This window comes from Carassius auratus, chromosome 13, assembly GCF_003368295.1.
Source record: "Carassius auratus strain Wakin chromosome 13, ASM336829v1, whole genome shotgun sequence".
NCBI classification, from domain to species: Eukaryota; Metazoa; Chordata; class Actinopteri; order Cypriniformes; family Cyprinidae; genus Carassius; species Carassius auratus.
This window is the reverse complement of record NC_039255.1, coordinates 22835043-22907131: the sequence shown is the minus strand read 5'-3', so window position 1 is coordinate 22907131 and position 72089 is coordinate 22835043. Positions and strand designations below refer to the sequence as shown.

Sequence of the window (72089 nt, the reverse complement as noted above, 5' to 3'; positions counted from 1 at the left end):
ATTCAGCAGTTCGTCTGGGTTTCCTGCGACAGCTCTCGCGTTCCCCTGAGCGCTTCAACACCTCTAAAAGAGACAATTTCTCTCACAAAAGAGATACGGGCCGATTTGCGTCTTTTTAAAGATGTCATTTCGCCCGTGTGTTTCTGGGTGCGGTTGATATATCGCTCCTCGTGACGGTCACGATCGCTGTGTCACGAGTCTGGGCTTCCAGCACGCTGAGACTGCGTTCGTGGATGGCTCATGTTCTCATTGCGGGGACATGACCATCTCGCCGTTGAGATTGAGACTCGATTACCTTAAAAGGTATAGAGTCCCCTCTGCCACACCCCGTTCTAGCTCTTCTTCTCGTAAGAGAGCTACTTCGGCTGGTGGCCAGGGTGATCTGAGGGTAACCGTGTGGGCTTCCCCGACGAGCGAACCTCCTCGGGCCACACCCCCCTCACATAAGCCGCAGCCGGTCGAGTTCCCGGATGAGTTTGCTTGACCCTCTCAGGCTCCTGACATCTCATTCGGGGCTCGCGAAGAGGACCGTATGTCGATCGCCGCATCACAAGGCGGGCTTGAGTCCTCGGGAGATGAGGGTTCGGCTGCATTGCCTCCCTCGAGAGTGCCAGCGTTGTCCGAGTCTGATCCCGAGCTGACGGCCATGCTTTCCCGGGCAGCGGAGAGCATCGGGCTTGAGTGGAATGCTGAAGCGGTCTCATATGGAGTAGGCCGAGCGGTATGACTGCCGCCGCGGACGCCATATGCCCCAGGAGCCTCTGAGGGCACAGACGTTGTGCAAGATCAGGGAGGACGAGGAGCAGGTCCTCATGGTTGTGCCTTTTTGGCCCGGCCGGACCTGGTTCCCCGAACTTGTACTCCTCGTGACAGCCCCTCCCTGGCCAATTCCTAGGAAGGACCTTCTTTCTCAGAGACGGGGCACCCTCTGGCACCCACGTCCCGATCTGTGGAACCTACATGTGTGGGTTCTGGATGGGTCACGGAAGGTTTAGGTACCTTGCCACCACAGGTGGTAGCTACCATCACTTCAGCTAGAGCCATGTCCACCAGACATGCCTATGCTTTGAAGTGGAACCTCTTCATCACTTGGTGTTCTTCACGGCGTGAGGACCCCTGGAAATGCCCGATTGGGTCAGTGCTTTCCTTTCTTCAGGAGGGGTTGGAACGAAGGCTGTCTCCTTCCAGGACATGCTCGGTGTCAATCCGCTTGCTGCGCCATTCCACTCCGTGGACTTGATGCGTGCGCTATTCCCCTCAGGTGAGTTCCTCAGTCAGAACCCTGGGTTCCTCCTGCACTGTTGATGTCCAACACTTGCGTACATGCCCTTTGGTCAGCCATGTGTGGGACTAGGTGCCTCCATGTGTCGTGATTCCCCTTTCTGGGTAATCCCACGTGTGTATGTCCACAGTAAGGCTCTCCGCAGCATGTGTCTTTCCCTTGGCAAGCCCCTTGCCAGCTCTGTCATTGAAACTTCCACCCTGCGGGCTGGGTACCTCAGAGTTCTTACGTATCACTACCTTGGTAGATACCTGCTTTCTGTAAGTCCTCCCACGGGCAGGCAGCCTGCTAGCATATTTCCAGCTGGAATATGCTACCCAGTGTATTCTGTGCGAGCTATAGGCCCTCACTCGTGCTGGCCTCACGACAGGGTGCTATCACTCACATGGGTCGCTGGAAGACAGTCATGTGGCGTTTTGTAAGGGACCCCATTCGTAACGTCGAACGTGACCGACTGAAAGGGAACGTCTTGGTTACGTATGTAACCCTCGTTCCCTGACGGAGGGAACGGAGACGTTACGTCCCCTTGCCACATCGCTGTTCCGCTGAACGGCCGGGTAACTGGCTCGGCTTCTTAGCGAAGACTTGAATGCAAGTTGCTCGCGTTGCTCCTTATATACCCGATCTGCGGGGCGGAGCTCGCGATGCAAATTCCGCAGACCAAGGTACTTTGTGTACCATTGGTTCATTTTGTACCACTCAAAGGTGATTGGGCTCTCGGGCGAGATCCCATTCGTAACGTCTCCGTTCCCTCCTTCAGGGAACGAGGGTTACATACGTAACCAAGACGTTTACTTGATTATACATACAAATATTATAAATCAGGCTTTTGAGGAATGTTTATTTGTTCATCTCTCAATCATCATTGAGAAAAACTAGAGCTTTGATAGAAAATAAAGCATGTAAAAAACATTGAAAAATCATCTACTATGACATATAATTATATAATTTTCCTTTTTGGCCATGTAAATAAGAGCAACTGTCCCTAATTTCACATTTTTGCTCAGTTTGAGACGCTGAATAAAACTGCTATATATATATATATATATATATATATATATTATCCAATATAACTCCATATCCTAATAAATCATACTATATGAACCATAAAAGCCTGTGTGAAACTGTTACTCATTTTCAATAAGCTGTTATTATTATTCATTAAAATAATAATAATAATAATAATGCTTTATCATATTATAATTTATATATGTAAAACTTTACAGGGTTAACAGAATATTTTAGTTGGGAAAGTTTATAATTTTCTTGATTGACTTCTGTGTGAGATTTTTTTTGCGCACTTAAATCAATAATTAGATAGTCACCCTCTTGTCATTCTAAAATAGTATGACTATCTTTCTTTCTGTGTATCATGAACAAAGATATTTTGGGAAATGTCTCGAAAGTCTGTTTTGTCTATGCAATGGAAGTCAAAGGGTTACAAAGTTGTTTGGTTTCCAACATTATTCAAAATATCTTCTTTTATTTAGTTTGGAACTACTTGAAGATGAATCATTATTGGGTCAGATGTCCCTTTTTCCCATTACCAGGCAATTTTTCAGTCTCAGTCCATCACTGTTTTCCAGTATGAGCTCTACCAGTGATACAGGTTGGAGGAGTGTGTTCATCAGATGGGAGGAGTTTTGTGTCCCGCTCCAGAATATTGTGCTGGACTGCTTCCTGTAGATGATGGCACCAGAGTCCAGTATGAGCTGGGAAAAGGACTCAACTGTGGGTCACGACCTTCTCCACTCACCTCACAACAGCTTTTGCAATAATATGCAGGGATTGCTGTTAGTTAGACATATGTTGGTCAACATGTTTTTTTTTGTGTATCCCCACCAGCTCCAAAAATCATGGTTTCTACTGTAATTATTCCATTCTTTGCCAGTAGTGGGGAAGAAATTACACACTTCACCTTTAATATGTGTTGGGTTGTTCATAATTAAAAATTATGAGCTATATAAAACAATAGAGTTGTATAATAGCCTGACATGACAAACATCTGCATTTTTACAAGCCTTTGATCAAGTATATACCAGTCTGGAATGGCATTCATGTTTCTTCCCTGCTCTCTATCACTTGCCTATTCCACTCGTCCAATCACGGCACGATTAAGATGTAATTACATCGCAATTTGCATGATTTCTAATTAGCTAGTCGATTAAAGATTAGGGTGCAGTTCAGCTGTCATTAGCGTTGACTGATTGCATGTTTGCAAACACAAACATCATCATTCCAGTGGGACGAAACCCCATATCTGTGTTTCTGTCAGTCTCTGTCAAAGGTGCAGCCTGCATCACAGAGCGCTGTCTGAAAGCCTTTTGTTGTCACAGACTGTGGTTTTGAGCTGTAGATAGGCATTAGACCTAGATGTATTTGCCAGAGAATTAATTTGATTACTTATGTTGGTTTTGTGGGTTTCACACAAAGCAGTGTTTTGGGACACTAGGATACAATTTTAGTGTTTCAATCAAAATCTAATTTAAAAAAGCACCTTCTCACTCATATATTTTTGAAAACTAGAAACTGAAGTTTTTTATATATATATATATATATATATATATATATATATATATATATATATATATATATATATATATATATATATATATTGCTAAATACTTTTTATGACTTTCAAAAAGTTCAAAATAAAAAAACTTTTTATATAAAGTTTTTTTTTTTTTTTAGAAGAAGAAGAGAAATGTAGAAAATAAATAAAACAGCATGTCGTGGGCAGACAATATTTTTTTTTTTTTGTCTGATACATTTTTCAAAATAAAAATAAAAAATTTAGTGACAGGATTTCAAAACAAAAAACACTATTTTATTTTATTCTGATAAATGAAATACAAATAAATAATACATTTGGTAATAGGATCTAAAACCTAAAATGTGGTGGGCACTACAGATATATATATATATATATATACTGTATATAGATGCCTCATTAGCAGCTGTTTCTGTTAGTTGCTATACATAACCATCCACCATATTGGAACGGTCATAGCTATTCTGTGAACATGCGCGAGCAAGTTGGCTGTGTGTCTGCAATAGTAGTTATACGCATGTATGAATATCTATATCAGCAGTAGACTTAAACAGAGGATTTTGCTAAACTAACAGAATAAAAACAGAGCTAAGATGTTAGCTAGCACGACATTAAATTGAGTTACCATTGTTTAAAAACCAGTTAATACATATTAAAACAAACCTATCTGAAAAACAGGATCCCATTTCTTCAGGAATTCAATTTGCGGCATCTATTCATTTATTTATTACAACCAGAGGATGTAGAATAATGTGACATCAAAAGGTTGAATGTGGCATGTATATATATATATATATACCTTAGAGACTTTTACAGTTTCAGTTTGTGTGCAGTGTTAGAAAGCCAGTGTGTGTCTGGTTTCCAACAATGACGGCGTGGTCAGCACCGTGTCTGTGAGCCACAGATAAAGGCTTTATTGGAGCTGGCGTTAATGAACCGTTGGCTCAAAAACACACACACACACACACACACATATACCAATGATGGCATATAAAAACACAGACACACACAAAAGCAGGCAGTTTTTACACGATTTACACTTGAGGAACACTTCTTAACCTACCTGTCCTGCTTCTCTTGCAGAAAAATCTATATATTCCCTCTCTATATGTCCTCGACCCTTTTATATAGCCTTCCTCTCTTTTGTTTGGGGGTTTAGGGGCCCTGTTTCAGCACTGTGTGTTGAATACTAGAGATGATCTCTGTGTAAGCTGCTGGCAAAAGAGCAATTTCTGTTTATTTAAAATTTGAGTTTTTTTAGCATGTGTGACTTCGGGAGGGTTTGTTGCTGTAAACTATCAGCTTTCAGCAACATGAGAATCAAGATTAGCTCACCGGCCTCTAATGATAGAGAACAAATCTGGCAACCTTGGCCATGCAAGTGCCACGCTGTTCTAATTGAGCTGCTGGAACAACTGTAAAAAATGAGATAAAATAACGATTGTGGGAGTATGTTTTATAAGAAAATACTATTTCAGTCTTTCGACTTCAGAAATTCACATTAACTCAGTGGGTTACTGTTTGTGAGTGAGAATTGTTTCAAAGTGAATTGTGCAGTAAAGATCGGTTTCTGTTTATATCAATTCACGGCATTATTAACAAAGCTGACTTTAAAGAAGTTTTTATTTTTTATATCTTGTACACACAGAGACACACATATATGTATGTATATACGTACAATATAAAGTATAAAATATGTTTCTTTAAATTACATCTTATACCTTAATTCAGGTTACATAATCACTCCTGTCATTTATAGCCACATTCTCTAAACTTTGAGGTTGTTGTTACTATCTGTTGAGTTGTTTATGTTTTATCTGAATATAATATAAGTTTCTCTTTTATACATTTTAGCTGTTTAAACAATTAACCTATTTTGCTGAATGGTTTCTTATAGTCATGTTAATAGTGTCACCTATGTGAACATGTTCTGCATTTATTTCCCCCCGTTTATTTATTTATTTGTGAAAATCTGTTTTAAATGTGAGTCAACTATAGTTGCCGGTGGGCAAGTATGTTGTATGCACCCCTTAATTGTCAAATTTCATTAGGAGGAGAATATTCGGCATCTAACTCAAAATAAGAACATTTGATGCAACACCCAAAAAGCTGCATCTAGCTTGTGATATTTTGAATATAATTAATATCAGTAATTTTGACCCATACAATATATTGTTGGCTATTGTTACAAATATACTTATGTGGCTTATGACTGGTTTTGTGGTCCAGGGTCACAAAAATAACTTTATATCTTTATAACTTTAATTTATGTGTTGTACTTGTCCTTCCCACTCCTTCTATTACTAGTGCATTTCACCAATAATTAAAGTAACACTAATGTAAGTCATTAAGTAATTTTATTATATTGTATCGAAAGGCCATTTTGCTAATATTTTATTTGAAATTTATATATATATATATATATATATATATATATATATATATATATATATATATATATATATATATATATATATATATATATATACATATATATATATATATATATATATATATATATATATATATATATATATATATATATATATATATATATATATATTAGTGGTGGGCCGTTATCGCCGTTAAAGGTGCCATCTGTAATGTTTGGCAAAAAAATCAAGTCATACTCCACATTCCATAACAGATGGGGGCAGTATGCCTCAATAAGGTGAATTGGTCTACTCTAGAGTAACAAACGAGAAACGGCATAGTCTCTCTGCTCCGCCCCTACCTTCACAACAACACTACAGCCATAGCCGAAGCCTAACTGTGCGTTCACACCGCCGGCGTCTAGAGCGTCAAAAATCGCTCTTGCCACTTTGCTCACGACGCTGCAGAAAGATTTGTGAGCGCTCAGACGCTCTAACGTAGATCGAATGCTTATTTTGTATTTAAAAGGCCGCAAAGCAAACAAGCTTGTTGATCTCGTGCAGACTAACCACAAGGAGTTATAACCTCATTAAATATTGTTGTGGACGAAATATTAGGATCCTTTACTTAAAATGAACAATCTCAGACACCTTGGTCCACGTATCACTTTTAATTTATTTAAAGTTTGTACACAAACAGGGACACATCATAGATTAATACAAACGCTAATCATCAATAATCAACCTGTCCTTTATTCTGCTTGAGAACTAATGTGCCAACTCTCAAGCATTCACCGTGAGACACACGCAATTGACTCTTTTCACACGCTTTAACGCCACACATCAATTTTTTCGCGCACAGAAAAACCACGAAGCAAAGAGGACACGGAGACCAACAGACTAGACAGAGCAGGTTAGTTATGATACATAGGGCTGTGCAAAAAATCGAATGCGATTTTCATGCACCTCTCATCAGTAAAGACGCTCCTGTAATTAGAAGTATATCTCCAGCCTGTGCGTTCAGATCAGGGTTGCCAGGTTTTCACAACAAACCCTGCCCAGTTGCTTCTTAAAACTAGTCCAAAACTAGCCCAATCGCGTTTCCGGGAGGTTCCCCGATAAAAATTGCTTCCCGGGTTTAAAATATAAATTTTTGGGAAGGGTTTCCCTGGTAAAATTAGCATTTTAGGGGCTAAATATCACATTATTGGTATTGGGATTGCTTCAAACCGCGGACATGAAAAACAACCGCAGACTTGGCAACACTGGTTCAGGTGGAGCGGCAGTAACTGCATAGAGCCTTAGTCTACCGACAACTAACACAAAATCGCTTTCAAAATCGACAAAGAATCGCCTGCGATTTTAACATCGATGTTGTGTAGATTGTCAGTGAATTACGGCTCTGTGTAGTAAATGCCAACCAGTGTTGCCAAGTCTGTGGTGGTTGTTTTTCATGTCCGCTGGTCACAGCGACCCCAATACAAATAATGTGATATTTAGCCCCTAAAATGCGTATTATACCAAGGCAACCCTGCTAAAAAAACTATATTTTAACCCCAGGAAGCAATGTTTTATCGGGGAACCTTCTGGAAGCGAGATTGGGCTAGTTTTGAGAAGCAACTGGGCAGGATTTGTTGTGAAAACCTGGCAATCCTGATCTGAACACACGTACTGGAGATATACTCCTAATTACAGGAGCGTCTTTACTGATGAGGTGTACATGAGTAAAGACATGCACAGCCTTATATAATAAAATGGGTAACGTTAAGTTATAGCTAGCTAATTATCAAATGCAGCTACGGTTAGCCATCGCTAACATTAGCACTTTTATCGAACAGCCTTCGATACATTTCTATGTTATAACTTCCCGAAAACAAATACACAAACATATAAAACAAACTTCTAGCGAAATACTAACAGCATCTAACTTGCAAGTTCTGAGTCGAGCCTCATTTCTTTCAGGTCCATCAGTTGTCTCCAGCGATTAAAAGCAGTGCCGATGTTTACTCTGGTATTCTTATCGGATTTGATTTGTGATTCCGAGCGCGGTTGTTTCCCTGTAGCGGGTGTTGGTCTCTTGCCAAGGGCTTCAGCTATCCTTCCGCTCTCTTCTCTGAACTGAAAGTAGTGGGCTGTACTTTCCTCACGATTGACATCAGGTCCAGGTACGCCCTGCGAGTTATTTGTGTATTGCAGGTTGGCTGGTGGTTATGTCGCCCGCATACCGCCCCCCACGGCCGAAACTGGTATTACAACACCTGCCGGGCCGGGGCTAGTAATGCTAATGCTAATTAAGGTTGAATATATCTCTGCAGCACTATAACTTGACATTTTTTTAATGACATCATCGCCCTTATTTCTTCTCATTCTTTTGATGCGTGTAGGTCATGTTATGGATATTTTTACCTCAATTTCTGCATATGGCACCTTTAACGTGCTGCGTTAACGCGAGACTCTTATCGGGCGATAAAAAAAATATCGCCCAAGCCATACTTTCTGGAGGTTAAGCATCTTTTCTTCAGCTGTGTTAAAAAATAACCCAGCTTTGACTTCATGTTTCAAAGTTCCAAGCCCTATTTTGTGCCCTAATTGTGGGAAATGTCAGGTAACTAGATGAAGAGTGTTTTAAAAATGGCATGTTTATGGGTGGTTGTGGAGTAAGAAACTGTTCTGTACGATCTGTCTGTTCTGTCATTGTGTCTCTGGCTCTGTTCTTTCTCTCGTGGTGTATTTAGAGCTGCTCTGAGCGCTGGGGACAGTGAGCCAGGTGTCAGAAAAAAGATGCTATTATTGCCTTGAAGCCGTACATTTGGGTCAGGGCTATGAGCGTGTGGTAGTGAGAGAGAGATAGAGAGAGAGAGATCAGACTGGCAGATGATCAGAGAAATCTCTTTCTCTCTCTCTAAGAGCTCTTTCAGCGTTACACAGACGTTCTTATTTAACACACATCAGACTGCCACTGTCAGATCCTGTCTAAGTCTCGACACTAACACACACACGGGCGCGGAAACAGAGTTGACTGCATTTATAAATGCTGGAGCACAGATCAAAGCATCCTGTAGCACAGTGGCCACAATGCTTTGTATAAGTGTCAACATCTATGACAAAAGGTTCTCTTTAAATCTATGTTTTGTAGTAAATGTAACTTTTGCATTAGTTATTTCTATGTACTAATCAACTGCACTTCATAAATAAATAAATCAATGTCAGACAGTGAACGTTATGGAAATTCATAAGCCAGCAGGCTTAGAGCTCTCCATTTGACTCAAAAACTTAATACACACATAATGGAGGAGTGATTGATGTGAACTTAGTCAATACAAGCATTGCAGTTCTCCTAGTTCAAATGCATATTAGAGATGAGAACTGACTTGACAAATCAAATACTACATTGCTCGAAAAGCATAGACACCGAGACACTTCAGTTCAGGACTGAAAAGTGGCATTAATTTCATACTGAAAAGGGTCTCACACTGTTCCACACTCCACATCAAATACTACCTTCCTGTCTCACAGCCATAGAAAATGACTGCACTGGAGAAGGACACCAACGATGTGGCTAATAAACATGAATGCTGGCACATCTGAGAGAGAACAAATGAGAACAGGGGTGAAAAAAGTAGAAAGAAGTGGCTGTCAAAAGAACTCTGCTATCTCATCATTACTGAGGAAGGGGAAAACAAAGAAGCATCTGTCTCTAGAGCTTGAGAATAGGATCTGTCATGAGTAGCAGAAATAATAAAGCAAAAAAGATGACGTGATGCTTCCCTACTTCACAAGTCTGGCTCTCTGAAGAAATACTAAATCAGTAGAGCTTCAAAAGAGCTGGAGAGGAAGAGTATGCTAAACCCATTGGTAATACTTCCTCACTTAAAACGCTTGCATGGAGAGCTGCTGCCCCCTCGTGTGCACGTTGGATGCTGGATGAATATGCATTTGTTCTACTTCCTAGGTCCAGCTGCATTAGTATAGAAAGCACCACAGAGCCGAAGCTTATAAAATTTTTAGAGAATTCACCCTGTGATAAATTGCTAACTTGTCAGTGTTATTAACAAAACAGGCGATTTTGTTAAATAATATATATATATATTATTAAAGTTTTAGGGCAAGTTGAAGTTGAAGTACTAATATTACAAAAATGAAACTAAAATAAATAGAAATAATAATAATAAAAAATAACATAATTACCAAAAAGTTTAATATAAAAATCTTATTTAAAATATTAAGAGCTACTTTAAGTATACAAATAATACTAAAATAATAGATAATAATTTCTAATTGTCCCTGCACATTAAACTGGGATAGTAAAAGTATTATATTGCAACCTTTATCTGCTTCATCTGTAAAGACAACATAAGATACATTATGAATACTTTATAATGCATACATAAAGGCTTCAATTTAGATGTTCCCAAATTTAGGAATTTGCTAAGTACCATACACTTTACTATTAATTACTGACCAGTAAAAGAGTCAGTGTTTTGCAGGGACTGCAAGGCAGAGTTTCAAAAGGACCCCTGCAAACAGAGGACAGACACAGCAACAGGAAGTTCCCTGCAGGTATATGGCAAGCCGTGGTAACATTTAATCTATAAGCCATACTAGTATCTTTTTTTTTTTTTTTTTTTTTATCTTACTAGTACTTTTTTTTTAGATACTAGTGTATTTTCCATTAAGTACTAGTACTTATTCATTAGGTACTAGTGCTTATTCTTTAGGTACTATTGTTTATTCTTTAGGTACTAGTGTTTTTTGTAAAGTTACTAGAACTTATTCATTAGATACTAGTTTTTAATTATTAGATATTAGTACTTATTCCAATAGTGACTAGTATTTAATTAAACTATTATTGTTAACAAAAAAATAGAACTAGTACTTTTTTTTTAGTTACTAGTAACTTTTTAGACCGGAGATATCCTGAACTTAATAGATACTAGTGCTTTTTAAATTTGCATTTCTGCCCAGTATGGTAACTGCATCTTGAATATTAATGAGCCAGCAACATATAGGAGAGAGATTAATCAGGAAACAGAAACTAGGAGATGGATGTACTTCTTGAGAAAAACAAATAGAAAATAAATAATTATTTGTACACAAGCACATAGAAAACGTATTTTTGTCAGTTTTTTTAACTGTAATTTCATAAATGTAGTAGCCTAATGTGTTTGTTGGTCTTTGAGTGACCTCTGCTGGTAGGATGTAGAGATTTTATTAATAAATTTTATTAGCTGTTATTTTCCTATTTTTCCTCCATTAAAAACAATAAATACCATACACTATCTGTATGTTAGCTTCTTTTTTTTTCATATAGAAAAAAAAATAATTCAGACACTGAATTTTTTCTCTGGGTGTCCACTAGTGGTCTCACTTCCCCATAGGCACCCCACTGCAGGCACTACATTTCCCACTAGCCTTGTCCCTTCATCATGGTTAATTGCTCACCTGTTAATTGCACTCAGCTGTCTTCACTTTCCATCGTTATCCTGTCTATTTAAACCGGTCTGTTTTCTGTCTGTGTCATGGAGTCCTTGTTTTCCGTCACCCAGTTTCCTTGCGGTCCTTGTGTTCTAGTTTCTTGTTTCCTGTTTGTTTGTTTTTGGACTGATGTTTGGTTATGACCCCTGCTTGTTTTGATTCTGATATTTGGATTACCCAATAGACATACACTGCTCTTGGATCTCTTGTCTCCTGTGTCCCGATCGTTACGCACTGGTGCTGCACACAATGAATATTTTTATATTAATGTCCTGTACAGGGCACACTGGTGCTGCAAACACATTAATGTCCTGCACAGGGCCCATTGGTGCTACAGACACTGAATGTTTTACAATAATGTCCTGTACAGGACACACTGGTGTGCTGCAGGCACTGAATGTTTTTACATTAATGTTCTGTAAAGGGCACACTGATGCTACAGACACTGAATGCTTTACAATAATGTACTGTACAGGGCACACTGGTGCTCCAGACACTGAATGTTTTTATAATAATGTCCTGTAGAGGGCACACTGGTGCTGCAAACACATTAATGTTCTGTACAGGGAACACTGATGCTATAGACACTGAATTTTTTACAATAATGTCCTGTACAGGGCACACTGGTGTGCTGCAGGCACTGAATGTTTTTACATTAATGTTCTGTACACGACACACTGGTGCTGCAGACACTTAATGTTTTTACATTTATGTTCTGTACAGGGCACTCACAGAAGGCATGATGAAAATAAACAATGACTGCGATGAAATATGTTTTTATCTCTATTCTGCAAGCCATCTTGGGTATTTTAATAAGAATAAAGTTTAAAATGCAATCCTAATGCAAATTTATTCTGCTTATTGTATTACCATGTGGACTCTGATTGGACGGTGGAGAGGTACTAATGTTTATGTAATGATCGGTTTAAATATCTTAAAATGCATTCTCACTAGTTCTTTATGAGGTTGAAGATATCTCCAAATGTACATGGACTCGTAGGTATTCTGTTTTTAAAATCATATTTAAATTTCTGACTAGTAATTATTGCAATAGTAACTAGTATCTATTTAAATATTACTAGTAAGTATTCATTAGATACTAGTGCTTATTTTTTTTTAGATTCTGGTACGTATTCATTAGATACTAGTTCTTATTTAATAGATACTAATAGTATAATTTATGTTGGCTAGATATCATCAGTCAAGGTGAAAATACACCCCATCTGCTTAAATATTCTCTCTTTTGGGTCGAGCAGCCTGAGATTATAGTCGTAATGGTGTCGGTGCAGGACAATGCCTACAAGCCATTCACAAAGCACCTGATTCATAAATGAATCACATAAGAGAGGAATTTAAAGCTGTTTCAGATCAAATCTGTTTCTCTTACTGTGCTGTGTTTGATCCCTGCTTTATGTGTGTGTGTGTGTGTTTCAGGGCTATATTGCAGATGAAGATGTGGCTTTTCGTGCCTGCTGGGAACAGGCTTCACAGGCGACTATAGCCGAAATCTCTAACCCCCACCCCAAATGCAAAGTTCCTGTGGAATAAAAATGGTATGTGCCTTTTACCTTTCTCTAATTTGGTAGGGACTATATTCAAAATAGTGTACTACCATACTGCTATTACTAGTACTTACTAATACTGCTGTGTAGCTGATCATATGTAATATAGATTATGTAATCAGATTGCAAAAATGAAGAGCTTGTATAAATAGATTTATAGTTTTAGAGTTTTTACTTTTTTATTTTATTATTATTATTTTTGTGGAAGTCAGTAGGTGCGTTTACATGAAGCATTGTATTCCGAATGCAAAAACACAAGGTTCTCCTGGTTGTCCCGCTTTGGATGTGGCTATCAGAGAACTCAGCCGTTCCGCTAAAACTGGATTATTGGGTGGTTATATGGGCCCTGCACCATATAACGTGGTTATATGGGCCCTGCACTTCTGGCCACTCAACAGGAGCCTTGGAGCTCTATGCCTTGCAGTGGTCTTTTTTCTCCTCTTGGTGTCTAAACTGCAACAGAGATCCTCATACTTCCAATTTGACAGCGGCATTGTCATTTCTGCAAGAGCTGCTGGATAGGGGACACTCCCCATCCAAACTCAAAGTCTATGTGGCGGCTATAGCGGCCTCTCATGCCCTCATTCACAAAGTTTTATAACCTTGAAGAGACAGACGCTTTGTGAACCGATCTAGCAGAGAGCCCTTGGCTGTATAACCCTCAAGCTCTCTGGCATTAGTTCACCTGTTAGCTCTCTACCCCTGGGTGTTGAAGTTACAGGAGTGCTCTGGAACGATTAACCAGGCTGGGTGTGACCTAAGGAAGCTCAGCGCATGTTAGCCTTGGGTTGTTGTTAACTTATCTATGGGCAATGGTTACTTATGGAAGTTTGATACTTTCAGTCGTTCCACTACATTAGCAAGGTTTGATTGTACTGTGTTCCCATATGCGTCCAGCAACACGCAGTACGAGTGTAGTATCAAAAGGGAACATACTTGGTTCCTAACATAACCTCGGTTCCCTGAGATATGGGAATGAGTACTGCATTGCTAGCCATGCTATGTAGCTGCACGACTCAGTCGTCATCTCAGTTCAGGTAACTTGAGAATCCTGTGGAATGCCCACTTATATAGCCAGAAGCCCCATCCATTCTGGCAGGCTTTGGCGAGCTTCGTCGCGACAGGCACATGCTGCTCCGCTGCCTAGCTATTGGTTTATTTTTAATACGCTGCACCAACCAATGGCCATGCAGTTTCACTGTGTGAATGAAAAAAGGCTTGAGTTCGGGAGAAAAAAGGCTTTTTCACATATGCATCTAGCAAGACGTAGTACTCATTCCCTTATCTCTGGGAACCTTGGTTATGTTAGTAACCAAGTATATATATTTTTTTGTGTGTGTGTGTTTTGGGTACCCAAAAAGGTTTTCATTGGCATCACTCTGAAGCCCCTTTTATAGCTTTTATTTTTAGGAATGTAATATTTTAAAATTGTCTACTGTGTATGCATGAATGACTGAATATTTACAGAATATTGCAGACTGCTCAGTCATTCGTTGAGTATCTTTGTTTTTATCTTTAACCTTGAAAAGTGCTCTCTAAAGTTGTGATTATCTCCTAACAGTATGGATAAGGATCCCCTCTTGTCTTGTCCTCTTATCTCGCTCAGGTGGCTGTATGCACAAATGTGCAGTGTTTGGGGGCCTCCAGGAATGTGGATGGGAACCACTGGTGTAAAATCTAGAAAAGCTTGTATTCCCCCCTGTATTCCCTTTCCACCCTTGTAACCCCCATAACCCCCTCCCTTCCTCCCCTAACATTCAACCAGCATTTAAGATCTGTGTAGAGGATGTGATCCGGGTCTTCGGGAAGCAGAAATTTTGAAAAGCTTCAGTCCCAGATGGTGTTTCACCTGCCCTTTTAACAGTCTGTGCTGACCAACTGGCCCCCCATATTAACACAGATCTTCGACAGATCATTGGAGTTGTGTGAAGTTCCCTGCTACTACAAAAACTCCACCAAAATTCCATTCCAGTAATGACTACAGACCTGTCACTCTCACGTCTGTGGTCAGGAAGTCACTTGAGAGACTGGTCCTGGCCTACCTGAAGGGCATCTCTGGCCCCTTGCTGGATCCTCTCCAGTTTGCCTACAGAGCAAACAGGTTTGTGGATGATGCAGTCAACATGGGATTGCATTACATCCTGCAATACCTCGACAAACCTGGGAATTAATCAAGGATCCTATTTGTTCACTTCAGTTCAGCCATTTAATACCATCATGCCTGACCTTCTCTCAGACAAACTCATACAGCTATCCATCCAGCTATCCTCCATCTGTCAGTGGATCACCAGCTTCCTGACAGACAGGCAGCAGCCAGTGATGCTGGGCAATCTCACATCCATGACTATCACCATCAGTACTGGTGACCCCCAGGGATGTGTTCTTTCCCCACTGCTATTCTCTCTCTACACGAATGACAGCGCTTCATTTGACCCCTCTGTCAAGCTCTTGAAGTTCGCAGACTACACTAAAGTCATCGGCCTCATTAAGGACAGAGACGAGTCTGCTTACAGACAGGTGGCTGAGCAGCAGGCTGTCTGGTGCAGTCTTAACAACCTGGACCTAAATACTCTCAAAACTGTGGAGATGATAGTGGACTTCAGAAGAAAGTGCTACTCCCCCCACTCATCATCATGAACAGCACTGTGACTGAAGTGGAGTCATTCAGGTTCCTGAGCACCACGATCTCTCAGGACCTGAGGTGTGACACTCATATAGACTCCATTGCAAAAAAGGCCCAGCAGAGGTTATACTTCCTTTGCCAGCTGAGGAAATTAATCCTGTCACAGGAGCTGCTGAAACAGTTCTACTCTGCCATCGAGTCTGTCCTGTGTTCATTCATAACTGTCTGGTTTGGTTCAGCTACCAAATTAGACATCAATAGACTACAACGGACAGTCAGGACTGCTGAAAGGATTATTGGTACCCCTCCGCCCAGCTTCCAATATCTCAAGAGTGAGTAAAAGGGCTAAAAAAAAAAAAATCACCTGGGACTCCTCACACCCAGCCCAATCTCTCTTCAAACTGTTGCCTTCCGGTACGCGCTAAAGAGCACTGACCACCAAAACAGCCAGGCACAAAAACAGGTTTTTTTTTCCCCCGCAGGCTTTATTCAACCTGCACAATTAATCTTCATAATTATACATAGTTTGTCACAATTAACATAGTTATCTGACATATTTATATTAAACTGTAATCTTTGTAAATAACATATCTGCACACTTATAACATACCTGTACATTTATCTAAACAATTACATTTTTTTCCCTATACTTCTATTTCTGTATATATAGTACATTATTTAGGCTAAATTTTCTTTTTTTATGTTAGTGTTAAATTGCATCCCTACTGTGTTATTCCTATGTATGTCTGCACTTTAATGTATGTCTCCACTATGTTTGTACTTTCTTCTACACTTGAGCTTCCCTGTCGTCAAGTCAAATTCCTTGTGTGTGTGTAAACATACTTGGTAATAAAGCTCTATTCTAATTATGATTACTGACTGCACTTAATAATCACAATGAAAGTGTTTACAGCTTTTCTCATCCTAATCAAGCTTTTATGTTTTTATATATTTATTTAGAAATAAAAAGAAAACAAAAAATTATTCATGTAATGGTAAAGTTGCATTTTCAGCATCATTACTCCAGTCTTCATTGTCACTTGATCCTTCAGAAATCATTCTAATATGTTAATATGCTCAAGAAAATAAAATAAATATCATTATAAACATGTAAGAAACAGTTGTGTTGCTTTATATCCATAATATTTCTATTTATTTACCATTTATTTCAAATAGCAATCTTGTAAAAATGATAAATATCTTTATAATGTGATTACAGATGTCTTTACTGTCACTTTAATGCATCCTTACTGAATTAAAGTGCTCATTTCTTGGGGGTGGGGGACTCCAAACTTTTCAACAGTAGTGTAACTCGCAGCTTTAGATGTGCATTTATGTTCTCCAAGACACTAGACACTATTTTTGTAGATTAGCTTTGACAAAGATTCCGTTTCATTACGATTCATTGTCAGAATGAAAATATTACACTAAGGGCAATACATTTGAATGAATGGAATATTTTAAATTCTCAGGCTTAAAGACTGTATGCAGAATAAAAAAAAATGAACATAAGTCATCCATCTGTTCTTGAGTGTAATGTCAGCTCCTTTTCTACTTGTGTTGTTTCCCATTGCTGAAGTAATTTGTCATGCACGATGTCATTGCATTCCTTTCATGTCAATTATTTACTTTTTCAGTCTCTCAGTGTTGTCTGCTCATCAGCATAACCAGGGCTAGTTTATAAACCGGACCAGCGGAGCATTGAACTGCCAGGAACCTGCAAAACCTTAGACAACAGTGAAACTGAACCCCAAGGTCCTCAAATACACGGCTGAAAGCATCGATGATGAGTAGTTTAGGCTACTTAAAATAGATTATTTTACCTATTAATTAGTTTTTCTTTTGGTTATTAGAGTTTTGTGTTAACAACTAAGGCCATTGAAATCAGTTCTAATGTAGCTGCTGGTAATGTAGAGTGTTCCTAATCTGTCACCGATGAGGATCCGGGTTAGGATGCTGCATTAGATGCTGTCTTGCATGTTTCAGAACAAGTCTGTCTGTGTGCTTTCTAGTTAATATGATAATTAGATGGGCCTTGATGGACATATTCTGTTAAAACAGCACACTTCGTACTAGTGCCATAAATGGACCCTACACAATCCTGTGCTGTTGCCCTGTGACCTCTAGTTAAACATTATGTGATAAGTGTTAGTTGATTATGATTTATTACAGGGAGGGTGTAACTGGATGTCTAACACACATGTGCTTAACGACTCACTGTAAAGATTAACTGAGAAACAAATCATCTAAACACAGCCCATTATTAAAGACGTCAAGAGCACTCTGCTCAATATACAGGCTGTACTAAAGCTGTTTTTCTGCTCTACTGGCTTATGTTTAAGGCTCTAAGTTCAATCTACTAGCATCCGAAAAAGGAAGAGGAGATCTCCAAGTGCTTTCAGTTGTATCCAGCAGAAGAATGAAGAGATATGGTCGAGTTGGGCCTGACAGGCCTGATAGCCTTGAGCTTGAACTGACTGATGGAATCTCTAGTCAGGTGAGGAAACAGCCTTCAGTCTTTCTATATTATTTCCTGAACTGTTCAGTGTTCAAAAAACAAACAAGAAATTCTGTGAAGATTATGGTAAAGCACCAAGAGCTGTGCCTGACAGTTCTTCATTGTAAATATATGGTAGCCACATTTTAGGTTTTAAGGAATTAATGTCTATTACCATAAAAAAAAGTATTTCATTAATTGATATCATGTTCAAATATCAATAATTATTGTGATCTATAAGTTGATGTGAATACTGATATATTGGTAACTGACTCTAAAGTAATAATAATGCAGTGAACATTCATTTATCAATTTAAGATGTACTATAAAACCCTAATGTGCATAACAGATAACAAGATAAAAGGAAGAAGAAGAAATATCAATGTGAGCTGTCACACAGGAAATTCTGGGAATGTCAATTTATTCCAAAACTATTAACGACCTGTTGTTAACCAAATTGTTTTTAGTATATTTTGCAGTCTTTTGCCATTAAATTTACAGACATCTGTTGATAACTCAAATTTGAAAGTGTTTATGAAGATGTTTTTTTACTATTTTGTATGTATGGCTGTAGTCAGTGCGGCCGATCATTGCTTCTCCAGTGTCCATGACATCAGTTAAAGATGTGGGCCGGTCAGTCGCTCACCTGGCGTCCTATGCAAGAGGCCGCTGGAAACATGCTACCCGCAAGTCTGTGAGGAAGAAACCCACAGGTATTTATTCCATATTAGGTGTCCTCTAGGTACATGTCCAAAAACCGAAGCTATTGTGATACTCGTGTTGTCAGTGTAATATCAATCCTAACTCTAAACCTTTGTCTTTTTAGAGGAATATGTAGGCAGCAAATACAAGGGTCTGGCAATGGATGAGGACAGTGCAGATGGACAGGAGAAGATCCAGCTGAATAAAAGGCTTCTGGATCACTTTCGAGTCCTGGCAGCCAGCAATAAAGACACGGATGAGGTCATGCGTGGAACAGATGACTTGGCTCCACTTTGGTGAACTTTGGGAGAACATCATGTGGTATTTGTCAGGGCCACACAGTGATATTGATTTTTGCTTTCAGGTGGACCTGCAGTTTCTGAATGACGTCCTCGCGAATGGAGCTGACCCAAACTCGGCTGATAAATATGGGCAAATGGCCCTGCATGAGGTTAATGTTTGACTTATGTAAAACATATATGCCATAAAATGTCATTCTGGGATTTAAATGTGCAGCTGATGCTTGCATTCAAATGCTGAGAATATAGGTGACATCTTGTAAATCATTCTGTCACATCCACACAAGGAGAGGAGAAGACGGGTAAGTATTTTCGTGAAGCTTTATTAACATAGGACTTTAACAGAGCAGGTAAGTGTGGTCACAGACGGTGAATCTTCAAGCACTGATCAATTGGTGAGTTCAAGCACAAAGCTAGGCCAGACAACAAAGAGTCACTTCCCTTAATCGCTGTGTCTGAATCTCCACAGAGTCACAATACGGTCCACAAGGAGCAGGCAGAAGATCCACTAAGAGTGTCCATGCAATCTTGATTCCAGCCGGTGAGTGAGTGAGTGAGGTGAGTATTTAAAGGTGTGGTGATTGCTGGTGCAGGTGCAGGTAATTAGTATTCAGGTGACGGTTCACGTGAGCGGTGCATGGGAGATTGAGTGGATGGTGACTGGCAATGGTGACTGGGGCTGAGGGAACGAGCTGAGGGTGTGACACTACCCCCCCCCCACGGGTGACTCCAGGCATCCTAGAGCGGTGACGGGGACGACCACGACCTCTGGGAGCCGGGCGGTCCGGGTGTTGTCGGTGGAAATCTTCGAGGAGAGCCGGATCCAGGATGTCATTGCATGGTACCCACGACCTTTCTTCGGGACCGAACCCCTCCCAATCTATGAGGTATTCCAGGTGGCCGTTCCGCCGCCGGGAGTCGAGGATCTCTTGGACCTGGTAGATATTGTCTCCGAGGATCTCGGGTTGGTTTGGAGGGGGAGGCGGTTCTGGTTCTGTGGAGGAAGGAGAAACTGGATCAGTGTGACGTTTTAGCAGTGAGACGTGAAACGTGGGTGAAATCCGGTAGCGTGGTGGTAGGTCCAGGCGGTAGGTGACGGGATTTATCTGAGAATGGATGGTGAACGGCCCTATGTAGCGGGGACTCAGCTTTTTGCAGGGCAGTCGGAGGCGGATATCCCGAGTGGAGAGCCAAACCTTGTCTCCAGGCAGATAGATGGGATTAGGCGATCTGCATTGGTTAGCGGTCTCTGTATGCCTCCGAACTGCCCGTTGGAGATGGATGTGAGCTGAGTCCCACACCCTCTCGCTCTCCTGGAACCAGTGATCTACCGCGGGCACCTCAGAGACTTCTCCTGACCAGGGAAACAGCGGTGGTTGATAGCCTAAAACACATTGAAAAGGGGTTAAGCCTGTAGTGGTTTGGCGAAGGGAGTTTTGGGCATACTCAGCCCACGGCAGATACTGGCTCCAGGTATCCTGGTGTTGGGAGCAGTAAGTACGGAGGTACCGTGAGATTTCTTGAATCTTCCGCTCGGTCTGGCCGTTGGTCTGAGGATGATATCCAGAAGATAGACTGACGGATGTTCCGAGGAGTTGGAAGAACGCTCGCCAGACCCTGGAGATAAACTGAGGACCTCTGTCCGATACAATGTCCTCTGGAGTGCCATAATTCCGGAACACGTTGGTGAAGAGGGCTTCGGCAGTCTCGAACGCTGTGGGAAGACCTTTTAAAGGGATTAGTTTGCAGAATTTAGAAAAACGATCTACAACAACTAGAATGGTAGTGTACCCCCGTGAGGGGGGAAGGTCAGTGGCGAAATCCACCCCTAGATGGGTCCAGGGTCGGCGAGGAATGGGCAGTGGTTGTAATTTACCCGCGGGAAGTTGACGAGGTGTGGTGGTAACGGCGCAGACCGAGCATCCGAGGATGTACCGGGTAACGTCACAAACCATGTTTGGCCACCAGTACTTCTGCTGGATGAGCGAGAGGGTTCGCCTGCTGCCAGGGTGTCCTGAGCCAGGTGACGTGTGCACACTTTCCAGTAGAGGGAGTCGCTGGTTTGTGGGCACGTACATAAGACCCGTGGGAACCTCCGGAGGTGCAGGCTCCTCGAGGGTGGCGGCTCGAATTTCCTCGTCGATCTGCCAGAGGATGGGCGCGAGGAAAACGGAGGGTGGTAGGATTGAATCAGGCTTGTTGGTGTCTGGTTCTGGTGAGTACATACGGGACAGGGCATCTGCTTTAGTGTTCTTGTGACCGGGCTGATACGTGATCTGAAAATTAAAGCGAGCAAAGAAGAGTGACCAACGAGCCTGACGAGCATTGAGTCTTTTGGCGTTCTGCAGATATTGGAGATTTTTGTGGTCGGTGACAACAGTGAATGGAAACTGAGCTCCCTCTAGCCAGTGCCGCCACTCCTCAAGGGCGAGTTTAATGGCCAACAACTCACGGTCTCCGATTCCATAATTGCATTCGGCAGGAGAGAGTTTCTTAGAGAAGTACGCACACGGATGGAGTGAGCAAGGTTCACCAGACCTTTGGGATAACACGGCTCCAATGCCGTGATTGGCCGCATCAACCTCTACGACGAAAGGCTTGGACGGGTCAGGGTGTCGAAGAATGGGGGCTGAGGTGAAGAGGTGTTTAAGATGGCTGAAGGCCTCTCGAGCTTGGGGTGTCCAGCGCAGCTGGCGCTGACCTCCTTTTAGGAGGGATGTTAGAGGAGCCGAGTGCAGGCTGTAGTTCTTGATAAAGCGCCGATAGAAATTGGCAAAGCCAAGGAAACGCTGGAGCTCTTTCACCGTTGTGGGCTCCGCCCAGTTGGCCACAGCATCTACCTTGGCTGACTCCATCTGAACTCCCTCCGCAGAGATCACGTATCCGAGGAAGGAGACGGTAGTGCAGTGAAACTCACACTTCTCAGCTTTTAGGTAGAGGTGGTGGTCTCGGAGTCGTTGTAAGACGTGGCGGACATGGGTTTGGTGTTCTTCTATGTTCCGGGAGTAGATCAGGATATCGTCTATGTAGACAATGACGAATTGGTGGAGATAATCACGGAATATTTCGTTCATGAAACTCTGGAAGATGGATGGACTGTTAGCAAGCCCATAGGGCATAACCTGATATTCGTAGTGCCCGGCAGGGGTGATGAAGGCAGTCTTCCACTCGTCTCCCTCTCGGATACGGATCAGATTGTAGGCACTGCGGAGGTCGAGTTTGGTGAACACCTTGGCTTTGCGCAGTTCCTCCAGAGCCGCCGGAACGAGTGGTAACGGGTAGGCGAACTTGACGGTGGCGTCATTTAGCACCCGATAGTCGATGCATGGTCGAAGTCCGCCATCCTTTTTGGGGACGAAGAAGAAACTGGATGCAGCTGGAGATGTGGATGGTCTGATGAACCCCTGATCGAGAGCCTCCTGGATGTATTCCTCCATCGCCACCTGCTCAGGACGGGAGAGTGGATATATTTTCCCATGTGGTAGCTTGGCACCTGGCAGCAGGTCGATACAACAGTCCCAGGGCCGATGTGGCGGTAATCGGGTGGCTTGTTCCTTGCTGAACACATCGGAGTAGGAGGAGTAAAGGGTAGGTCTTCCTATGGAGGTGGAGTGCAATTGAAGGTGCGGTGGCGCAGACTGTGAACTCTGGACTGGTGAATGGTGAATGTGACTCTGGCATCCCAGGTCCCATGCCTGGATCTCCCCTGTGCTCCAGTTGATTTGTGGGTTATGTTGGGCCAGCCACGGCCTACCCAGGACGACGTCAACGGTAGCGCGAGGAAGTACGAGGAGGGCCAGTTGTTCCCGGTGTCCGTGGGGCAGAACGAGTTGTAGCTCGTGTGTCCTTCTAGTTATTTTGCCACCGCCTAATGGTGATCCTTGGATGGTAGTGATACGGTAAGTGGTCTCATTCTGGATGATGGGTATACGGTGCTTGGTTACGAAGTGAGATGAGATGAAGTTGCTTGCGGCTCCGGAATCCACCAGGACATGGATGGAAAGATTACGTGAGTTAATTGTTATCTGTGCTTTGATATGAGGTATGTGAGATACAGATGGGGTAATTGAAACTGTACTCACCATTGGGCGAGGCGGACGGACCGGGCAGGCGTGGATCAGGTGAGTGGCCTCGCCACAGTATAAACACAGCCGCTCCTGGATGCGGCGTCTCCGTTCAGAGGCATCTAGGCGGTAGGAGTCGGTGATCATGGGTTCCTCCTGGTCTCGTTGGGGCGAGGGCGTTCTGGCCGATGGAGAGATGGTATATGAAGCCGGGGAGGCACAAGCCGAGAGGTGCTGAGCAACATTTATAGTTTTTCTAATGAATGTCTCTAGACTGACATTATCGTCGTAAATGACCATTTGCTTTCTGATCTGGGGTTTTAAACCTTTACGGTATGCAGCTAGTAGGGCAGTTTGGTTCCAACCACTGGCGGCGGCTAATGTCCGGAAACGGAGAGTGTAGTCGTGTATTTCAGCGGCTCCCTGGCGGAGATTTAAGAGTTCATCATGGGTTGAAAGAGGAGTTAGAGCCACCCCGAACACTTCCCGGAGGTGGGTGACGAAGGCGTCGAAGGAGGATAGAACTGGACTCTGGGAGCTCCAAAGAGCCTCTGCCCATTGTAGCGCTCGTCCGGTGAGAAGAGAGATCACAAAGGCGACTTTGGTGGCCTCATTGGGGAATTTACTGGTATTTGCGTTGACGAACAGTGAGCACTGTAGAATAAACCCACTGCAGCCACTCGGTTCGCCCGTATAGTACGTGGGACGTGCAAGGGGCGTGCTGTTGGTGGCGGAAGCACCAGTTTCGGTGGGTGGTGAAACTGACTGTAGTACTTGGCGGAGGGCAGTCACCATTTCGGTGAACGGGTCCGGAGCCGCTCCCTGAGCTGCAGCGTTAACATCCATGGGAGATATGAAGTTCTGTTTTTAGGGGCTGGAATCCTGTCACATCCACACAAGGAGAGGAGAAGACGGGTAAGTATTTTCGTGAAGCTTTATTAACATAGGACTTTAACAGAGCAGGTAAGTGTGGTCACAGACGGTGAATCTTCAAGCACTGAGCAATTGGTGAGTTCAAGCACAAAGCTAGGCCAGACAACAAAGAGTCACTTCCCTTAATCGCTGTGTCTGAATCTCCACAGAGTCACAATACGGTCCACAAGGAGCAGGCAGAAGATCCACTAAGAGTGTCCATGCAATCTTGATTCCAGCCGGTGAGTGAGTGATTGAGGTGAGTATTTAAAGGTGTGGTGATTGCTGGTGCAGGTGCAGGTGCAGGTAATTAGTATTCAGGTGACGGTTCACGTGAGCGGTGCATGGGAGATTGAGTGGATGGTGACTGGCAATGGTGACTGGGGCTGAGGGAACGAGCTGAGGGTGTGACACATTCACATATGTTTGCGCTTATTAATAGATCTCCCGGGCATGGAACGTGGACGTGATGCGTTTCTTCTTGGAAAGAGGGGCAGATTTTCAGAGGGCCGATGCTTTTGGAGTGACACCTCTTCACGTAGCCGCAGCTCTGGATTATGAGGAGATGCTGCAGTTCCTGTTAGAAAGAGGAGGTGTGTTAACGTGTGTTTGTCAGGGTTCAGCAAAATGCAGAATGTAAAAACTGGCTGTACTCTCTCAGAAAACAAGGGTACAAAAGCTGTCACTGGGGCAGTACTTTTTCAAAAGGTACTAATATGTATTCTCTAGGTAATATTACCAATATGCATCTTTTAGAGGTAAATAAAGTACTAAAGAGTACCTTTTGGAAAGGTACCAGCCCAGTGACAACTTTTGTACCCTTTGCAGAGAGTGGTTGTACTGTACATTCATGAGTGCTGATTAAATAAAAATCAGCATATAAGAATGATTTCCGAAGGATCATGTGACACTAAAGACTGCCGTTACGATGCTGAAAATTCAGTTTTGTCATTACAGGAATTAATAACATTGCAAAATGTATTAAAATACAGAAGCGTTAATGACTGTTTTTAGAGTTCTTTCAGGTTGTTTTTTTTTTTTTAACTGTATTTTAATCAAATAAATGCAACTTTAAAAAAACACATATATATATATTGTTGCAATGGCAGCTGACATTGAAGCTCGCACGTATAAAGAGAAGCAGACCCCACTGCACTTTGCTGCTAAGAATGATGCTGTCGGGGCAGTGAGGATGCTGCTGCAGAACGGGGCGTACATCGCTGTGCGAGACTATAAAGAGAGAACGCCTCTACAGCTGGCTGCTAACTTCGGTAAGGCTTTTATAATGCTGTAAAGTCTGACCTGATCTGTGCATGCTCTCCAGCTCGAACAGTGGCAAATCTGTGAGAGTGCAGTGAGAGATGTCTCTGCTTTTTTAACTTCTGCATTCAAGAGTGTTATAGGAGTTATTGGGTGTGTGTTATTTACAGATCGGAGTGAGACAGCTCGTTTGCTGCTGGAGTTTGGAGCAGATGCTGGGGTGCAGGACTCTGATGGACAGCTCTGCATTACTGCCATGATTAGTAAAATGACTTCTGTGGTGAGGATTCAAGGATTGTAATTAATTCAGTATGAGTTCATTAGCAGCATTTATGACATGACATGTATTCATTTATCAGATGTTTCCATAATGACTTTCAAATTAAAATAATACTAGCAAAAGATTAATTCAAGACACAATATTGAAATATCAAAGCAATCAAAGCCAAAACTTTTTACAAAATCTCACTAAATGACAGGCTGATTTGGCAATGAATCAATTCCATATGAAAGACCGAATGACCCGAAAACAGTTCTACTACCTTCATCTCATGGAGCCGAAACCTGCTGACAAGACAAACCCAAAAGGTTCTGATCCATCATCACCGGTACAAGCATACTGTACTTCACTTACATTTGTGTATAGTGTTGCTACATTAGATAATGAGATTTGTCTCTGTCCACAGCTGGAGGTAATTGTCAATCAGGGGAAACTGGATCTCATCATGCACCCCGTAGTGCTCAAACTCATCACTGTCAAATGGAACTTATATGGCAGGTAAACCGACATCAAAGTCCAAAACTGATGCATGGAGAAACATCAGCAGAGATTGACATCAGATGAAATGTTTTTCTACAGAATGGGAGCCTGGATACTCTTGCTTCTCAACTTCTTATTTATCGTGTCCTGGACAACAGTAGCCATATCTGTGTCAGTACGTCAAGATGGTGATCGGTACAATCTTCCTCAGGTAGAGCTAACTATCTTCATAGATCAGAACCTTTGATAATTACAGTTTTCTTTCCCATCTTGACGATCCTGGAGATGTCGAAGGGTTCTTCCTTATGTTTTATAACATTATTGAGAATGCACAATGCAAACAAATCTTGCTTATGAGCATACATATGCTTACAGTACATGCATTTCTCTTGGTAGGACTGGTGGCGTGTGTTGTTGGTGGTTTTGGCACTAGTGCTGACGGTGGCTGAGGTGTACAGGGAAGTGATGGAGATTGTGCGATCTAAGAGGAAACTGAAGCACTGGCAGCGTTGGACTGTGCAGAAAATCAATGAGGACTTGAGCTGCTCTCACCCTATGTGGCCTGAGGTACAGTAACACACTGAACCCGGTCACAGACTCGCTTGTACTTGGTCTTATTTAAGAAGTCTGCACTCACAATCTGGATGGACATTTATTGATGGATCCTATGCTTTTGATTTTTCCATTTTAAAAGGTTAGTTCACCCCAAAAATCAAATTCATCATTTATTAGCCTTTGCATCAGCCAAGATGAGTTTTTGTTTACTATACTTGATGTGCTCCATGTATGTGCATCGATCAATGTTGATCAATGTTCAACATGAGGATGAATAACTGATGACAGAATTTTGGGGTGAACTATCCCTTTAAATAGTTTTTTTTTTTTTTCATACTGAAGACTAAAATTACATTTAAAGGTAATCAGTGTCATCATAATCTGCATTCTTTGATATTTTATAATGATTCACTTCTAATGGTTATCTTTTGGGCATGTGTTAAAATACGGACTTTTAAAATCTAAATATAAAATGTAAACTTTAAGTGAGTCGACATTTTTTAAGAATTGTACAGCCTTGTCTGTAAAATGTAAGTAAATAAATACCAATAAAAAAAAAATGCGAGAATTACATTGGGAACAAATAACAAGATGATCATCTGCCTAAAAATATATCTCCAGTATTAAAAAAAAAATGATTTTGATAACTTTAAAGTGCCCCTATTATGGGTTTTGGGAGTCCTCAACAACAGATTGACATGCATGAAAGGTAAAAAAACACTATTGTTTTATAATATGCATTTATTTTTAACTTATGCTCCACAACCTCTTTAAACAATTCGCTCAACGATTCATTTTTTCAAACCCCTCCATTGTGTGATGCTAATCTGCTGTGATTGGTCTGATTGTTCTCATTTTAATTTCATCATGAGTCTGTGATGCCTGATAAAGCAGCGTTTGTAAGCGCAGTGCTGCTTTGTGGACATAGAGTGTATACAGCGTTACCAGGGAAAACCTAGTGGCAACGCGAAAGTACCAACAAGAGAAAACAAGTTAATTTGTAAAGCGCTTTTTAAAATACAAATCGTTACAAAGCAACTTTACAGAAAATTACTTTTCTATAATATTTAGTAGTAGCTTAGTGGTGACTGTCAGTTTGTGCGCGTATGACAGGATTTTTTCAGAAAAATTTGGTAGCACTTTATTTTACAGTCCTGTTCCTCATGTACATACTATGTACTTATTATAGTAATTACAATAACTATGTAATAACTACGTACTAACCCTGAACCTACCCCTAAACCTAACCCTACCCCATGTAGTTACCTTGTATTACCAGAACTTTCTCAAATAAATACACTGTAGTTACACTATAAGTTCATGTTAATACACGTACTGTAAAATAAAGTGCAACCAAAAATTTATACAAGACATAGTCAGCCTATATGCTAATGTTGGTTGCACTTTATTTTACAATATGTGTACTAGCATGTACTTATAGTGTACTTACAGTGTATTTATCTAAGAATTTTCTGGTATTACAAAGTAACTACATGGGGTAGGGTTAGGTTTAGGTGTAGGTTCGGGGGAAGTACCTAGTTATTACATAGTTATTGTAATTACTATAATAAGTTCATAGTATGTACATGGGGAACAGGACTGTAATTTGATGTCAACATGAAATGGCTTGGGATTCGATTTAAAAATGACTTGCTTCAATGATTCAGAGTTGACTCTTTCTTTTGATAGACTTAACTCGGTTTACTTTCAGATTTGAATCTTTGTTGGATGTTTTCATTTACTTAGAGCTGTGTCAAACACTGCATGAAACGTAATTCTCAAAAATCCATAATAGGGGCACTTTGAAGCTGAAAAGCATTTAAAAAAAACTAAAATAAATACATTGAACTACTCTGCTAAAAATGCATGCTTTTACCTTCTGACCTACTACTGGCCTTAGGTTTCCATTTTACCACATTATTGTAAACACAATATGTGTGAGTGATGAGTCAAAATCATCATGTGTCACTGAATACTGGAGGAATAGCGGCTGACAATTCAGCTTTGACATCACAGGAATTGATTACATCTTGTATTACATCAAATCTATTTCAAAGGCGAACAAATCTATTTTAAACTATAACATTTCACAATACTACAGTTTTACTGTATTTTGGTGCATAAGGGACTTCTTTCAAAAACATAAAAACATTAAAAAATCTTAAATTATTCCAAACTTTTGATCTGTAGTAAAAATAAAATACACTGTTGTTAGGACACAACTCACAATTGAATTTTTTATTTGTTTTTTATTTTTATGTATATAAAACAGGAACGCAATTACTTGGAAGGCCAAATTAAGTATATCCGAAACCTGAAAGGAACCTACTCTCAAGACCTCTGGTAACTCATAGCAAGCTAATATACAGTTGAATGTTAAAGAGAGTGAAAAAGTATGTTTCCTGTCTGACTACATATGCTGATATGTCTCATGCAGGAATATCTTTGATTGGCTGGTCTATTCGCTGCTGCTGGCAGTTCTGGGCGTTCACGTGGCAGATGTAGTCCTAGTGTCCGACTCACTTCGACAGAACAGTCTTCGCCTCTTTGCAGTGTCCATTATTTTCCTGTGGTTAAGGCTGATGAAGCATGTCCGAGCCTTTAGGTAATTAATCTTTTTTTTTTTTAAGTAACTTAGAGATCTTGAACTCCACCAGGGGTTTTCAGAGCCCTTCTTAGTCAAGCCTATTTGATTTTATAGCAACTGATTATGAATAACCCAAACTACACACGAAAAAAACAAACAAAAAAAAAAAAACACTGAACATCAAGATGGATACATGTCATTTGAAATGTTGTGTTATTGGCATTTAATTTTCAAAATGACCAGATAAATTCAAATAAATTCATAAATTCTCATCACCTGTTCTAGAATCCTGTGTTTTACTTAAAAATACTGGATTTTGACGTAAAATATACTTTTTAAAAGGGGGTCATGAAGCATATGGCTTTTGAGTTAGTGGTCATCTGACTAAAATGTTGGTGACGTCGGGTCTGAAGGAACACCTGGTCAGTGGCAGGTACCATAGAGACTCAGATATAAGGTCTCCTGACTGCTGTGACACACAGAGCGCCTGGAGCTAAATGCTGTCACCTGGCCAGTGGCCCAAATAACAATGCTTCCATAACTCAGGTTTCACTGAGACTTCACAGGTGGACTCTTCTTTGTGGGCTGGGTAACCATGGGACCATATGGTCAGTGTAACGGTAACCACAGAAACATTAACATTTCAAATAATGTTATTGAGTCAAAAACTAAAGTCTATGTTTATCTTCACAATTAAAGGGATAGAGCTCCCAAAAATGCAAATCGTGCCATTACCTCACCGTTATGTTGTTCAAAACATTTGCATGTTTTGCAAATTTGCACAATATGCAATACTTTGTTCTACAGACCACAAAGATATTTTAAAAAACAACACTGGACCCACTGACTTTAATTGTATTAAAGAAAGAAAGAAAGAAAGAAAGAAAGAAAGAAAGAAAGAAAGAAAGAAAGATCCAAAATACCTTCTTTTGTATTTCTCAGAAGAAAATAAATCATACTGGTTTGGAATAACATTAAAGGTGAGCAAATGATGACAGACTTTTCTCTCTTTACTGGTTTCTAGTTATGAGAACTGAGCTTTGCACTGTATTGGCCTTCAACATGACACATGATTGTACTCCAGGTAATGGCTGATTTTATTCTCTAGGGTGATGGGGCCCTTCATTGTCATGCTGGGGAAGATTGCAGGCGACGTGCTGCGTTTCCTTTTTCTCTATATAGAGATCTACGTTCCATATGCGTGTGCTTTCTGGATCATATTTGGAGGTACATCACAAACACTTCCAGTATATAACTGTATTTGTAAAGATGCATGATATATAAACGTTGTGCTTACTGGTCTCAGGTTTAGCTGAGGTGCCGAGTATGAAGACGGTTCCTGAGCTGCTGTACAGCTTGTATCGCATCACCCTGGTGGACGAGTATGAGTTTGACGCCATGCTGGATGTGGACGCAGTGATGGCCTACCTGCTCTGTGGAACATTTCTGGCCCTCTCTGCTATTCTCTGTGTTAATTTAATGATTGCTCTGCTTTCTGACACTTTCCAAAGGTATTAATTAGCTATTTACACTTTCATGGTTTTTTTCAGGGTGTAACAATACAGTGATATGAACTGAGTGATGCATCAATCAAATGCTTTTTGTCGTTTTTGGGCATGATGCTGTAGATGTTTTCACTGTGAATTCTCAGTGTATTGAAAACACTTAGAATTGTCATTTTTTGTGCGAACTATTCCTTTAACTCTTTTGTTGAACGTTTGCGTTTACAGGGTCTATGACAACGCTCTGGCCAATGCAGTGATGCAACAAGCTGCTATCATTCTGCAAATAGAGGAATCCATGCCTTGGCTGAGACGCTGCTATGACAACGAGCACATCCACCACCACTGTGCCCCACTTGGAGAGTTCTATGACGATGATGTCACCACTAACCCAGAACAACACGCAGAAATGAAGAAGCTCACAAAACAGATCAAGGTGTCTACATTAACCACTACTGTTTGTTGTATTATTATTCTTTTTGTCCTTTCTGGAATCCCAGAATAACTGAAAGTTTGCAATTTCCGTAGGACACTTTAGATAAATATCTGCACATCCAAAGAGAGACAGTCTCACCTGAGTTAGCCTATGCAGGCGCCGGAGGAGATACCACAAGGTTGGTTCATTAACATCTAGCAACTTCTAGGCCTTAAATTGTTACAGTTTTCATGCTACTGTTTATAACACATTTTGATGTGATTTTCCTGGAAAGGCTGCTTATACATATACACTGTAATGAATTGCTGTAAAAATTACAGCATTATTTTACAGCCGCGGACTGTTTTTTAATAATACAGCATATTGCTGTAAACTGCAATGCATTCTGGGGTCACGTGTAGGTCTGACTCAAATTTACAGAATTTTGCTGTAAATTTCAAATCTTCGGAGCCGCATCGTCAACGGTCGAGGAGATTAACGTTAAAGACAAGAGGAGTGATTCACAACTGTGGTAAGTGACTTCAGTGTTTTATATTTCTTGTTTGGTAGTTTATAGTATATGAATGCATCTACATTCGCGGATTATATTGGTAACCCCAGATTCAAGCATCATCCGTCCGCGGGGCGCGAGGCAGAATTGCGCGGGGTTTCAGTAGCGCGGTCGCGGTAGGATTTCACACATCCCCCGGCGCTATAGCAGCCATGGACAGAAAATCTCTGGAATCCTTCGTTATGAATGACATGTTTCAGTGATAATAGTTTATATTCACTGTAACTTGTTTATCAGCACACTTCGTCGTGATTATTTTATGATGTAAAACAACTTTGCACATGCAGTCATCTGTTAACACGGGCGCCGAAATAAAACGCGTTTCTAAAGCCTCGCGGTCAGTCAGGGTCGCTCACGGAGGATGTGTGTGTCATATAAATTCTCAGTGGTGCTTTTCTAAGAGGTTAACGTAACCAGTGAGATGTAGATTTTTTTTGAGCATTTGCTAACTTCAGGTAACGTTAATGTGAAAACTTTAACAAATCTGTTTGATATAAAGTCTGCTTTGTATAGTTAGCCTAATTTATTACCTTAGGGCGACCAAATACGTTTTCCTTGAAATTATTAAATATGCTATTTATATATATGTGTCTATATTTATGTCGGCCGGCAAATCTTGTGTGTATTTTGGCACAGGGTGCACAAAGGCACCTTATCAGTGCGGTGACACTTGAACAAATGAACTGATCATGCGCGACACTGACGAATAAACAAACGAGTTGTTTTATTGCGTCTATGACTTGAATCTTATCATCAGTTGTAGTGATGGGAAGTTCGGATCATTTTACCGAATCGGACTTTTGAGTCTCGTTCAGCAAAATGAACGAATCTTTTTTCGAGTCATTTCAAATGAACGAACAACCAGAAGGTTCAGGAAGAAAAAAATGCAACTAAATGCAACATATGCAACTATGGAAGCTCAACTTCCATTAAATGGACTGAAAACGCTCAAGTAACGTTATAGGTCTCAAAACGCTTGCTCTGCGCCACTGGATACACACCATAGACAGTAAAAGAAATATGTGCATGTCACAGACTGTCTGGGCATGCACTTCCGCGTTTCAGAGATCCGCCTTTTACTTTCCGTCAACATTACATTAATTAACGTTTAGAAAATAGATTTTTGACATTTGTGAATCAGTTCAGAATCGTCTGCTTATGCATTGCGATACATTTACGAATCACATTTTTATCCCACCCCTACTAAATATAGTATGTAATGTAAATGTAAAAATCTGAAATACAAAAAAAAAAAAATGGTATAGGTATTAATTACTATTGTGATATTGATTGTTTTAGGAGACACTTTGACAAGTGGGCACTGGATGCTGAGTATTGAAGGCGAGGTGGTGTGTGAGGGCACTCAGCCCAGTTTCCTGTCCGGCCTTGCCACTCTGTTTGCTGCTTATTACTAGTTTAATCTTGAGTATCAGGAGGAAGCAGTGTGTACCTTGGAGTTCATTCAAAGGTAATGGTTGAATTCTAACAACTTCAGAACCAGCATTTTATAGATAAGTTATATCAGAACATTCCTTTTAATAATGTTATGTTATCAGTGTTATTTCTGTTGATGCCTTTAAAACAATGTGTCTTAACTCGAGAAGAGAATATATTTGTCTCCCTATTTAACACCAGCAAGCTATTGAGTTAAATATGTTTTTTTTTATTATTAGTGGACATCTCCAACTTTCTTGGAGGTCCTAAAACCGCTCTTAATTACATATTGTCTGTTTCATGACCCTTTAGGTGCTTTGTGGGCATAAATCCAGAGAGAGGACCCAAAGCCAAGGGAAAAGTGCCATCGAAATAAAAACAGGACAAGTGATACAGAAGAAAATGTGTGGCAGTCAACCCACATGTTGCCACTCTTCTGTGCAAATTCCAATGGAATTTCTGAAATGTAAGGATACACACACACCAAGATTGCGTCTTCCTTTTATTGTTCTCTATCTGCCTTTGACTGTACCTCTCATCCCTCTGTCTCTCTCTGACTGTACCTCTCATCCCTGTATCTGTCTCTGACTGTATCTGTCCTCCCCCTATTTGTTTCTGAAAGTATTATTATGTTTTGTAATATATCTAATGTATTGTCCTCTTTACTCTTTTCAATATTCCTAGTCACACTTTGAATCCTGGGATGGAACTTCATCTGGAGCATAATTGTTATTTGGTTGATTTTTATCTGTTTGATGGAAAGTTTGTATGACTTCTGCAAGTGCGCGGCTCCTTCCGGTCAGTCATGCATCACTTTTTTTTGTATGACTTGTTTGGCAATATTTGTCTATTCCTTAATGATGATAGCTATCTGAAAATGTCTTTGTGGTTTTTAAAGGATTAGTTCACCCAAAAATGAAAATTAAGTCAATAATTACTTATGTCGTTTCACACCCGTAAGATCTTCGTTCATCCTCACAACACATAATAAGATGTGGCTCAGTGAAGCGTGCATTTCTAGCAAGATCATTTCTTTTTTTCAATGCCCAGAAAGCCTCTAAAACATTTAAAACAATTCATGTGACTACAGTTGTTCAACCTAAATATTATAAAGCGACGAGAATACTTTTTTTGCCAACCCCCCCCCCCACCCCACCCCCATCTCCCAAAACAACGATTTTATTCAACTATATCTAGTGATGGGCGATCTCAAAACACTGCTTCATGAAGCTTAGAAGCTTTACGAATCTTTTGTTTCAAATCATTTGCTCAGAACGTGTATCAAACTGCAAAAGTCACACGAACCATTGAAATTTCAAAACACTTATGACGTAACAAAGCCTCATTTACTGAAATCATGTGACTTTGGCAGTTTGATATGCTCTGATTTGAACTGAAAGATTAATAAAGCTTTGAAGCTTCATGAAGCAGTGTCATCCATCACGAGATACTGTTGAATAGTCATTATTTAGTTTTTTGGCACACAAAAAGTATTTTCATTGCTTCATTACACTAAGGTTGAACCACTGTAGTCACATAAACTGTTTTAAATATGTTTTTAGTACCTTTCTGGGCATTGGAAAGGGAAATGATCTTGCTAGCAATGTAGGCATCACTGGGCCATCAGGTTTTATAAAAAATATCTTAATGTGTGTTGTGAAGATGAACAAAGGTTTTAAGGGTGTGGAATGACATGAGGGTGAGAAATGACAGAATTTTCACTTTTGGGTGAACTGTTTTAATATGACCATGTTGGTCATGTTTCGGTTATAACGCAGTTTGAATATTTCTTTGTGTCAAGGTCCATGATGGCCATTATGTTCCAAGTAATAAAAAAGAAATCATGCCAAAATTTCATATCCATTTAAAAAAAAATGAAATAATTTTAAAATAAATAAAAATGAGTTCAAAATAATATACTTTTTATGTCATTTTTTTATGTAAATTTGAAAGTGATATATAACATTTTGACCTGTTTTTTTTTAGATTTTAAAAATGTTATTTTTTTATATTTTTTTGGTGAATTAAGTTATGCATTATATAACACTTTATGCAGTTAAAGTTAAGTCAGCAATAGGGAAAATATATTGTATGCTATCATTTTACATACTTTAAATATAGCAAATACACATATGCTTTTTTTCAAAGAATTGCTTTGCACAGTAAACTACTTGAAAGTGTGCATTTGCTATTTAAATAATTGTTAAATGCCATATACAATGTATTAAAAATGCAGTATATAATATATTTTTTTGTAAAAATGCAGTATACAAAATATAAAAAATTACTGTAAATTTTACAGTAAAATACTGGCAGCAGGGTTGCCAGCCAGTTACTGTAAATTTTACAGTAGTCTTACTGTAATTTAATTTACAGAATTTTACTGTAATTGAGAATACAGGAAAAATCTGTAAATTAAATTACAGTACGACTACTGTAAAATTTACAGTACCTGGCTGGCAACCCTGCTGCCAGTATTTTACTGTAAAATTTACAGTAATTTTTTAACAGTGTACATATACATTTTTTTTTTTACAAAAGGAGAAGTACTGCACTTTCAGAGAAAGAAGAACATCTCAAGACTCTTTACATACTTAAGAAAGACCAGCAGAAGCACAGTCAGGACCTGAGTGAGCTGAAGGCTGAAGTGAAGGAACTCCATAGTTTGCTGCTCAGTCTGATACAGTCCAAGACATGTAAGCCACCTCTTCACTTATAATGAACGTCTGTGAAAGTATGCACAAACATGCATGGGATTATTGTAAGCCTTGTTTTTTACTGAGGCGGTCATTGACATTCGAATGATTGTTTATGGTAAATAATGTTAACTATATGTTACCCGTGGAAGTGATGTGACTGGTGTTTCTGCAGCTACTGATGACGACAGGAAACCCTCCGTGACAGAGCAACCTACAGCGGACGCTAAAACCTCCGAAACGGATGAATGAATTGTGGAAATCAACATTTAATCCACTCGGAGGAACACTTTGAAAGGACTTATGGAGCAAGTCATGATTTTGTAACCTACCTTTGTTGTTACTTAAGTTATGCCAATATACTGTAGATTGGAATCTGTGTAAATCAAAGATACTTTATTTTAATTATTCATATTTTAATTATAAAATATAAAACAAGACAAAGTCCCTTTATCTGAAACCCAGAAAACTTAAAAGAAATAGTGTGCACACCATTTTTATTTATTTATTTTTATTTTTCTCACACTCATGCCATTCAAAACTCAACTGCTGTCAGTGCACATTATACTGGTCCACTCCGGGATCGTTAAGATTGTTGAGCATCACATCAGTGTTTCTTAAGCATCATATCAGCATATCAGAATGATTTCTTAAAGATCATGTGACACTAAAGTCTGGAGCACTGATGCTGATAATTCAGACAGAGAACTGCTGAAAGGATAATTGGTGCTCTCCTGCCCACCCATAAAGAACTGTATACATCCAGAGTGAGGAAAAGGGCTCAGAAAATCACTCTGGGTCGCTCACATCCAAGTTATCCCCTTTTTGACCTTTTGCCATCTGGCTGGCGCTTCAGAGCTGCAAATACCAGGAAAGCCAGGCACAATAACAGTTTCTTCCCCCAGGCAATCTACCTCACGAACAGTTAAATGTTCCCCACTTATGCAATGTGCAATATCCTTATATTTATTTGTTACCACCTCCATTCTAGTACATCCCTGCATCCCATGCTTGCATCTATTCCATTATCATCTATGGCTTATTTATTTTTCGATTTAATTTGCAATATTTTTCTTTATATTTACTTTTTTATGGTAGCTTATGTCACTAAAGCAAATTCCTTGTACCTCTGAATCACAAGAATAAGTTACATTTTCAAATATATTCAGATAGAAAACAGTTATTTTAAATTGTAATAATAATTCACAGTATTGTTGTTTTACTGAAGCCTCAATCAAATAAAAGCAGCCTTGGTGAGCACGAGAGCCTTCATCCGAAAGCATTCATGATATCAAATTTCTGATCTGTAGGCCTAGTGTATATTTTGTGAAACATAAAAGTAACCATTACTTGTATGATAGCTTTGTGTGAGGATCCTAAAGCGTTTTCATTATTTATAAGTTACTGATAAACCCCCATCTCTGAAATCTCATTTGTTTTCAAATTCAAAAATGTGATGTCATGCCAGGTTTAACATCATTAATAGGCTCTTTTGGAATAAAATAAAATAGCTGCATTAACGATTCTTCAAAAATCCACTACCCTTCAAAGCCTACACGGATTAGACACCTTAAAATACTGCATATGTAGGGCGCTTCCTGGAGAAATAACATCATTCGGTGTTGGCAGGGACACTTTCATTATTACGTGAGCAAATCCTTTAAAACACACGTGACAGGGAGCGGCTACTATTGTGGCTCGTCACCAGGGCAACAGCAGGGACACTTTTCCATGAGTCAGCTAAAAAGTTTCCCAGCTCCTTGGCGGAAGTAGGACGCAGCGGCTGATTTCCGCTTCCCTCGCTGCTGCTGCTTCTGCTGGTCACTGATGTAAAGATGGCGGCGGCCGAGAACGATCGTGAAGCACCGTCCGCTCTGTGCAACGAATTCCTCAATTTCTCCGCCAAGGACACCGCTGCGGTAGGCGACAGTTGTATAAAGATTTTCTAAAATGACTCCCCTGATGAAATATACGCGGTCGGTTCCGGAAGTCGATGTGCTCGCGATTAATTTTCTGTTTTCTTTTTTTCTCGCTCCTGGTCTCGGGTTGTTTTGCTCAAGCGTCGTCTTGCTACGCGCTAACAGCTAGCATGCGAGGTTTTCACACCTCAAGCTCCAACACACTTGACACTCCACTTACACGAACATTTATTTAATACAGCAACAAGTAAAACATTCGTCCATTTCTCGCGATTTGGGTTTAACTTGTGGCTTTGTTTGACAATGATCTGTCAAGAGTTGGATAAAAACAACATTGGCTGCTTTGTTCATCATCTTTACGTTCTGTACGTTAGCTAATGGTATACGTTAATTAACACGGTTTCACGAACAGCTCTTTTAACGATGTTTAGATTGATCTAGGCAACTAAATAATCAAGCTGGGCTTGTGAATTAGTGTAGTTATTCTGCATTCCTGTAAACACATTAGTATTTGCTGTGTTTTTGGTTTCTTTCTCAGCATAGCAGGTGTGGTTTACAAACTAAACATTAGGTTTTGTAGCCCAGTTACATGATTTTCATTTTGTAAATGGGCTAATCCACTACATTTACATGCCCCATCTATCACAAAAACACAAGTAGGTTTGTTTTTACAGACTAGCTCAGATGGTGGTTATATTAAACCACATGCAACACCTCACTTTGCTGCGGTTTGTTTGGTCTGATAGACAGCACTGCGCATTATCCTGGGTGTTTTAGACTGTGTATTAGACACAATATGCATGAAAAACACATGTCACTTTACACTATAGGTTTGTGTTAATAAAACCACAATCTGGTCTTCAATCTCAAATCAGCTATTGCATGGTGAATTGTCTGAGAATAGATGCTGGATTGCTCAAGCACTAAATCCAGGTCAGTAGGTCGATGTAGACAGTCACAAAGACTGCCAAGTTCTGCTTACTGTGTGTGTGCACGTAATCTCTTTGTTGCCTTAGAGCATGTGATTGTGGCACATAAATGCTGTTGGACATCAGCTCTCAGAATCACACACACTATAGTTACAAAACCTAGTGAGCGTCCTATGATTATCTTTTAAGGTTGCGTCTTGGAGAAAGGGTTAAAGTTTCAGTCTGTCTTCAGGAATTATTGAGTGTGTTCTGGGATTTTATTCCCCATATATATATATATATATATATATATATATATATATATATATATATATATATGGAAGGTTTTTTTTTTTTGCTTTTTTTTTTTGCTGTAAAGACCATGTTCCCTAGTCTGTTATTAAACAATGAACATCTTTCAGAACAAAAGTTTTCCTTCTTTTTTTTTCTTCAGAAGTTTGTGGTGTTTTTATTTATTTATTGTTTTATATTTATGATTATTCTTTTTTTTTATGCTCAGCAGGGCTGCATTTGGTCGAAAATACAATTATACAAATATTACTACGATTATAAAAATTTCAAAGCTGTAAGTCTAGTCTTCAGTTTCACATGATACTTTGGAAATCTTTCTAATATATTGATTTGCTTGTTGACATTTTTTTTTCAATGTCGACAACAGTTGTGCTGCTTAATTTTGTGGAAAGCATCTTATGTTTATTTTTCAGGATTCTTTGATGAATAGACAGGTCAAAAGAACCACATTTATAAAATATATATATATAATTTTACATTATAAAAGCACTTATTCTAACTCTTGACCAATTGAATTCGTTCTTGCTGAATGTAAGTTACAGTTTAAATAGCCCAGTAGTTTATTATGTGTTCATACATATGAGATCTAATGAATTCTATATTCATGCATTAAGTTGTTTGGTCTTGGCAGCTATAAACCACTGAACTCCACTTGCCTTGATGTTTTAAGAATTATTCTTTAAGTTAAGTGATAAATAATATGAAGACTAATGCCTGAAATTAATCTGTTTGTACGTTTTGTAAATAAAAATAAGAAAAATAATCATAAGATTTGATTCCCCTTCCAGTTAAATTCCATTGGTTATCCCAAAATAAGCATTAACACACAGTTATTTAACTAGTGTGTATATTTAATATTATTTCCAAACAATCTTTTTTGTGTGTTTACTCACGAGAAAATACTGTTACTGTGAAATAAGTTTTTGGTCACATCTACAATTATCTTAGTGTCATTGTTCAGCTTTGTACTCACAAGAAAATCAGTATTGTGTGGTAAATGTTTTAGAAAATGACCACCTTCCAGGCCATGCAAATATAAATCAGCAGTGCAGTCACAGACTGACCACCGGTGTTCTTCTTCCAAGCCTGACCTTTGTCCACCTGACCTATTTACTTTACCAGTTACGCTTTTAGTTTATTTTTGGCCTCTCTGTGTCTGCTTTTGCTCTGTTGCACGATTTAACTGATAATTAAATTATTCACACATTTATTATTTATTAAAGTAAAAAGCTGATTTTCTAAAAATGTTGACTTTTGTGTGTGTGTTTGTCTAATATTTTGCCCATCTGTCCATAGAAATGGCTGTTGGCGAGCAACCTGCACAAAGAGGTGTACCAGCACTTGGCCTGCTACGTCCCCAAGATCTACTGTCTGGGCCCTAACCTGAACCCTCAGAATGAAGACCTGCTGGCTCCACTGCTGCTTCAGAGCCCGCTGGAGTGGTACCTGTGCGGGGAGGAGCCGTCCGTGGGATTGGCCAAGCTGGAACAGAACAACCAGCCCTCACAGCTCTGTGGCCACGTGTTTAAAGTGGGAGAGCCAACATACTCCTGCAGGTACAGTGTCAATACTTCATCTCTTCTTGTTCCTACCAAAGGAGGTTACAGTCTAGATTCTCATCTAATCACAATGATTCTCAATTAATTTGATTCGAGAAGGCACTTAAGACAAGCCATCTGCTCGCTGTCTGCTTCCTAGACGGAAGTTGGTTCTCAGTTGGTTTTGGAACCAGTCAAAAGTTTGGAATATATATTTTTTTCTTTTGAAAAGTCTGTTATGTTCACTAAAGCTGTGAAATACTGAAATGTTGTTACTATTTTTTTTTTTTTTTTTTTTTTTTTTTTTATTAGCAACTGTTTAATTTAATTTCAATATATGTGACCTTGGAGCACAAAACCAGTCTTAAGTCACTGGGGTATATTTGTAGCAATAGCTATAAAACATTGTTTGGGTCAATATTTTAGATTTTTCTTTTATGCCAAAAATCATTAGGATATTTACTAAATGTAATGTTCCATGAAGATATTTAGTATATTTCCTACCGTAAATGTATCCAAACTTAATTTTTGAGTAGTAATATGCATTGCTAAGAATTCATTTGGACAAATGCAAAGGTGATTTTCTCAGTGTTTCGATTTTTTTGCACCCTAGATTTTCAAATAGCTGTATCTCAGACAAATATTGTCAGATCTTAATAAACCATACATCAATGTAAAGCTTATTTGGTAACACTTTATTTTGATAGTCCACTTTAGACATTCTACTAGCAGTAAGTAACTTTCCAACTACATGTTAACTAGCAGTTAGTAGAGTATTAGTAGACTGTCTGCTTAATATCTTCTAACACTTTCTTTGTCAACTTATACTAAGCCTAAACCTACCCCTAGCACTAAACCTACCCTAACTGCCTACTCTGAGAGTTAGTAGACATGTTTGTTTGTTTATTTATTTATTTAAAGTTTATTTAACAGGGACCATACAAGCAAACATAGTTACAATACAAAGCTTGTAATTGATGTGCAGCATATAGAGATTATAGCTAGTGCTAATTTTCAACTCCTGTCCCTGGTTGGGAATTTTCTAAGAACATTATAAAACAAATACATAAAAACAAGAAATACTACAAAACTATGTATATATAGATATACACATACACATACATAATCATGCACAATTATAACAACAATTAAAAATGTATACAATTTTCATTTGTCTTTAGCCACAGCTAAATGTAAATGTAGTTGCAAATTTCTGAGATTAAGTTGATATGTAGTTGACATGTGGTTACATATAATCAGTACAATGTCTAAAGTTTACTATTGAAATAAAGTGTAACCGCTTATTTATGTAGCTAAATCTAAGACTAAAAATCTTGAAAAATTTACATGGATGTAACGATATCAAAATCTCACGGTACGATACAATTTTGATATTGGGATATTGTGGAAAAGCTCACGCTATTGTTAAATAGCTCACGATAGTGTTTGTGATGATAATAACGAAAAAATACTGACATTTATTCTTTTGCCAGTCAACAGGCAATTTATTGCTGTATTTATGGATCCATGACAACAAAAAACGCTGATCACATAGTGCTTTTAAAGTGCAAGTTGTAGTCAGGAACATCAATATTCTGTGTAGTAATATTTGGTTGCATAACTGATTCTTCTGTGCAATGCTCAAGTTAAGAAGCAACTAGAACAATTGTAAACAATAGGGAATTCCCTTGCAAACAAAGTGCAAACAAAGATCAAGTTAAGTCAGGTTTAAATGTGCAAGGCAAATAAAAGCAGCCTTTTAAAACTGGTATTTAGGAATATAACTTAAACTTAAATAAAATAGTCAGTCAAAAAGCCTTTAAAAAAAACACTGACCTATCATTTAGCTTATGTACACGTTTTTCATCAGAAAGATCAAATTATCTACATTGCAAGGGAGAAGGAAAAAAAAAACAGTAAAAAAATCCTTAACAGTCTAAACAGTTATCCTTTAGCTAATGTTCAAGTTTTTCTTTAGAAACTTTATTTTCTGCTACGAACTCCCGAACTGATTAAAATGATTCGCGAACCCGCTTTGAACTCCCGAACTGACTCAAATGATTTGCGAACCCGATACGAACTCCCGAACTGATTCAAATGATTTGTGATCCCCAAACTGACTCATTTTGCTTGTGTTTCCAATGTTGTATCGCAGTTTACTGTGGCAGTGCTTGCACATAGTCCATTGTCTGTCCACCACCTTCTCTCCTTTTGCGTTTTTTGACACGGCGAAACCAAAATGTTTCCAGACATCTGATTTAAAAGCTGCAGGGGCTGGCACAATCTCAACTTCAGTTTTGTTGTTTTCATCCTTACAAGTATCGCTGTCGGCCATTCTGGCTTGCTGTGAGCTTGTGTGGACAGCGTGCAATCCTATTGGCTTAACAACGGTTGCTGTGACGACCCAGCGCAAAGGATCATGGTATATATAGTTAACAATGATTTGTTCCGTGGGACTGTGTTTATTCCTCTTGCTTTTTGACGGACACCTGTCCTTTTAATATTGTAACCCAACCATGACGATATCGAGACACGTTTACCACCACGATAGCGCGATATCGTCAATATCGTTACATCCCTACTGGTTTTGTCACACATTTTAATGCAAACCTGAAATTACTGCAGTTGTCAGTGTCACGCGATCCTTCAGAATTCATTCTCTTCAAATAAACGCTGTTCTTTTGAACCATCTATTCATCAAGAAATCATGAAAAATCAACCAGCTGGTTGGTGTGAGAGCATCTGCACACACAGTGAGGCCACGACTTTTGGACAATGGCCTGGTATTAAGAAGGAAAGCAAAGAAGTCACTTTTCTTCAAGAAAAACTTTAAGAAGAGACAGAAACTCTGCAGGAAGTACAAGGATTGGACAGCAGAAAACTGGTGCAAAGTTATTGAATGAATCTCCCTTCCGACTGTTTGGGACATCTGGAAAATCAGTTGTTCAGAGAAGAATAGGTTAACACTACCATGAGTCCTGTGTTATGCCAACAGTGAAGCATCCAGAGACCATCCGTGTGTGGGGTTGCTTCTCAACCAAAGGAGAGGGCTCTCTCATAATTCTGCCATGAATGAAGAATGGTATCAAAACGTCCTGCAAGTGTGACGACTTTGGTAATGATCCGTGCATTTTCCAGCATGCTGGAGCACCATGTCACAAAGCAAGAGTGATAAAGAAGTAGCTCAAAGATGATTACTTTGAAATTTTGGATCGGTGGCCAGGCAACTCCTCTGATCTCAATCTCATAGAGAACCTGTGGTCAGTCCTCAAAAGGCGAGAGGACAAGCAGAAGCCCACAAATTATGATCAAATCCGAGAAATAATAACTCCCCAGCAGTCAGGATTTGGTCCAGAAGCTAATATCCAGCATGCCAGAGTGAATTGCAGAGGTTATGAAGAACAAGGGTTAATTTTTTTTTTTTTGCCAATAACAGCCTTTAAACCTTAAGATATGCTTATCATTGTTTTTCAGTTTTCCATAGACACGTTGAAAAATAATCTACTAATACTGAAGCAGCAAAACAAAATTTGTCACTGCCAAAACCTTTGGCTGTATTTGTCACAGTTGAATTTATTTCATTTCTTACATTTACTAAGTCCTAAGCAATGTGTGTGTGCTGTTGAAGTTGTAGCTGGGAAAGGGATTGTGTGTGGGTCAGTGTGTCCCACAGAGGTGGAAGTCTTGGCTGAATTAGGCCAGGTTACTGTTATAGGTTAAGTCCTTTAGGCAAGATCACTGTAAGCCGGCTAAGAGGCCGGAGGTGACTGAAGCATGCACTGTTCTGCTCTGTTTCTTTGAGAAACAATATAAGGCTCACACACATCCCACATACATCATCATGCTGATATTACCAGATTAGAATCCGATCTGGCTGATGTCAAGTATATCTTGCATCCTAATAAATTGTGTAAGTGTTTTTATTTTACAATCCTGTCATATAATGTGACACTGGCTTTGATCCAAACCCTATTTTTTAATCTTTGGTTTACACTTTTTTTAATTAAATAAGCGGTCTTTTTTTTTTTTACCTATGTGAACTCCAATAACTAAACAAAAAACAATATACACAGTAAATTTTAAAGCATGTAAAATGTCATGCTAAGATTTCCATTGAACCTATTCTCAAATAAATGGTGTATTTAGAGAATGTTTTAGCACAATGCTTTTAAAAGTTGATGGTCAAACATATCTTTATAAAATTTCACAGTGTTATCACAGATTAAATACATGTTTTCCATCAGGTTAGATATTGATTATCAGTTACTCAAACACTTTTATTTAAGTCTCTCTACTTAACCGTCAATCATGTATTCACAGTGAGCACAGTGGCCTGTGGCCAATATCCCTTAAACTGTGCTTGGATCTGCACTACAATTTGGGACACACTAGTTCTAATTTTGAATACTATTTAGGACTGATAGTACGTGAATTGGGACACGGCAACAGAGTTATTCACTAGAAGAGAATACTGGGATTTCTTTACTTGTGAAAGCATGCCATTCCTGCCTTCGAGTTGGGCCACAATGAGGTATCAAAAAGGCAGCATAATTTAGCTGCTGTTTAAAGCAAACTAAAAAGTGGATTTTTTTTTTTTTTTTGTGGGCAGATCACTGAGATTTTCTTTACTGCTGCAGTTCATCTCTATAAGCAATCTCCATTTTGATATGATTTTTCTTTATCAGGGAGTGTGCGGCTGATCCGACCTGCGTGCTGTGTATGCAGTGCTTCTTAGGCAGCGTTCACAAAGAGCATCGCTACAGGGTAAGCGGAAACTGAGACACATACAGCAGCCACTTCTCTCTAACGCTCTTAAACCTCTCGCTCAAGTATGTATCGGCATGTTTGTGTGAGAGGCGCAGAGAAAGTGTCTAATACCAAGTTTATGGGTCTGACTGTCGCAGGTCAGTCTCATTTGGAGCAGTAGAAGCTGGCTGCACTAGTGGAGCGTGAACCCTGACTTCTCCCTAACAAAAACTTCCTGTTTACATTTGTCCAACCAAACGAAATCTAAGAAGTCATTATGGCTCAACCAAGAGACTCTGTCTAGCAGAGACATGCATATAAAATGCAGAGAAATGCATATGAATATCAGTTTTCACAATATATTGATTTAAGAGTTACATTCTTAATTTTATGATCAAGGCAAAACATATAATACAATGCAATACAATAATGATTGAGAGATGACGAATAAACATTCCTCAAAAGTCACATTTGATACTCATCATTACGTATAGCGTGTGCAAGAAAGCGTCTGTTTTACAGAACACCAGAGCAGATCGTCTTCATGTCAGTGACAGGCCTGTTATTTCTAAGATACAGATGTAGGAGACTTGAGATCAACTCTTGAGCTGTCATGTGATGCTGTCTTTGTGAGTAAGTGGCTCTTTGTGCTCTCTGTAGATGACCACCTCAGGAGGCGGAGGTTTCTGTGACTGCGGTGACACGGAGGCCTGGAAGAAGGGCCCTTACTGCCAGAAACATGAGCCCAATAATAATGACTCCTCTCAGAAGGTAAGACACCTCTTTCTCTGTGACACACTGAATCAACAAGAGGAATGGGAATTAATGAGGAATTTAGTGATTCTGATTTAAATCTAAACAATTCCCAACCGTACATGGCAGCAAAACAAAAATACTTCAGCATGATGTAGTTTTCATAGGCGCAGGGACAGACAAGACTATCTTTGTGTAGTTTTATTTTAGGCCTGTAGCATGGTGTATTTTTATTTGTTTTGTTTACAGAAGTGCTATGTTTAATATATGTGAGTTTGTCGTTGTAACGTTTTGTTGTTGTCCATTCAAGCAATTGACAGAAGATTGACACTAATTCGAAAGTGAAAGTAAAATGCGCACAGGCATTTACAAGTTTTTTGTTTTTTTTGTTTGTTTGGCAGGATCCTTTGGCTAATATGACTGAAGAGATGATTGCTCGCACATACAATGTTTTCTCCATCATCCTCAAATATGCTGTGGACATGCTCACCTGGGATAAAGAGGATGAGCTTCCTGAAGGCCTTGAGCCACCGTAAGACAATTAGCTCTCATACTACGGGCTGTTTTTTACCTTCATAAGCATTAAGAAAAAAAGTCACACATTAGCTGTTCATGTTTTCTTGTAAAACTATATGAAACTGCTTACCCTGAAGTGCTAACAATGAAATGTTGCACTTTTGTTGGGATTTTGGGTCATATAGATCTTTTTATTCTTTATATATAATTTTACCATTTATTTGTGTAAGCAAATACACTAACTTTTGTAACTTCACTACAATAAAATTAAACACTTCTATTTTAGTTTGAACAAAGAAAATATGAGAATTTCTCATGCAGTTGGGCTAGATTTCTGCCATCTGGTGAAAAAAATAAGTAAATAATAATAATAATAATAATAATAATAAAAGAAAATAATGACAATAATGGTCAGTAGATGGCTGAAGTGTCCTGTGCATCCAAATGCTACACAAGAATTCTTGATGTTATGCTTAAAAAAAGTCACCAAGTTTTACAACACTCAAAATAAGCAATTTTTTTTTACGAATCAGAATCGGTCAAAAATTACAGAGAAGCTTATTGGGCTTTATCCCTATAGAAGAACACGTGTTTAGGGGGTACATTTTAATCCCTCAGCATCATCCGACATGCATGCAATCGATTTTGGTTACTGCATGTTAGTATATTGTATATTTATTTATTTATTTTATTTTTCTCAAGGGTGCGTGGAGACACGTACTACTGCATGCTGTTCAATGATGAGGTCCACACGTATGAGCAGGTCATCTATACACTACAGAAAGCAGTGAACTGCACTCAGAAAGAGGCCGTCAGTTTCGCCACCACAGTGGACAGAGATGTAAGTTGACCTGCTGCTAGTTGAACAGTGCCATGAGTTCAGGCTTAAGGTTCAGCACAGCATGTTCTTGCTTTTGTTCATTGATTACTTCTGTTCATTGTGTTCAGGGCAGGAAGTCTGTTCGCTTTGGGGACTTCCAGTTTTGTGAGCAGGCCAAATCTGTTATCGTGGTAAGTTCTAAACAGTCACAAATCTCATCCGTTTTCCTCCGATGTGTAAAGCAATTGGGTTTTTTGCTCCTTCTATAAGGTTTGGTTAAGTAGGAAATTTAAGTTTTATGGAGAAATGGTCCCTAATTTGTATATAGCAGTTCCAGCAACAAAGCAAAAGAAGATTTTCATGTCAGACAATAAAAAGACAAAACATTGAAGGAGGGACATAGTACTTCATCAACACCTTGGCCACCATTCACAACAGTGTAGCATTGCGGGGGCAATTTTGTAGAAATGAAAGCATCATTGAAGTGTTAATGTAATTTGTTTGTGAATATGTTTGGACGCATGTTTTACAGAGGAACACAAGTCGGCAAACGAAACCCCTGCGGGTTGAAGTCATGCACTCCTCTGTAGTGGCACATCAGTGTTTTGCACTCAAAGCTCTCACCTGGCTCGGCCAAATCATCAGATACTCAGGTCAGTCTCTCTCTCTCTCAATTCTTTACTTTCAAGTTCTTCAGGAAAAGTATTATTATTCAGTTTCTGCTTTATCCTCTGCAACGCCTTTTTTTTGCAATATATTTTTTCTTTTAACAAAATTGTATTATGGTTCCAGTAATCATAAGTTTATCAAATTCTACCGCAAGTTTTATTGTATTTAAAAGGTTGATGACATGGATTTTTTTTGCCACATTATTTTAACTAAGTTTGTATTTACACTAAGTGCAAATAGCCTGCCTTGTTGGCTGAAGCTGTATACGCTAACTCTGCCCACCAACGTGTGATTCGGCTAGTCAACACTGCAAAGGACAACCGATAATTAAAACCGATAATTAAACGTGTGATGTTTTCATTTTGATGCGATCGACTTGGGTTCGAATCCGCCTTTTGGCAAACTTTTTTCTCTCTTTTCAAATTTCAAATCACCACAGAGAAGCATTTATTTTCAATGAAAAGGAAGAATGCAATCAAAAAGTTGAAAATAAAGGATCGGATAGGGTTAGAATAGGTGTAGGAAGGGCTTTATTGTCCCAATTAGGTGGCATTTATTTAATAGTTTGAATTAAAATTACAATTTACACTCTAAGTAAATATTGTATACTGTTTTACAATGTACTACAATTCTGGGATGCAGATAATTGCCACTATTTGCAATAAGTAGTAACATTTTAGCATAGTGTAAATAGAGTCTATAGCTATTTGCACTTAGTGTAAATAACATCTATCGCTAAGAAAATGATTTTTTCATTTTCACCGCTGTCTTATTTTAATGTTTCCTGAGGTTTACTTATAACATTAAAGTTTTTTTTCACCAAAAAATAAATAAATATAAGGAAAAACTATTTACAATTCCAATTTTCAACCCTCATTCTGAATCTGGAAGTCAGCACAGAGATGCATATGAGCCGTTTAAACAGGATACATCAAAGGCGATCATTCCTGTACTCGACATTCCAGTTGCTCTGTTGTCAGGAGTACGTAGTATGTCAGAAATTGAACCTGTATGTGTATACTGTATGTAGACCGTACATCATCAGCAATGTATAATGGGTTCTATTTGCTTTTGATGCAACATTCAGTGTAAATGTCGGCTGTTAAGCGAGTGAATGCCTATGGTGCAACAGTATCTTTCTCTTGAGGGAGTCATATGTAAATGTTGGAAATCCACCATTATCCAAACGAGACGTTTTTTGAACTTGATTGAATAACGCTATGTGAGGACATTTTAAGCTATGAAACTTTACAGAATGCTTTAATGGTCCAAAGACCTCTTATATGTCAAAAGATCAAAGGAAATGTGATTTATTTATTTTTATCTAGCGGAGTGTTAGACCGCTGTAATGAATCAGTGCTGTCCCCAACAGATGCTCTGAGGAGGATCCTGTGTCAGGTGGGTCTGCAGCGAGGACCCGAGGGAGAGAACTCTTCTCTGGTGGACACGCTCATGCTCTGTGACTCCAAGATGTGGAAAGGTGAATGAAGCAAGACTGATTTCCCTTCTCAGTCTCATTACTGTAAAGTGTCTGTATGTTTTACGTTTTTATTTCCATTATTCTCAGTTGAGCGCCATTCTCATTATTAAACAATCCTATAATACAATAGCTTAAATAAGATGATTATATTAATATAAATCTTTTTTTTTTTTTTTTTTTTGCACTGTTCTTGTTAAACGCTACACATACTTACTATAGTAAATTAAAGCAATTCACCCTTTAGAAAGTACCTATTGTTAATTAATATTGCACAGTACTTAACTGTAACAAGGACACTTTAAAATGAACTGTAACCATACTTTTCTGTTAGTTTCTTTTGTTTTTGGGGTGAAATATGACTAGGGCATGTACTTGACTAATTTTGTGAGATTCACCCATATGTGCTAATGATGGATCTAATCTTGTGTTTTCTGCAGGAGCGAGAAATGTTTACCACCAGCTCTTTATGAGCAGCTTACTCATGGATTCAAAATACAAAAAACTTTTTGCCATCCAGTTTGCAAAGGTAAGACTTCCATTTGCAATGGCACAGTATTTTTAATGATTGGGATTAAACCCCATGAAGCCCCCAAAAGTGGAGAAAATTTGCCACATGAACCCACTGCAGTTTGCATTGTCATGATTACTGAGGAATTGATTCAGGAAACAGTCATTATAATTATAATTTGTGGAGTTCATGTAGCAGAAATAGAATAATTGTAACATAACACATTAGCACCGGCTTTACAATCTTATCAGAGCCCTCTGTGCCTTTATAGCACAGAGCAACATTCTTGAAAGTCTGGCTTTCTGGGACTCCATGACAAACTGTACATTAGGGGTGGGAGAAAACAATTCTCCGATGCATCGCGATTCTCCATTCAACGATTCTGAATCGATTCTGAGCTTGTTTATTTTTCTCGCATATGGGCGGGCTTCATTTCACAGAATTTGCGCTGTGAGACACATGCACAACGCTTGACAGTCTGTGCTTCCAAACGCCATGTTTTACTTTAGATATGCTTTCATTTATGCTGTTTGAAATGCAGTACTATAAGATGCACGAAACTTCACATGCGCTTTGTGTTTGTCCTGAAACTCAGTTTCTGCTGTGATTTAATGCACTTGCATTTTCAAATACTTTTATATGAAATTGATGTAGACACAGTCAGTTATGTTTTCAGAGCAGGACAAAACATCTGATATCAAAATAGATCTGAATGCAGCCTGTTAAAGCGGCCACTTTCTATGATCTCCTCAGTAATAATCAAACAGCAATAATCCTCAGCTATTGTCTGTACACTTTCGACACTTGAACACTTATTTTAAATAAGTAATTGTTTAAAAAAAAATGCCATGTCTGTATTCTTACTAGAACATCCAGTTCACTTTCACTTCACACTCAGTTTGATTCAGCTGATCAGTGAGGATAATAGAGTTTGAGCAGCCATTCGTCTCAGAGAGAGAGCATGTGTAATAGAGAGAGATCTTATGACCTAGCGGAGCTGCTCCTGCTGTCTTTTATTCGCTGCTCACTGCAGTCCTCCGACTGAACCAGTCGTGCTGTGACCTCAGGAAATCTCTCTCTCTCTCTCTCTGTGTGTGCACTCTGATGTGGGGCCCTTTTGAAATCTCTCTGAGTAAAATATTTGTCCAATTTTAAAAATCTACTTGAATTAATGTATACAATTTATAAAAAATGTAACAAATTTTTATGGACATACAAAGTGTTTTATTTGTTCCCAGATGTTTTCTAATCAGTTGAATTAATAAATCTTAAATAATTTCAAGTTTATTTATTAACATGTCCCTATTATTTATTTATTAATTTTTTTAGAAATCCTGTGTTTTCTGTTTTAATATTTTCTGGATTTTAAATGTAATTATTTATTATATAAAAATGGCACAAAACATTAACTGTTTAATTAATAATTTATCAAATTAAAGTAATCAAATTAAAACTTAATTCCTTAAAAAAAAAAATACATTTCAAACAAATTGCTGCATAACAGAGGTTTACCTTTTAAGATTAAAACACAGAAAAAAATGTCCGATATTCCTTAAATTTAATTACATTATTTTTATTATTATTATTATTAATATTATTTTCTACATTACATTATAAGTACATTATTAGGGCTGTGCAAAAAATCTAATGCGATTTTCATGTGCATCTCGTCAGTAAAGACGCTCCTGTAATTAGAAGTATATCTCCAGCACCTGTGTTCAGATCAGGGTTGCCAGGTTTTCAAAACAAATCCTGCCCAGTTGCTTCTCAAAACTAGTCCAAAACTAGCCCAATCACGTTTCCAGGAGGTTCCCCGATAAAAATGGTTAAAATAAAAATTTTTTTGGCAGGGTTGCCTTGGTAAAATTCGCATTTCAGGGGCTAAACATCACGTTATTGGTATTGGGGTTGCTTCGACCCGCAGACATGAAAAACAACCGCAGACTTGGCAACACTGGTTGGCCTTTACTACACAGAGCCGTACTTCACTTAAAATCCACACAAAATCAATTTCAAAATCGCAGGTGATTCTTTTTTCGATTTTGAAAGCGATTTTGTGTAGCTTGTCAGTGGACTATGGCTCTGTGTAGTAACTGCCGCTCCACCTGAACCAGTGCTGTCAAGTCTGAGGTTTGAAGCGACCCCAATACAGTTTTGGACTAGTTTTGAGAAGCAACTGGGCAGGATTTGTTTTGAAAACCTGGCAACCCTGATCTGACGAGATGCACATGAAAATCGCATTTGATTTTTTGCACAGCCCTATACATTATATACTGTACAATAGTTAAATTTATCTCATCTCAAAATTACTTAAACTTAAACCAAACTTTTATTTAGGCGGGTTACCGTCAAGACATTTGACACTTTTGAGTGTCTTTTATCAACGGAAATTGTGAAATGCTGGTGAAGTGACTCTCAGAGCAGAGCTGGAGATGAATTCAGATTTTATATTTAAATAGCAGTCTTTTTTATATACATGCACAGACAACCTGTAACTTCATTATACTGTAAATTAGTTTTTATGAATGGATTCCACAATTCTTTTTTCCACATTAGGGAAATCATAGGGCCCTTGCACATGTGTGACTGACAGATTTGTACCTTACCTTAAACAATTCTAGAAAGTCTACTATAAAAACAGTGTGTAAAGTTTAGCTTTAGATCGAGTCCCCCGGCTCCACACTTGCCCCAGTGCCTGACATAGAAGCCAGTCGGGGGACGTAACTGCAGAAGGCCCCTGAGCTCTTACCTGGAAGGTGAATCTGCCCCCTTCCCCCTTCCCTTAGAATTACCAGCGCCTCCAGACAGATTTTATGGAGGACGATCACGAGCGTGTAGTGTCAGTGACCTCTCTGTCAGTGCAGCTCTTCACCGCCCCCACTGTGGTGAGTACCGCCAATCCCACACACCTCTCCTCTCTCTTCTGCCTCTTTCTCCTCTCCTCCGCCCCTTCACCACTCCCTGCAGAACTATGAGCGCTTGCAGAGCGACTACGTGAAAGACGACCACGACAGGGAGTTCTCCGTCACTGATCTTTCTGTGCAAATGTTCACCGTGCCTTCTCTGGTGAGTACATGCAAGGAGAGATGTCCTGCCATGAGGAAGAGGCTTGTCATTTTGGGTTTTCGGTCTCTTCATCCATTTCCTTTTTCTCTTCCCTTTTCCATCTTACCCATTTCATTTTTAAAACGGTTCATTCCTCATTCCTTTAACGCACTGAAATTGATTTTTTACCGAAACTAAAATTAAAGTTTTTATTTAGCCAAAAATTAAAATAATATAATAATTGGGGTTTTCAGTTAAATGTGTTAATTCGGTTAACTATTTATGAAAAAATAATGTGATTCAAATATTTTAACTCGCTTAATGCACACCCCCCTCCCCAGACCTGTACGCCATCTTACATGTCATTCAGTTGACCGTTGATGAAGGGCAGCAGCAATGTAGTCCATGAATGGTGATGTGCCCAAAAAATTTAAGATATTGGGCCAAAAAATGCAGCTGTGTTTTTGTCTCATTTGTATACAATATAAGCAATATAACACAAGCAGTAAGAGCAATATCACAGGAGTGTTTAATCGACGTTTTGAACGAAATGGGTGAACCAATGATTCAATGGCCTATTCCTAAAGAGAGCCAATTACTTCATTCCCGAATGAATCCGCAGATTGAGCAAATCGAATGAATGAATGACTCAATGACATGTTCATGAAGACATTTACTGCCACATACTGGCAGTTTTAGTTTGTTGTTTGTTAAAAAAAAAATCGTATTTACAAATCAATAAAATGCATATTCATGAACTAATTAAAAATGAAACAAAGAAAAGGTCAAACATATTTCTACAGCTACTTTTTGAAATATCTATTTCATACTTGTCCCATGTAACACAACTATGGCTTTTAATGATCTTTTGTGGGTAACTTCTCAGCCAAATTTGATGTTCGATTAGTTAGTCAAAACTTTAATTAATGACTTTAAAAACTGTAATCGATTGACAGCTCTGATTGTAATCAATTAACAATTAATCAAATTTAGTTAAATATGAACTGTAAATATTTAATGTTGATCTGCCTTCAAAACACCCGGTAAAAGAGTCACAAGATAACATGCGTCATCTCTACGACACATTTACAGCATTGGTTCTGGCTTTGGTTCACACAGAGCTCGTTCCGGGACTGACCCCCAACAATTTTACTTGGTGCTCAGCCTGGGATCAATCCCGGGACGTGTTTGCATTTACACAGAAGGCACTCTGGCAATTTTCCGTGATATTTAAATTATTCTAGAATTTGAAATTGCAGAAGTACTAATTAAACGTCTAATTCCTTATCAGTAAATTTAGTTTTGTCAACAACAACAAGTAAAATTCCGGCCAAATATTTTCAGTTGCTTCACTAAAACTACTTATTGTTATCCTCTTAGCTTTTCCACTTCCCCTCCCCTCTTTAATTTTCTCGTGCGCTTGCACATCTGCTCTCTTTCCTCTTTCCTTTCTCATGCCTTTGCTCTCTTCTGTCTCATCTTCTCCTCTCTATAAAAGTGAATTTTTGCATATAGGAAAACCGCTTACGACCCAAACCTCCAGCGGTCTGCCAGATGTGGCAATAGTGTATTTAATTTTCCAGGCTCGGATGTTGATCACAGAAGAGAACCTGATGACCACCATTATCCGCACATTCGTTGACCACCTCAGACACCGAGACCTGCAGGGACGCTTTCAGTTCGAACGCTACACCGCACAACAAGCCTTCAAATTCCGCCGAGTCCAGAGCCTTATAGGAGACCTCAAGTAAGATACCGAGCATGTCTGCTCATTTCATATACCGTTTGTGTGTCTTAAAATGAACATTCCAATTCTTGAGAGACGTGTAATAATGGTTGGTTCTCTAGGTATGTCCTGATAAGCCGTCCGACAGAGTGGACCGACCAACTCAGGGAGAAGTATCTTGAAGGTTTTGATGCTTTCTTGGAGTTGCTAAAATGCATGCAGGTGACTATACCAATGTGATTTTAAGATTGCATGTCAGTGGTAATTGAAATTGGGCAGTAAAACAGCTGTGTGTGTTCTCTTTGCAGGGTATGGACCCGGTAGTGCGTCAAGTGGGGCAGCACATAGAGATGGAGCCAGAATGGGAGGCAGCGTTCACCTTACAGATGAAGCTCACACATATCATCTCTATGATGCAGGAATGGTGTGCCAGTGACGTAAGTGCATGTTAGACACACAGTAACCTTAGTTTCCGTAATCCACCATGGCGTCTTGATAAAAAGTCTATTTGTCACATGCACAGGAGAAAGTGCTGATCGAAGCCTATAAGAAGTGCCTGAGCGCGCTGACTCACTGCCACAGTGGTTTCACAGATGGGGAGCAGCCCATAACCCTTTGCATGTGTGGCCACTCCGTCGACACCATCCGCTACTGTGTCTCTCAGGAGAAAGTCAGCATACACCTGCCTGTGTCCCGGCTTTTAGCAGGTCCGTCGAACATGGTTTAACATAGAGCAGTAAGGCCTTATACATGCTGCAAAGTTTTGAGAATAAACCCGGAGAGTTCTTTGAGTTATTGAATGTGTGTATTATGTATATAGGAGTCACTTCACAATCTCTCTCTTCCTGTTAGGTTTACATGCTCTGCTGAGCACAACTGAGGTTGCCTATCGATTCCCAGAGCAGCTGCCACTGGTACGTTTTTGGCTTTGGTTCATGAGGATTGTTGCAAAAACAGTCTTGGCGTTTTCTGAGGCCTCTTTTGTGTTCCACAGAGTGAACTGAGTCCACCCATGTTGATCGAGCACCCGCTCCGTTGCCTAGTACTCTGTGCCCAGGTGCATGCTGGGATGTGGAGAAGAAATGGCTTCTCTTTGGTCAATCAGGCAAGAAGTTTATAAATGCGTTTCATTCTCATACTCGAGACCTTTAAGAGCGTGATTTGTTAATGCGTTTTCATTAAAAAAAAAAATAATAATAATAATTGGAATTGTTTTTGCAGATCTATTATTATCACAATGTGAAGTGTAGAGTGGAGATGTTCGATAAAGACCTCATCATGCTTCAGGTCAGTAGTGTGAAGAGATCTCATTCCAAAAAGGGTTTAATTGCAAAGAGCTGATATTATTAAAATTGTGGTGATTGTAGAGAAAAAAGAATCTATGGAGAATATCAAACATAAGGACATTTTCCTGCCAAACTGTAAATGCATCCATATTTATGCTCCGTGTATGTTCTTATGCATGCTGTTTTTTTTTATCTAGGCTGGAGCTTCTATGATGGATCCGAACCACTTCCTGATGATCGTGTTGAGCCGTTTTGAGCTCTATCATATCTTCAGCTCTGCAGACTGCAGAAAGCGATACAGCAGAGAGAATGCTCACAAGGTCTGCATACCTCCAAACCACCTTCTGTCCTCATTCCTTTTGCTTTTTGCTTGATTTCTATCTGCTTGCACTCATTTCTGTTTCCAGTGATGTGTGTTTCTCTCACTGTCTCTCAGGATGTGGTTCAGCAGAATAACACCCTAATTGAGGAGATGCTGCATCTGGTCATTATGATCGTGGGTGAGTGAACATTTCTCAACATTGTTATATGGGTGTATTAAGCTTGTCATAAGTTAAAAAAAAAAGACTTTCATGCTTTGCTTGTGTTTGTTTTTCCTGTAGGGGAGCGATACACAGCAGGTGTAGGTCAGGTGGAGAGCTCTGATGAGACGAGGCGAGAGATCGTTCACCAGCTATGTATTCGACCTATGGCCCACAGCGAGCTGGTCAAAGCCCTGCCTGAGAATGTAAGTCAACCCTCACTGCTTCACCTCTGTCAAAGATCACAAGTAAATTACGTTGGCTTTGAAATCAGAAAATAAGTGTGATGCATTATGCATACATTTAATAAGAATTTATCTTGTCCCAAAGTTGCTGTTGATTAAAGTAGGACGGATGAGCAGAACAGGGTTTTTTGCACTTGACTGCCACCTATTGGTATTTTATGGCAATGAATTTGACACACTCTTCTGCACACAGGAGAATAAAGAAACCGGGATGGAGAGGGTCATCGACAGTGTGGCTTTGTTTAAGTGAGTGTTCTGAATAAAAGAGTGTGGTCCAAAGAGTTGAACTGGTTTGTGTGTAATCCTGTGTGAATTGTGTGGTTTAGGAAGCCTGGTGTGACTGGTAGAGGACTTTATAAACTCAGGCCAGAGTGTGCCAAGATGTTCAATCTTTACTTTCACCATTACTCCAGAGCTGACCAGTCTAAGGTAATGCTGCATGATCAAAATTGAATCACAAAGAACTACTGGTGAAAATCCATGTTCTTTTTTTTTTTTTGCTATGTTGTCTTTCAGGCTGAAGAGGCTCAGAGAAAGATAAAGAGGCAAAATGGGGAAGATTCAGGTACTTTTATTTTGAAAATACAGTGATTTAAAAATTGGGCACCACAAAAAAATGTAAAATAATATATACATATATATCTCTGATAGTAATTGTGATTTTGATTTGCTGTGCTTGTTTCTAAGGCTACACAGTTTTAAAATGCAATTAATAATAATTTATTATTTATTTAATAATTATATTGTTACTTCTGCTGGTATTATAAAATATAAAAAAATGATTGTAATTTTATTTTACATTAAAACTTTAAAATTAGTTGTTTAATTTCTCCATTTATTAAATGTTAAACATCAAAACATTAAACTTTTATTTTGAAGTCTGCAGGGACTAAAGCCTCACATTAGTTGAGTATGGGAAGATGCATGTTTTAAGCGTTCTAATGTATGCCTGTAAGTGACGCAAACCCAGACCTCCATTAACTGTGAACCAAGAGTCTGCATACACCAGCAGACAATGAGCTGCTCTCATGTTTAATTAAATTGCAGCCTTTAAGTAATAATGCATATTGTGCAGCCCTAGTGTTATGAGATGACGGTGCCAATGTTTAAAGTGATTTCATGTCTGTCTTTTATAGTTCTGCCTCCACCAGTTCTGCCACGGTTCTGTCCGCTGTTTGCCAGCCTGGTGAACATACTGCAGTGTGACGTGCTGCTGGGGATTCTGGGAGCCGTGCTGCAGTGGGCGATGGAGCACAGTGGGGGACACTGGTCTGAGTCCATGCTTCAGAGGGTGTGTGTGTGTGTGTATGTGTGTGTGTGAGAGGGGGAGAGAGAGACTGGAGCACTCTCTCAGATAACAAACATAACAGATTAGCGTCAAATCTTGTCCATTACTTGCTTTTCAAGTACAGTTCACTTGAAGTATTTAAATCACTATTTAAAAAAAGTTATTACTAAATGGGTATGTAATATTTAAGTAATTATCAATTAATTTCCAGTTACCGTATTTTCCGAACTATAAGTCGCACTTTCTTTCATAGTTTGGCTGGTCTTGCGACTTATAGTCAGGTGCGACTTATTTATCAAAATTAATTTGACATGAACCAAAATAAATTAACCCATAGAAAACATTACCGTCTCCAGCCGCGAGAGGGCGCTCTATGCTGCTCAGTCTACACTGAAGACATAGAGCGCCCTCTTGTGGCTGGAGACGGTAATGTTTTCTCTTGGTTCTTGGTTCTAAATAAATGCGACTTATAGTCCAGTGCGTGTATGTTTTTTTCCTCATGACGTATTTTTGGACTGATGCGATTATAGTCAGGTGCGACTTAGAGTCCGAAAAATACGATACTTTATCATGAACATAATCTTGCTACAAATGAGCTTTTACCATGATATTAGACATGTTCTTAGCACACACTCAGGTTGGAGCTCAGTATGACCTTGTCCTGCAGGTGCTGCATCTCATAGGCATGGGCCTGGTGGAAGAACAGCAGCATCTTCTCAGCAGCGCAGATGATAATGATACCAACTTCAACTTCACTCTCAAAATCTCCAGTATGTCTTTCTTTTGTCATACACTTACACACAGACACACACATACACACCTCTTGAGCTGATTAAGTCTCTTCATTGTAGGACCAGGTGAGGCCCCTGCTAACACTCCCAGTATCTTGGCTTTATTGGAAACCCTGCAGAACGCTCCTCATCTGGAGGTGCACAAGGACATGATCCGCTGGATCCTCAAGGTAAAGCTGATCCAAATCTCATTACAAAGCCACCTGTCACTAGAATGTTTGTGTAAGTATCGCCGCTATCCAATAGAGGGCAGCAAAAGCCTAAAAAGCAAACAAAAACAAAAAACTGTTTGTTTTTGTTTGTTTTATTGGTTAATTTATTACTTTATTTTTTATTGAGATACTTCACGTTTTTTAAGAAAAAAAAACAACAATCTTATTTTCTTTTTCTTTTTTCGAATAACTAAAATTGGCTTTCGCCGGAACATTGCCATGACATGGTGTTAAAAAAGGAAAGCCAAGATGTATTTATTAGATATTTAATTTCTTTTTACTTTTGTTTTAACAGTTCGGTATTTTAAAATGTTACTTATTTTTTTTATTAGACATTTTTTTTATTAGTGAAATATATCTATATTATTTTAGATTTATGTATTTATTTATAGGATGTTATTTACTTTTGTGTTTGTTTGTTTTTGTCTTTTGTTGTTGTTGTTTTCCAGTTTGTTTCTTTTAGTTGTTTTTATTTTATTGAAATTCTTGTTATATTTTTATGTATTTTGAATATCAACATGAAAAACATGCTCATATTTACTTGTGTATCTGAAGACCGTGGCCAACATCAAGACCACGCGGGAGTGCACGGCCAGTGCGCCCCCCAGTGACAGCTCAGGGCACAGTCAGGAGGAGGTGAGCATAGGAAGCGTAACCTGCTTGCATTATGACCTGTTAAAGTTACATTGTTGTCTCACTGGATGCATGTATATGTGTAGACGGTGCGGGATAAAGATAAGGCAGAGCGGAAGAGGAAAGCAGAGATGGCGCGGCTCCGGAGAGAGAAGATCATGGCTCAGATGTCAGAGATGCAAAGACACTTCATCAACGAGAACAAAGAGTTGTTCCAGCAGAGTCTGGAGGAGCTCGACCCCTCCACCTCCTCCACACTGGAGCACAGGTACACACACGCATCACGCCGGAAGATGTCATGGATCATACATTAGTTTCCAGATGTTGTCCTCTAATTTTTTTGTCCTGTCTTTACTTCATAGCCCCAGTTCGTGTGATAGTGCGCTGGTCTGTGTGGGTCCACGCCGGTGGCGAGCAGGCGGCAGTGAGAGGAGACAGATGGTGACATGTATCCTTTGTCAGGAGGAGCAGGAAATCAGGACTGATGGCAAAGCCATGGTGCTCGCTGCTTTTGTCCAGCGCTCTACTGTCATGTCCAAAAACCGCAAGAGACCTCCACACAACCCAGGCAGGTCTTTATACGCGTGTCTTTGGGTCATCGTACCATGAAAGTGCATGTTTGGTTGAACGAATGCTATTGTGGTTGTGTTGCAGATAAGTATGACCCTCTCTTCATGCACCCTGACTTGTCGTTTGGCACACACACTGGCAGCTGTGGGCACATCATGCACTCGCACTGCTGGCAGAGGTAAGGATCATCATGAAAAATGAGTAACGCATGCTTCCGTATGCAGAAAAATGTGCTCTTCCTATCAGGGTAGCAAACCAATGTAACTGTAATTGCCAGCCTTTCAGCAACCTATTATATTTCACATTCATTATTAAATTATTTCACCTGTTTTAAAAGCTAGTCTTAAAAAGGATTGACAAAGATTTAACCCTTTACAAGCATTAGCTCTTGAAGAGTGCTGTAACATTTTAGAATACCCAACTGTGAATACCCTTTTTAAGTTTTTCCCAAATCATTCAATCTTTAAAGGATGGCTCACACTAAAAAAAGTCCTTTACAAAATGACCACAATGTCAGTTTTTCCCCAATACCTTGAACCCCTGAAGTGTGTTTTTGTCATGTGTATATAGGTATTTTGAAGCGGTGCAGGCTAAAGAGCAGCGCAGGCAGCAGAGGCTACGTGTGCACACCAGTTACGACGTGGAGAACGGAGAGTTCTTGTGTCCACTCTGTGAGTGTCTGAGTAACACAGTCATTCCTCTGCTGCCTCTTACCAAGACCAGCTGCAGGTACTGCAACAAACACACAGATGACTTCCACCTCCAGCTAGTTCTTCTTTGATTCTGTAAAGTGCTGCACTGGTGACATTTTTGTTGGCCAACCTAGAAGTGAGCATCACCCTGATTCCCTTGACAAAAACACAATTAGATTTTCCCTTTGACTTCAGAAAACACGATTAGTGACCTACGCAACTTAATGATTCTTACATGTTTTGTTCTTAATGAAAATGCTCACAATGGGCATAACCTTTTTTTTTTAGTCTTCAAAATGTATTTACCAGAAGTAAAATAAGTTATAAACATACTATAAACAATGCTACACCATGGTAGCATGATTCAGTGTCACCACCATTAAGCTTCTGATAGTGCTTTCAATCTTTATTTAAATACATTTTCCCTGAAGATTTGAGGTAGAGTTAATAGAATACACTATAATACAATCTGAATAGAATAGTTTGTGCGAGTTACACAATGAGGCTGTATAAGTGTTCTAGTGAGTGGATGCGTCGTCCTCTTCAGGCTGATGTTTAATGTCCTTAAAGAGTAGCTCATATGTTTTTAAGTGTCCTAATATTGTGTCGGATTCCCCTACAACAGGTTTAAATGGATATAAGATCAGAAAACATTGTAATATTCCCAGAATATACATTTATACATGGTGTCATTTGTCCATGATTTCGAAATGGTTTGTTCGATTCAGTTCTGAGCAAATGTCTGTAAACCCCTCCCTTCCATAAGCCAACTCTGTTGTGATTGGTCAGCTGGCAAAGTCTGTTGTGATTGGCACAAAGAGGAGCGTTTGAGCAAGTTAGCGAGCGCTACCATCTGTGTTGCCAAGTCCACAGGTTTTAGTGACCCCAATAACGCCATATTTAAGTTTACCGTGATTTAGATCGGTAATTGGCAGAAGATTCGATAATATAACGAGTTGACTCGTTAAGGCGATTCTGAGTCGACTTTCTTTTGAGAGACAATCTTTATTTCTCATGCACTTTTTTTTAAATACATTTTACTCTTTACATTGATGGATAGCTACATTACAAACTACAAAAGAGATATTTTTTGAAAACCCATATGAGCTGCTCTCTAGCAACCTCTGTAGTCACATTTTGCCCCTTGTTAGCAAACGCCTTACAAAGATCACAAGGGGGTATTACTGATGTATTTTATGTCGTAGAATAAAATATGCACATACTAACACCATACCTTATTTTAGCCATTCAGACCATAAACCCCATTGACTTTTGGGACAATTGAACAGGAAGTGCTTAAATGCTAACTGGTTTCTATGTTTTGGTGTACTAAATGATCTCATCCCTGCAGCACTCTATTAGTATAATCCGTGTTATGACTGTACTGTAATTTACAAAGCTCTCGCTGTGTATGTAATAGATAATTAGTGGAGTTTTGTAAACGCACCTCTATTGGATGATTTTTGTCTGGATGTATTTGATTGATTGAGTGTTTGTCTGCAGCTCTGAACAGCCGGATCTGAGCCAGTGGTTGAGCATCACCTCTCAGCAGATGAAAGCCCTCCTCTCTGCTCACAGGAAAGCTGCAGATGCTGAAGGTGTTGATGCTATGGACGGTGTTAATGACTGTCCTCCACCTGATGGCTTCAGACTGGACTACACTCCAAAGTAAACCCACATACAAAACTACCAGTTATTTATAATCCCACCACACAAAAGCTAATCACTAATAAAACACTTCTGTCAGGAACCCGTACTCAAGCACCATAAAGGAAATGTTGACCACGTTTGGGACAGCCACATATAAAGTGGGTCTTAAAGTGCACCCAAATGAGCAGGACCCCCGCGTGCCAATCATGTGCTGGGGCAGCTGTGCCTACACCATTCAATGTATAGGTCAGTGCAAGAAAGTGTTGAACTATAACGTTATAACTTCTAATTAACATTCCAAATATCATGGAATACCTGGAATTATAAGGAAGTTTTTCAATTGTGGTTCATGGATATGAATATGCATGCATAGTGATGAACCACTGCAGCATGATCAAGCAATTTTTTTTTTTATCTGAAAGTGAAAGTTGATTAGATTATTTTTGTTAGAAAATATATGTAATAAGTTCCATTGATTTCAGTGTTAATATATGTCAAAATATATGTTCTTACACATTTCATATAATGATTTATTAATGAGGTATTCTACAGAATATAATTGCTTACAAATATTGAAAAATATTTTTCTTGCTGTTTTTCTGAAGTTCATGTAAAATTTGACATTTCGAAACATTTTAATTAGTAAAATGGGTAATGTGGCGTAATGATATAGTAATGACATGGTAATATTAAAAAGTTATTGTTCTAATACATGGTTTTAGTTGAAAAACATTAAGTTAGGACTGTTTTATAAGCTAACTTTCCACTGGGTCCAAATGGAACCAGGGATACAAAAATGAATGGAGATTGTTAAAGCATTATGAGGGCTAAAAGTAAATTGGAAAGTCCAGTATATTAAGATCGTGTCATCTCGTTTCTCACAGAGAGATTGCTGGTGGATGAAGAGAAGCCTTTGTTTGGAAGTTTACCATGCAGACAGGTAATCGAACACATTCGAATACATTTGCAAGCTTGTAATTTGAATGTCTCGTTGAAATCAATTAATAGTTTGTCCTATTCAAGTAACCTCTTAATTCTTTAAATCTTCACTCTTGAGTTTGATTTGTTTGGCAACCCGAATGTTTTGTGCATGCAGGATGACTGTTTGAGTTCTCTGACCCGGTTTGGCTCGGCCTGCTGGACCGTCTCTTCTCATACCACTGTACAGAATCACTTTATTAGGCTCTTAGCAGGTAAGAATTAGCTCTACAGTCTTTTAACACAAATAGTTGTCCAGGCATGGATCAAATATTATGAGAAAGCACGCCAGCCCTCACTTCACCACTCATATGAACTCCTGTGTTGATTCAGCCCTTGTTCCTGATCCTCGGGTGGAGAATACACCATGTGTTCTGGACATAGACATGTTTCACTTACTGGTATGTGAACAAACAGTGTTGCTCCTACGTCTGCTTAAACATATCAGCAGTAGTATTTATAAGAACACATAATGACATGTTTTTTTTTCTCCCACATATCTTGTAAAATAAGAGTGCACAGCAAGAAGTGTGTGTGTAAAAGTGCCTGCTCAGATTTGGCCTGTTGTTCCAGAATGACCTCTGACCTCAGTTAATGTGTGTGACAGGTGAGCTTGGTGCTGTCCCATCCAGCGGTTCTCTGTCTAGATTCCTCAGGGCTGAGTGCGGACGCTGCTCAACTGCACTTCCTGCATCTCGTCACAGTTGCTCACATAGTCCAGATCCTCCTGACCTCCGTACCAGGTGAGAACCACATCCTTCTCCTTCACAAGCAGCCACAAGACCAGACTTCAGAAATGATTTGTTGACTCCTGTGTGCCATCAGAGGAGATGCGGATGGAGCAGGAGGGTGGAGGAGCAGAGAGGGAAGAGGAGGAGAACGCGTGTATGCTCTACAACACACTCAGGACGCATCTGGGAAGGTGAAAGCACACACACATCTGCCAGCCACACTGTTGACTGACTTTATGATTTAGATATTTTGTGACAAAATCAAAGGAAACATTTTTTTTTTAACTTCATCCTAGTATCCTTGACAAAAAGTATAATAGTTTCCACAAAAAAATATTATATGCTACTAGGGCTGTGCGATTAATCGAAATTGTCATAAAATCACGATTTGAGCATGCACGATTTCTAAATCGCTTTTCCCGAGCTCCTGCAGTATGCTATCCGATCCAATCAGAATGCAACGCGCCTAGTGCGAGAACGGAACAGACTGGGCATATGCCTAGTGTGATGTGTCTTTTTTCCGAGCCAATGTTAATGGATCAGAGCGTTCACACTGCACGCGGTAAAAGGCTAGAAATGGAAACGTGCAAAAATATTTAATGTCTTGCACATGAGCATAGAGAGAGTTGTGAGTGCACAGGACACAGTTAGAGCGAGAGGAAGCGCGTGTATCTGAGCACATGCGTCTGGTTTTGTAACAGAGCAAAGGAAATCCGCGTGCGAATGGAGAGATTTGCGCCCGGGCATTATTTTAATGTGCTTTCGCGTTAAAATAACGTACACATACTGTATACGCACTGCAAACGGAGTGCGTGTAAACCTGGTATCATGTATAACAAATCTAACACCTGAGGCACCGCTACAATGAGCTGTATGACCAATGCATGGCAAAAAGTAAAAAAAAAAAGTCCTGAACATGGGATTTATTTATATTTTTTAGCCATATGTCTAGACTAGCGATGCACCGAATCCAGGATTTGGATTCGGCCGAATGCTGGGCTTTTTGACGGGGTTCGGTTTTGGCCGAACCTTAGGTTTTTTTTCCCACCGAATCCTAGTCGTCACGCGGCCGTTGATTGCCTGAAGGTGTTTATATGAAGAGGAACAAGGCCCAACAGTTCGCTCTAAATCAAACTGTTCAGGAATCTTGAGTGCCTGGGACGATTTAGGGGCTGTTCACATATCGCGCCTAAAAACGTGTGGAAAACGCTAGGCGTGCAGCTTTCTCCTTTCCAAAGCACTCGGGCAGTTGCGCCCCTGAGGCGTCTGCCTTTGCTAAGCAACCATGACGTGCTCTCTCCATGAAGACGCGGAAATTTCAGCATAGGATAAATGGATTTGCAGCTGTAAAAATGCCGTGTGCTTACATGGGAAATAACTTGAGCACGCAAAAGACGCGATATGTGAACAGTCCCTTATACCGTAGCAAAAATGGCAAAAATCTACCTCTGTGCCCATTGAAAGACTTTTCAGTACTGCTGGGGACATTCATTCCCACACTCGCAACCAGCTGTCACCTGTTAATGCAGAACGTCATGTGTTTTTTGTTTTTGTTTTTTTTTATTAAACAAAAAAGTTTTTCTCACTTGTCATCCTGGCATAATCTTGCCTATTCTTTTTCTTTCTTTTTTTTAAGTTAAAATAAAATGAAAAATACATTGCTGTGGACGTTGTTTGCTTCATTAATGTGTTTTATTTTGTTAATGGAATAAGGATGCGGGTAGGATTCGGTATTCGGTTTCGGATTCGGCCGAATCTTAAACAGTGGATTCGGTATTCGGCCGAACCCCAAAAACCTGGATTCGGTGCATCCCTAGTCTAGACATTTGGTTACACCATTACTTAGCAATTATTTTGACTTATGTCTATTCTAGAGACATGTTACAACTTTTTGATAAAGCTCTAATTGGTTTTGAAAAGTTGTTCTGAAAGTTGTATGTGTTTCAGTGGCCTGCATGAGGTGAGCTCAGGCTGGCATCTGTGGCGCTGTGTGAAAGCTGGAATCCTGCCTTATCTGAGGGCAGCCGCTCTGTTCTTCCACTATCTCAACGGAGCTCCAGCACCACCCGAGTTACATAGTAAATGACTCCAACTTTACATGTTTTACTGGCTTGCTCTCCCTTTTGCTTGATCATTTCTAATGCTAACTGTGTTCAGCTCTAGGTGCGGGTGAATTGGAGGCTCTGTGTGGATACCTGTGTCTGCCCTCCAACCTGCTCCAGCTCTACTACAACAATCGGGAGCTCATGGAACCTCTGCTGCACGGGTAACCGTCACGATCTAGTAAAGCGTCTCTGAAAACTGCAACATGATGATCAGATGTTAGCTGTGGCTTTAATGAATTGTGGTGTGATACGGTGCTCTGCAGGTGGTGCTCTCATCCAGGTGTGCTGCAGGGTCTTCAGAGCAGCGTGGCTCTCATCAGGTCTGTCCCGCTCCTCAACACTCAAGCGCTCACTGCAGCCCATGCTCAAGTGCTCACCATTCTTCACCATTCCCTGTTTTAGGTTTCCTAGAGAGTCCAATCGTCTCATAGAACTGCCAGGCGACTACAGCGCCCTGATTAACCAGGCCTCTAGCTTCACGTGAGTCACCTCTGTCTTACGAATCCAATGCGATCACTAACTAAGACACGCTCTCTACTGAGTCATACATTCCTGGTTCCATGAATCCAATGATCTGTTCATCTTGGTGGTGTCTAGGTGTCCTAAATCTGGAGGGGATAAGTCTCGCGCTCCCACTCTTTGCTTGGTGTGTGGTGCTATGCTGTGCTCCCAGAGCTACTGCTGTCAAACCGAGCTGGAAGGAGAGGATGTGGGCGCATGCACCGCACACACTTTTGCCTGCGGAGCCGGAGTCGGCATTTTCCTCAGGTTTGTGCAAGCATATGTAGATTCAAATCTATGAATATAATTGGCAAGTTATCTAAGGGATAAGGTACAGTTGTTATCATTGGGTTACCCCGGTGGTCAGGAAACCAATTTTTTTTTAAGTTAGGGTTAGAGTTTTTCCAAAAATGAAAGGTTTGATTTGTATGTGTTTATTTCTGTCAGGGTGCGGGAAAGTCAGGTGCTGTTCCTGGCTGGTAAAACCAAGGGCTGTTTTTATGCTCCCCCATACCTGGACGACTACGGGGAAACCGACCAAGGGCTAAGGTACATCTCTATTTCTGATATTGGACGCGCACGATTATTTCTGACTGCCGTGTGAGATCAAGGGATGTGTTTTGTCTCTTTTAGAAGGGGAAACCCATTACACTTGTGCCAGGAGCGCTACAGGAAGGTCCAGAAGCTGTGGCGCCAGCACAGCATCACGGAGGAGATCGGCCACGCTCAGGAGGCCAATCAGACTTTGGTGGGCATCGACTGGCAGCACCTGTGAAGTCACGCGTCATGCTTTCTCACACCTTACACCCACCCTTAATTCACAAGGGGACCCGCACAGTGGAGCTAGAGGTTGTCACCAAGCCCTCTTGCTCTTCCTCCACCCCTTTTTCCATCTTTCCAGGGGATGAATGCATGACTTTTTCTTTTTCAGTGGAAGATTTCTCTTTAAATATGATAGAAATACATATTTAAAAAGACATATAGCCAAGGTATTGAACCTCAACAATATGGTTTCACAGATATTCTTCATAGGAATGCTATTTAATTTCTTCTCCAAGTACTATTAAATTATTTTCAAGGTATTTTGCTTATATATAGATTTCGCAAGACAGTTCTCTTATCGCTTGGGAATTGACCAGTGGTGCTGCCCTTCAAGTAAGCACAAATGTCCCTAAATGGCCACGCAGGGATAGCGCCACCTGTAGGATACACAGCATCTTCTCTGCCCCCCCGTCATCTCAAATGCTGCAATACATTTGTTAAGGCCACCTAATTAACGTGCTCATGTTCATACAATACAAGCCAACGCGGGGAAGATCCGGGAGCACATGAATATGTCCTTGAATGCCTGGTTTCTGTTTGTTTGCGTTGTGTATGTGTTTGCGCGAGTGAGTTTTTATGTACAGGCGTTTAGTTGGTATGTTTCTAATATGATGGATTTCTAAGGTGGTCCATTTTTATGACCGTTTGTTTCTCGTTCTTTTGTGACGTGTATTATGTGTTTCTCGCGGCTGTGTGTCGTATTGCGACCTTGATCTATGGAGTCATGCTTTCCTTGAACTGAACATGAATTCCACTCTTAAACATGATTTTGATGTGTGTGCCGTGTGTTGTGAATTTGGGCATTTTGTTCCTTGTACCGCTGAAGATTTTTTTTTCAGCAGTAATGGATGCTGAGTTGCATATCCCTAATTCAGTTCCAACTTTGGTCTGCGTTAGACTTTTTTTCTTTTTCTTTATAGTGGCCTTGGCTTGGGGCTTTAGTCCAGATCAAGAGTTTTATTTGTCAGCGACACAGAAAGTCATTAAAACACACCGTTGCTTCTTTCAGATACAAGTTTTCATGTCTCGCGCAGTTTAGATGACAAGCCTGTTTCTGATGCGGTGAGCATATTTCCTGAGACACTTCCAGTGGATGCAGCAGTGTATTACATCACGAACTGACTTGTTAATATGTGAATTCTTGTATAAATGGGTACATTGTACTATATTGTAAAACATTAATGAAATAAAAAAGAAAAAAAGACTGTTGTGTTTTGAATTAATTCAGACAATGTACTGATGAATGGGCTGATTCCCCATCAGTGTTTTAATGTTTGTGCTGTATGTTCCAGAGCAGGTAGGCTAATGTGTGGCTCGTTTTACTGGCTACGGGTCTTTTTAACTGTTCTAGTTCTGTCCAAATCTCTTGTTCATCCAGGAACGCTGCAAAAGGAGGATTTTTAGATGCAGAATTCAAGCCATTGTCCAGCTCACAGACAAAGTTACAGAGTCTAAAGAGCAGGTTTTGACCAAATCAGTTCCTCAAATGTAATTGTTTGACCTGAAGCTATAAATTGTGATACTCTACAACTGGACTATTGAATTTATTGTTTGGTGGCGAAAGTGTTTATTATAATTGATATAGTTGTCTCTTTGAATATATTTCACTAAATGGAGAGAGTGTTACAATAATCTATTTCGGTGAGTAAAAGATGTTGTAAGGCCCATTCATGCTAAGAACTATCGGTTAATTAATCGGTGGCCAGTTCTTAACAAGAAAACTAGCCCAAACTCATAGTATGCCTGAAGCAACAAACTGAAGAAATATTTTACAGTCACGGTTATGTACACACCATTTTAACTTAACGTCTAGCACAGTTTTATCGGTTGAATGTAAAATGGGTAACATTTCAATACATCCATTTTAGTGAAATATAATCTATGCTGTATGTCGAAACCCACTAAAGGTGCCGAAAGCATAAACAAAAATCAGTTTGAAAAAAAAAAGTGCTGAAGTGGTTAAATGATATCGTTCTTATTATGGTTAGAGGTGGTGTAGACTTCCCTATTCTTGTAGAGTTAAAACGATTATTGAAACTTCATATTGTTCCTGATATGAACTGTGCAGGGCAAGGAACAAAGCATATTTCCTGTACTTTTACTGGAACCAGTTACATCTTTAATCTCGTGTTTATCTTATGCCTATAACAATTCCATTGAGATTTACCATAGATTTGCCAATGACGACTCCGCTTTATTTGCTTGCTAAATTGTGATTGGACCTTCTTGACGCTTTGAGTATTTTGACTTCTCTGGCTGCATCGTAAGATGGAGAATGAAACCCAGACTGTGGTGACAAAGGTACATTTAATTTATGCAGACATAAAACATAAAGCCTAAATTTACCTGGAACTAACAAAATTCTTTTGCTGCTGTTCTATCATTTACTTCAGAAAACTATTGATAGTTGAATGTGTATGTAAATTAATCTTGGTCAGTTCAAGAACAACTGCTGTACAAGAGAATAGGGTTATCCTGCATGTTCCAGTAGTGCTTGCTTTTGTTCTCTCTCTCTCTCTCTCTCTCTCTCTCTCTCTCTCTCTCTCTCTCTCTCTCTCTCTCTCTCTCTCTCTCTCTCTCCTGTGTGATATGCACCCAGAGCTTCTCCTGAGGAGGTAAGCTGCTCCCCAAAGCTGATTGTCACTGTATGGACTTCAGATCAGAGCCGGAGAAAATACCAAATGACACATTGACACAGTGCTCACTACATGTACTCCAAGTTAGAAATGATTTCACTCTTATAAAATTTTATTTCGCTTGTAACCATAAGTGTTTGGTTTTTATCTCTAAACACCATACACTTTCTTTCATACATGTTAACCTAAGATATTAATGTTGAAAAACATTCATGTTCATGTTTTCTACTAAAAAAGATATTCTGAGGATGGGTGTTCTGCTGTTCTGAACAGGACATATTCCATTTTCTTCTCTCCATCCAATCAGGTAAAGCTGTGTCCCACTGAGCCTCTGCTGTCCAAACATCTTTCACCTGTGACCAGCCCTTATTACCTTACCCCATTTTCACCAATCAAAAACTACGACTTTATTCAGCATTGTCTTCTCTTCCGTGTTTGTTGTGAGAGAGAGTTCAAAACAAAGCAGTTTGTGATATCTGGTTCGCGAACGAATCATTCGATGTAACCGGATCTTTTTGAACCAGTTCACCAAATCGAACTGAATCATTTTAAACGGTTTGTGTCTCTAATACGCATTAATCCAAAAATGACTTAAGCTGTTAACTTTTTAATGTGGCTGACACTCCCTCTGAGTTCAAACAAACCAATATCCCGGAGTAATTCATGTTCTCAAACAGTACACTAACTGAACTGCTGTGAAGAGAGAACTGAAGATGAAGAGTTTATTGAATTGAACTGTCCGAAATAAATAGTGGTGATGCGAAAACCGATGCAACCGGTTCTTGACTCGTGAACAAGTCAGTCATTTTCTTCATTATCTGGCTCGGCTCGGTGTTCATCTTCAGTTCTCTCTTCACAGCAGTTCAGTTAGTGTACTGTTTGAGTAAATTTATTACTCCGGGATATTGGTTTGTTTTAACTCAGAGGGAGTGTCGGCCACATTAAAAAAAAGTTAACAGCTTAAGTCATTTGTGGATTAATGCTTATTGGAGACGCAAACCGTGTAAAACGTTTCAGTTCGATTTTGTGAACTGGTTCAAGAAGGTCCGGTTACATCGAAAATTATTCTTTCGCGAACCGGATATCACAAACTGCTTTGTTTTGAACTCTCTCACAACAGACACGGAAGAGAAGACAATGCTGAATAAAGTCGTAGTTTTTGCTATTTTTGGACCAAAATGTATTTTCGATGCTTCAACATATTCTAAATGACCCTCGGATGTCACGTACTTTGATTATGTTTTTCTTACCTTTCTGGACATGGACAGTATACCGTACACACAGCTTCAATGGAGGGACAGAGAGCTCTCGGACTAAATCTAAAATATCTTAAACTGTGTTCCAAAGATAAACGGAGGTCTTACATGTT

At 39.6% G+C, this 72089-nt stretch overlaps 2 protein-coding genes across 3 annotated transcripts; both read left to right on the top strand.

Moving 5' to 3' along the window:
- The first annotated feature begins 17888 nt into the window (after positions 1 to 17888).
- Positions 17889 to 37400, top strand: LOC113113047 (transient receptor potential channel pyrexia). The gene is made up of 19 exons (XM_026279167.1): positions 17889 to 18362; positions 18937 to 19075; positions 19189 to 19325; positions 19429 to 19515; positions 24782 to 24932; positions 25449 to 25610; positions 25770 to 25879; positions 26079 to 26207; positions 26286 to 26377; positions 26459 to 26570; positions 26756 to 26926; positions 29187 to 29257; positions 29352 to 29519; positions 30610 to 30728; positions 30808 to 31012; positions 31232 to 31439; positions 31532 to 31617; positions 35965 to 36119; positions 36295 to 37400. Exons 1-19 carry the CDS (start codon positions 18285 to 18287, stop codon positions 36369 to 36371), a joined length of 2457 nt encoding a protein of 818 aa, XP_026134952.1. The 5' UTR covers positions 17889 to 18284; the 3' UTR covers positions 36372 to 37400.
- Positions 37401 to 37834: 434 nt separating this feature from the next.
- Positions 37835 to 69288, top strand: LOC113113046 (E3 ubiquitin-protein ligase UBR2-like). 2 transcript variants are annotated; one of them, XM_026279166.1, is made up of 46 exons: positions 37835 to 38038; positions 40555 to 40814; positions 45482 to 45560; positions 46203 to 46313; positions 46697 to 46827; positions 47514 to 47652; positions 47760 to 47822; positions 48164 to 48284; positions 49673 to 49780; positions 50218 to 50306; positions 53256 to 53354; positions 54917 to 55080; positions 55182 to 55281; positions 55368 to 55496; positions 55583 to 55766; positions 55912 to 55973; positions 56054 to 56164; positions 56281 to 56346; positions 56543 to 56665; positions 56782 to 56845; positions 56948 to 57072; positions 57305 to 57357; positions 57438 to 57540; positions 57628 to 57676; positions 58248 to 58402; positions 59067 to 59169; positions 59251 to 59360; positions 59958 to 60038; positions 60122 to 60303; positions 60398 to 60603; positions 60690 to 60783; positions 61176 to 61334; positions 62801 to 62965; positions 63045 to 63193; positions 63832 to 63887; positions 64044 to 64140; positions 64259 to 64326; positions 64533 to 64668; positions 64751 to 64847; positions 66604 to 66734; positions 66814 to 66922; positions 67025 to 67081; positions 67164 to 67241; positions 67359 to 67529; positions 67710 to 67811; positions 67896 to 69288. In XM_026279166.1, the coding sequence occupies exons 1-46, from the start codon at positions 37955 to 37957 to the stop codon at positions 68035 to 68037; spliced, it is 5265 nt and encodes a 1754-aa protein (XP_026134951.1). In that variant the 5' UTR covers positions 37835 to 37954; the 3' UTR covers positions 68038 to 69288. The 2 variants fall into 2 exon arrangements, with proteins under 2 accessions (XP_026134951.1, XP_026134950.1); XM_026279165.1 differs by lacking the exon at positions 53256 to 53354 and adding an exon at positions 53075 to 53173.
- The last annotated feature ends 2801 nt before the right edge of the window (positions 69289 to 72089 follow it).

Excerpts from the sequence above, each read along its gene's own strand:
- LOC113113046 (XM_026279166.1), top strand. The coding sequence starts at position 37,955 with ATGGCGGCGGCCGAGAACGATCGTGAAGCACCGTCCGCTCTGTGCAAC. Across the intron at positions 61,335-62,800 it reads CTTACCAAGACCAGCTGCAG|CTCTGAACAGCCGGATCTGA; the intron begins GTACTGCAACAA and ends GTTTGTCTGCAG. Across the intron at positions 62,966-63,044 it reads AGACTGGACTACACTCCAAA|GAACCCGTACTCAAGCACCA; the intron begins GTAAACCCACAT and ends CACTTCTGTCAG.
- LOC113113047 (XM_026279167.1), top strand. The coding sequence starts at position 18,285 with ATGAAGAGATATGGTCGAGTTGGGCCTGACAGGCCTGATAGCCTTGAG. Across the intron at positions 24,933-25,448 it reads GTTCCTGTTAGAAAGAGGAG|CTGACATTGAAGCTCGCACG; the intron begins GTGTGTTAACGT and ends TTGCAATGGCAG. Across the intron at positions 25,611-25,769 it reads ACAGCTGGCTGCTAACTTCG|ATCGGAGTGAGACAGCTCGT; the intron begins GTAAGGCTTTTA and ends TGTTATTTACAG.